General features: G+C 42.5%; 2 protein-coding genes and 1 pseudogene across 2 annotated transcripts; all 3 read right to left on the reverse strand.

Annotated features, from left to right (window-relative positions):
* Window positions 1–3,384: 3,384 nt before the first annotated feature.
* LOC138370748 (U1 small nuclear ribonucleoprotein 70 kDa pseudogene) lies at window positions 3,385–4,587 on the reverse strand (annotated as a pseudogene).
* Window positions 4,588–41,753: 37,166 nt separating this feature from the next.
* On the reverse strand, window positions 41,754–42,320 carry LOC138370749 (uncharacterized). The gene has a single exon (XM_069335347.1). It carries the CDS (start codon window positions 42,318–42,320, stop codon window positions 41,754–41,756), a length of 567 nt encoding a protein of 188 aa, XP_069191448.1.
* A 1,884-nt stretch (window positions 42,321–44,204) lies between these two features.
* Window positions 44,205–47,908, reverse strand: LOC138370750 (uncharacterized). The gene is made up of 2 exons (XM_069335348.1): window positions 45,089–47,908; window positions 44,205–44,915 (listed from the first exon to the last, which is right to left on the reverse strand). The coding sequence occupies exons 1-2, from the start codon at window positions 47,906–47,908 to the stop codon at window positions 44,205–44,207; spliced, it is 3,531 nt and encodes a 1,176-aa protein (XP_069191449.1).
* Between the last annotated feature and the right edge of the window lie 24,181 nt (window positions 47,909–72,089).

The following is a 72,089-nucleotide window of genomic DNA, read 5'->3' on the forward strand; positions in this document are numbered from 1 at the left end:
TTGGGGCAGACTGTTTTGCTGTGCTCCCGGTGTCTGGGTAAGAGCTCTTGCTTGCTCTGTAACATTCACCGACCGGGGAACATCCATACTCGGCCTCTTGCTACACACAGCCGAGCTGGCGTTGTGAACACCTCCACAGTTGCAGCATCTGGGAACTATTTTCTCACCCAGATTAAGTCTGTTTCTACACACATTAGAGAGGTGAGACTTTCCGCAGAAACGACATCGTGGATCATTTTGACAGCTCCAGGGTTTATGCCCCCATCTGCAGCATTTCAGGCATATTATGGGCTCTTCCACATACTTTGCTACATGCCTGTAGCCAGCCCCGGTGATGAACACTTTCTCGGGTACTTCACCTCTCACTAGAGCCACCACCTGACTCCTAGCTTCACCTTTAATAAGGTGACGCTTGGCCCACACAAATCGTTGGTCGTCGAGGATGAACTCGAGTTCCAGAATCTGAGGGTATTTATAGATAATTACCTTCGTCAGCTTCTCGTTCCCCTCCGGTATTTCCATAACAATTCCATCATATCCTTGCTGGGTAAGATACTCCACTGCCTCCATAGAACCTACCCTTAAGTATGGTCTGTTTACACCTTCCTTCAGCAGGGGCTCGAACTTGCAGTGTTCTCTTCCAAGTGTGACTGTCTACAGCAGCTTCTGATGATAGGCCAGCGTGCATGAGGCAGGGAAGAGAAGCCTCCATCTCCGCTGACCCTCACCTTCCTGACATCGTTCCGTCCGTTCGTCGGCATCAGTCTCGGCGTCGTTCTTCATTCTCTTCTCGTTTCCGTTAAGTGTACCATTACTGTCCACACTACGCCTTGCCTCCTGTTTTCTTCGTTTCTTCTGTTGCCTTGTGAGAACTTCTTGATACTCACCCTCCTTTACTGACTGGCTGCTTTCAGAGTCCATGTTAATATTGCCGTGGGAAGTAGCCAGCTCTTCTGGTGACGGAGTCTCCATCTCAGTACCCAGCAAGGGGGGAGGAAGGTGCGGAGCAGGTATCTTGACCCGACCACGTCCTCTGTAGGCGGCCTTGTCAAGGTCTTCTTAAGACCCCTGTCCTTCACGACTCTCCACGATGAGGTCTCGTCAACACTGGTCTCCTCCTTCGTTTCCTCCCGAAGTCTCAGCCGTCGTACCTCCTCCCGCAGGGAATCCATCTCTGCTCTCAGAGCTCCAACTAAACTCACCAAAGTCTGTCTTAAGTTCTCATTTTAACGGCCATTGCTTTTGTTTTATTGCTGTTTATTTTCACTGCTATGCGTTCCGCTTCCTTGCTGATAATATCTAGGCATTTTTGTGCATGGTTCCTTGCACCTTTGCCATTGATGATGACCACAAAGTCGTCTGCATAGTTAAGAAGTTTGGCTTTTGGTAGCTTGAGCTTCATGAATTGTTCCATGAGACAGTTGAAGAGGAAGGGGCTTAGTATTCCTCCCTGCGTAGTTCAATTTTCCAGCTTCTTTGAGGTCGATGTTTTTCCTTGGAATTTGACTTTAGCTTCTCGGTTAAGCAAGCTTCCTTTGGCAAAAGCAATAGCGTGTCCTTTGATTTCCTTATCCACAAGGCAGCACAGTGTAGCTGGAGCACTGGCTAACTCGAAGGCTTTTTCAAGGTCTAGAAAAATAAGGATTCCAGGTTTGTCATTGATTTTATCCAGGAGGGAGGTAAGGCATTCTGTGGTTCCAACATCTTTTCTGTAAGCAAACATATTTTGGTGTAGTGGATTGGCTTTCCATTCAATTCGATTAAGGGCCATTCTTTCTGCAGTTTTGGTCAGACAGCTTGTTAATGAGATAGGTCTTGGATTTCCTGGGTCTTTAGGTTTTGGAATAGGAACTATAATTGCACTGTTCCAAGAGAGTGGTCGGGTTCTTGTCACCCATACTCTGTTGATGAGATTCAAGAACGCTTCTTCACCCTTTTCTCCTAGCTTGGCTAGCATGTTGTAAGTGATTTTGTCCTCGCCTGGAGCTGTATTTTTTAGTTTTCTTTGTAGCACTTCTGAGTTCTTTCAGATTGAAAGAACTCAATGGGGCCTAACCAGAACAAGATGTAGCTGAAGAACAACACCAGGTGTCCTCTTAATAACGCTTCGATAAATAAATTCCTGTGTCTTGTTTGGTTTATTACGAGCATTTATATACATTGAATTTTTGGTTTTAAATTCTTAATAATCATAACTCTTGTAACTTATCTTGTAACTCTATCATTACCTAACCTCAAAACCTTCTGTTTTGTCAGCATTAATTGTCGACTTTCTATAGAATTTAAATTAAGACTTTACTTGTTGGCTTAGTATTTTATTATATATAACGACTACAATAGAATGTAGTCGTAAGCCGTACTATAGAATGGATATAAATTCACTTGAACGTGTCCAGAGTAGGATGACTAAGTTAATTCCCCAAATTAGAAATCTTTCATATGAAGAAAGATTAACAAAGCTTAAATTGCATTCACTGGAAAGGCGAAGAGTTAAGACATGATAGAGGTTTACAAGTGGATGAATGGACATAACAAAGGAGATATTAATAGGGTATTAAAAGTATCAATACAAGACAGAACACGAAACAATTGGTATAAATTGGATAAGTTTAGATTTAGGAAAGATTTGGGTAAATACTGGTTCAGTAACAGGGTTGTTGATTTGTTGCGTAACGTGGTGGAGGTGGGGTCCCTCGATTGTTTCAAGCGCGTGTTGGACAAGTATATGAGTGGGATTGGGTGGTTATAGATAGGAGCTGCCTCGTATGGGCCAATAGGCCTTCTGCAGTTTCCTTTGTTCTTATGTTCTTACAATTATTCTCATCAAATAATTAAGCTAATTAGTGATGGGTTGCTTTTAGGAACTTGCAATCATTCCATATAGTTTTTTTTATTAAGAACCTGAACAAGTTATTTATTAATTCCTTTTTATTAAGAACTTCATTAAAACTACCAACCCTGCCAGACAGATTATGGTCATTCTATGTCAGAGTGCATTAAAAAATATCATGATTTCAATCATGAACTTTTGAACAGAACTCTTCTACAAATTACTGGGCCAGTTCAACATTATTCAACAAATAACACAATATATACATCATTCAAAAGCATTTATTACTATATCCAGAATATTATTCATTAACATTTATTACTCTCCATTTTCCAGAAAGTACAAAAATACCCAACAACAAGCCATACTACACGATGTATGAATATTTGTAGATTTATTGATTACACAATTCATATGATCACATTTTATGATTGACCTCTTACTCCTAAAGCTTGAGGTTGTTAATCAACTAAGATACATTTTTTATTTTATTAAATTTAACAGCCTACAAACTGTGTAATAGTACAACTGAAAATCTGTCATTAAAACAAATATTAATCATTAATTTCATTATTTGCCTCTTTCTCCTCATATTTAATACCATTGTCCTCATCCTTCATGGGGAAGTTATTATGATATGAGCCTTCATAATCAGGATAGTCATCCTTTGGCTCCTTGATTTTGATATTCTCCTCCTCTTCTCTTGGAACACCTTCACGTTTTTCTCGGTTGCGTTCTCTGCCAGGTTTTTTTTATATTCTCTTCTTCTTCCCTTGGAATACGCTCACGTCTTTCTCTTTCTCCATGTTTCCCCTCACGTGACTTTGATCGTCTATTGCGGTCACAGGAGCGTGATCTACGATGCCTCTTCTCTCTATTATCACCTTCCTCTGGTTCTGTTGCATCACGTTCACGAGAACGAGATCTTTGACGCTTCCGATCTCTGCTGCGTGACCTCCTGCGTCTATCCCTTGGTTCTCGTTCTCGACTGCGGGTGTGCCTACTTTCAGGGTCACGATCCCTATCAACTCGTTCTCGATTATTACTCGTCATACGATCTGCATCCCTTGCACTACCAACACGTCTAAGATAATCTTCACGACCAGGGTTTTCATTTACAGCTGGTCTGCCACGACGCGTGCTTCCCAGACCTCCACCTAATCTTCGAGACAACCAGCCCTTGGTTGTGCGAGCACGCACTATATATATATATATATACGTCGACCAAAACTCGACGATTGTCAATCTTCTTTCCATCAGCATGTTTGCGAGCCGAGTGCATGTCTCGCTCGTGTTCATATTCGATAAATGCGTTCCCCGAGGCTTTCCTGTCTTAATGTTGTAAACCATAACAATCTTCTTAATAGGTCCATAGATTTCAAAATTTCTTCTTAGCTTAGACTCCGTTGTATCATAATTAATGCGGGAAACAAAGAGTGTCTTGCAAGGGTCTCCAGTCGCAGATTCATTATTGTGAGGGTCCCAGAGAGCAATGTCTTGTTCTAATTTGTACTGGATTTGTTCCGCCTTTTCCTTACGCATGCGGTCCAATCTGTCCTTACGAGTTTCTATTATTGTTGGAGGTGGGGTGTCTTTCGGATCCTCAAATTTTTGTATATATTTGATCCTCAAATACCCAAACCCGAGTAACCATCTGTCCTTTTCTCCCATGTTAATTTTTCAATTGGTGGAAGATATGGGATTGGGTCTCTTGGCGCAAACAGCGCCAATAAATTTTGGGGTAAATATTGCGTCATTTTCTCTGTCACGATCACGGCTGACGTAGATAATACACTAGGAAGCTTTACAGATTGATTGATTGATGAAGATTAAGCCACCCAAAAGGTGGCACGGGCATGAATAGCCCGTAAGTGGTGGCCCTTTTGAGCCATTACCAGTATCAAGAGCTGATACTGGAGATGTGTGGAGGTGCGAATGCACCCTGCATGACGGGAGATGTCTCCTTTGTGAATGTGTTTAAGATGAAGATGAAGCCACCCAAAAGGTGGCACGGGCATGAATAGCCCGTAAGTGGTGGCCCTTTTGAGCCATTACCAGTATCAAAAATACTGGAGATCGGTGGAGGTGCGACTGCACCCTGCGTGACGGGAGATGTCTCCCGGACCAAGTGGTGACCAAATGGTGCGTTGCGTCGGGAGAGGGTTGTATATTTAGCACGGAGGACTACAACTTCGCCGACCCACCTCACTCATACTGGAGATCCTACAACTTTCCAGACGACAGTCAGTCACAGACGTCCTACATGTAGGAAAAGAAGCAAACAATCTAGGGCTATCAATCACCCTAAATAGTATATCAAGTCACATTGGCGTAGATGGTAATGAATAGGCAGACTCACTAGCAAAAACTACCACTGCTCTACCTGTTGAACAGGATAACATATCTCCGAGTTTTTCACAGACTAAGGAGTAAATCAAAAGGAAAATGCTCCCAACTATCAAAAGTCGCCACAGAGCCAAAGTAACAAAAGTAAGATCCACTGCGATGTGTAACAGGGTTGTTGATTTGTGGAACCAATTACCGCGTAACGTGGTGGAGGTGGGATCCTTCGATTGTTTCAAGCGAGGGTTGGACATGTATATGAGTTGGATTTGGTGGATATAAATAGGAGCTGCCTCGTATGGGCTTATGTGTACGAACGCGCCACTAGGTACAAGCCTGGCAAAAAGATTTGCAGAGACATTGCATTAGCCAAACACAGACTTGGTTACAAGTACTGTTTATTACCTCTACTGCTTAGAGGTAATAAACCCAATAGTTAAAGAATGTCATGTCATAAAAAACCTAAGATCATAAGAATGATGATAACTGCAGAAGGCCTACTGGCTCAAACGAGACAGCTCCTATTTATATCCACCCAATCCCATTCATATATGTCCAACTAACACTTGAAATAATCAAGGGATCCCACTTCTACTACATCCCCTACTTGGGGATGGGGTGTGGGCTAGACGTTAACCTATTTAAAAATATTCTAAGCAAAGCCCAGGAACGTAGTATACCATATAAATTGAATAGATCGAATACTAATGATCCAAAGTGGATAACAAATGATCTGTAGAACCTTATAGGTAAAAAGAGAGCGTGGTACAAAAGGATTAAGAATTGGGAAGTTAGTTTAGAACAGGAATTCGTACAATTGGTTAGAAATGTTAAAAAAAGACACAAGGAAAACAAAAAGAAACAACGAAGTTCGCGTAGCAGGGCAAGCGAAGACAAATCCTAAAGTTCTTTTATTCAGTTATATCGAACTAAGACTAGGGAAAGGATAGGTCCATTAAAAACTGAGACAGGTCAAATAACGGAAAATGACGAGGAGATGAGTAGTATTTTTAATAAATATTTTATATCTGTATTTACTAAAGAGGAACTTAACAATATGCCTTCAGCCGAACAAGTATAAATGGGTGGGGATGAGGACAGGTTGAATAGTTTAGCAGTTACCCGGGGGGACCTAATTAAACAAATAGTAAAACCAAACAAATCCCCTGGGCCGGATGAAGTGTTACATAAGGTAGTGTTACAAAGGTAACTGCAGAAGGCCTATTGGCCCATACGAGGCAGCTCCTATCTATAACCACCCAATCACACTTATATACTTGTCCAACCCGTGCTCGAAACAATCGAGGGACCCCACCTCCACCACATTACGCGGTAATTGGTTCCACAAATCAACAACCCTGTTACCGAACCAGTATTTACCCAAGTCTTTCCTAAATCTAAACTTATCAAATTTATACCCATTGTTTCGTGTTCTGTCTTGTGTTGATACTTTTAGTACCCTATTAATATCTCCTTTGTTATGTCTATTCATCCACTTGTAAACCTCTATCATGTCACCCCTAACTCTTCGCCTTTCTTCGCCGCTTAAATGCAATTTAAGCTTTGTTAATCTTTCTTCATATGAAAGATTTCTAATTTGGGGAATTAACTTAGTCATCCCGGGAGCCGGTCGGCCGAGCGGACAGCACGCTGGACTTGTGATCCTATGGTCCTGGGTTCGATCCCAGGCGCCGGCGAGAAACAATGGGCTGAGTTTCTTTCACCCTATGCCCCTGTTACCTAGCAGTAAAATAGGTACCTGGGTGTTGATTTGTCACGGGCTGCTTCCTGGGGGTGGAGGCCTGGTCGACGACCGGGCCGTGGGGACACTAAAGCCCCGAAATCATCTCAAGATAACCTCAAGATATCCTACGGTGGACACGTTCAAGTGAATTTATATCCATTCTATAGTACAGCGACCAAAACTGAACTGCATAATCTAAATGGGGCCTAACCAGAGCAAGATATAGCTGAAGAACCACAGCAGGTGTCTTGTTACTAACGCTTCGATTAATAAATCCCAGTGTCCTATTTGCCTTATTACGAACATTCATGCATTGATCCTTTTGTTTTAAATTCTTACTTATCATAACTCACAGATCCCTCTCGCAATTCGATTTCGCAATCTCAACACCATCTAGCTCGTATCTTGTAACTCTATCATCATTACCTACCCTCAAAACTTTACATTTATCAGCATTAAACTGCATCTGCCAATCCTTTGACCATTTCAAAACCCTATTTAGACCAACTTGAAGTGATAGGGAGTCTTCTTCCGTGTTAATTTCCCTGCCGATTTTTGTATCATCGGCAAATTTGCAAATGTTGCTACTCAAACCTGAATCTAAATCACTGATATATATTATAAACAACAGAGGTCCCAGGACAGAGCCTTGAGGTACTCCACTTACAACATTTTCCCACCCTGACTTAACCCCATTTATACTAACTCTCTGTTTCCTTTGGGATCGCCATGCCCTAATCCATCTTAATATAGCACCTCCAATACCATGAGCCTCAATTTTTTTAATCAGTCTCTCATGTGGCACCGTATCAAAAGCTTTGCTAAAGTCAAGGTACAAGACATCACAATCCTTACCACTGTAAGCCTCAAGTATGCTGGAATAAAAAGATAGCAAATTTGTTAAACATAAACGGCCATTTGTAAAACCATGTTGCGACTCATTTATTAATTTGTGATTTTCAAGATGAAGACGAATTTTATTTGCAATTATCGATTCAAGTAACTTTCCCACAATAGACGTTAGGCTAATTGGTCGATAGTTTGACGCAGGTGATCTATCTCCTTTCTTAAAAATTGGTATAACATTAGCAACTTTCCATAACTCTGGCGCTCTGCCTAACTTTATTGATTTATTAAATATGGTAGACAGTGGGTCGCAAAGCTCCTCTTTGCATTCTTTAAACACCCTGGCAAACACTTCATCCGGCCCTGGGGATTTGTTTGTTTTTTTAACTCTTTGTTTAATTAATTACATCCTCCCTGGTAACTGCTAAACTAGTCAACCTGTTCTCGTCCCCACCCACATATACTTGTTCGGCTGAAGGCATATTGTTAAGTTCCTCTTTAGTAAATACAGATATAAAATATTTATTAAAAATACTACTCATCTCTTCATCATTATCTGTTATTTGATCTCTCTCAGTTTTTAATGGACCTATCCTCTCCCTAATCTTTGTCCGGTATAACTGGAAAAATCCTTTAGGATTTGTCTTTGCTTGCTCTGCTATGCCAACTTCATAGTTTCATTTTTCTTTCCTTATCTCTTTTTTAGTATTTCTAACCAGTTGTACGAATTCCTAACTCTGTTTCCTTTGGTACAGCCATGCCCTATTCCAACTTAATATAGAACCCCCAATACCATGAGCCTCTGTCTATTTAATCAGTTTTCATGTGGCACTGTATCAAAAGCTTTGCTAAAGTCAAGGTACACAAGAGAACAAATCCACAAGGACCGTGACGAGGGTTCCAATGCACGTCCGAGAGCATCGCAGACGCAGCCTTCGACTTCGCTACGACATGGTAAAAGAATATTTTAAAGCAGCATCTGGGATATTCTTGGACTTTGGTTCGAACCCTCGTCACGGCCCTTGAGGATTTGTTCATTTGATGCATTACTCTATTGTGATTTCTGTTCGTAAGCAAGGTACACAACATCACAAATCTTACCACTATCAACTGCCTCAACTATGCTGGAATAAAATGACAGCAAATTTGTTCAACATGAACGAACATTTGTAAAACCAAGTTACCATTTGTAAAACCAAGTGGATTTGTTCATTTAAAACCAAGTTGTTAATCATTTATTATTTTATGTTTTTCAAGGTGAAGACGAATGGTATTTGCAGTTATCGATTCAAGTAACTTTTCCACAATAGACGTTTGGCTAATTGGCTGATAGTTTGAAGCAAGTGATCTATCTCCTTTCTTAAAAATTGGTACCACATTAGCAACGTTCCACGACTCTGGCACAATGCCTGACTCTAATAATTTATTAAATATAGTAGACAATGGATCGCAAAGCTCCTCTTTGCATTCTTGAAGCACCCTGGGATACACTTCATCCAGCCCTGATGATTTGTTTGGTTTGAGTTTCACTATTTGTTTAATAACATCATCCCCAATAACTGTTAATCTAGTTAACTTTTCCTCGTCTAAACCCATATAGACTTGTTCGGCTGAAGGCATACAGTTAAGTTCGTCTTTTGTAAAAACAGAGATCAAATATTTATTAAAAATACTACTCATCTCTTCGTCATTATCCGTTATCTGACCTGTCTCCGTTATTAATGGATCTATCCTTTCCCTAATCTTTGTTCAACATAACTGAAAAACCTTTAGGAATTGCCTTTGCTTGCCTTGCTATACGAACGTCGTAGTTTCTTTTTGCTCTCCTTATCACGTTTTTAACCTTTCTAACCAGTTGTACGAATTCCAGTTCTAAACTGACTTCCCCATTTTTTATCCTTTTGTACCAAGCTTTCTTTCTACCATTAAGGTTATTCAGATCCTTTGTTATCCATTTAAGGTCATTAGTATTCGATCTATTCCATTTGTATGGTATACTACGTTCCTGTGCTTTGTTAGAATATTTTCAAAGAAGTTATATTTTTAATCAGCATCGAAATCCTCATTAACGTCACCCATCGCTGGGTTCACATTTCGCTACAAGACCGGCCCACCCCATATGCCCAAGACTTTCCCAATCTATTTGACCCAAAACATTTCTTAGGCTATTAAAATCAGCTTTTGGAAAATCTGGCACTTTAACAGAATTTTCTCCTACAGATCTCTCATGCAGGTCGGTGTTCAATCCCGGACCGTTCAAGGGGTTGGACACCATTCCTTCCGTCCCCGTCCCATCCCAAATTCTTATCCTGATCCCTTCCCAGTGCTATATAGTCGTTATTGCTTTGCGCTTTCCCGACAATTCCCTTCCCTTCCTACAGATCTGTTCCATTCTGTGCTAAGTCTGATTTTTTGTGATCACTGTTCCCTAGCTCACTCCCTATTTTGATGTCATTAATTTGTGTTTCCCTGTTAGTTAACACTAAATTTAAAATATTATTTTCCCGTATTGGTTCCTTAATGTGTTGCATAAGAAAGCAATCGTCAATTAATTCTAGAAAATCTGCTTCGTTATTTCGTGTTCAGTTAAACCAGTTTATTCCAATAAAATTAAAGTCACCCATGACACAAATACTGTTAGACCTAGATGCTCTAGATATTTCATCCCATAGGTGCTTTGCTTCCATTCTGTCTAAATTTGGTGACCTGTATATAGCTCCTATTATAAGATTATTTGCTTTTTCATTTAATTCTAGCCAAATAGTGACTATGTATGGCTCAGTTTTGATTCCCTCAAAGCTGATTGATTGATTTGATTTTGATTCTGATTGTTTTGAGACTACATTTCAAATTTTCCCTAACATATATGGCTACTCCCCCCCACCTCCTCGTATAATATATCTATCTGTGTGAAATAGTTTAAATCCATTTATTTGATATTCAGCTAATAGTTCTCTACTTTCTACATTCATCCACGTTTCGGTAAGTGCAATAATATCTATTTTTTCTGTGCAAAGAAGAGCATTTAAAGTGTTTATTTTGTTTCTTAGACCCCCAACTATTTGTGTAATATACATCTGTGTATTGTTATATTGAGGCCCCAGTCCTTCCCTGACAATTTGGCCAATTCCTTTCTCCTGCAAACACGTACTTTTATTACCTCCTTTCTCCATATCAATCATAGCAACAACCTCAGCCCTAGTTATTCAAAAATGTAAAAACAGAGATCAAATATTTATTCAAAATACTACTCATCTCTTCGTCATTATCCGTTATCTGACCTGTCTCCGGTTTTAATGGATCTATCCTTTCCCTAATCTTTGTTCGACATGCACCTCATCCCGAGCATACATGTCAATTTTTCCATAGAAATGTTCCCAGTTATCTATGGATTATATTGGATGAAATAAGTTTTTGTTCCCCAATTGCTATGGTACCTGTTATGTAGTCACTGAAACCTAAACAGCCCTTGATAACCATCTCTTTGAAACTCCAATCTCTTCTAATCAGCAGAGTTACTCCATCTTTCCCGCTTCCTTCACTCTCTTTCCCAACTACATAGTATAGTATTCCTGCAGAAACACTCCATTTGTTACGGTTTTCGTTAACATTGTTTCTGTGAGTGTTATTTTGCTTGGGTTTTCTTCTTGTGCCCATTCTCCAAGTTCACTGGAGCTATTTGTATTTCCATCTACGTTTGTATACATTGCCTTGAAGCTCATTTTTTCCTGTCTATTCTTGTTTCCTCTTCTTGGTGTCTTTCTGCTGATGAAGGAAGTTGTTCCAAAGGTGTAAAGATATGTGAGTTGGTTAACAGATCTCAGAGGATTTTGGGGGTTAAAGGTGGAAAAGTGGGGCGGGGGGGGGGGGGTTTAGGGAAGGGGGGACAAGGAAGATATGAGGTGAGGGGGAAGAGGGGAAAGGAAGGATATTGGGTGAGAGGAGGGGGCAACGAGGGAATGGGGTGAGAGATGGGGGACACAGAGGATATGACGTGAGGGAAAGGAGGGGCAAGGAGGGTAAAGAGTGAGGGGGAAGGACACAGAGAGGATATTGGGTTAGGGGGAGGGGGGCCAAGGGGTGAGAAGAGAGGGTAAGGGGTGAGGGGGTACAGGGAGGATAAGGGATTAGGGGGACAGGGAGGGTATGTCATGAAGGGGAGGGAGGGTTCAGGGTAAGTAGGGTTTTTATGGGGAGAAAGATGGAGGGGGGGGGGGTGTTGTCCTCTCCTCTGGGGTTATTGGGGTACTGGTTGGGAGTTCCCCACTCCCCCTCCAGGATTGTTGTTTTGGGGGTTGTGGTTCCCTGGCTCTCTCCTCTACCCCTGCGCTTCCTCCTCATTTCTGTTGCCATTGCTCTCTCTCTTCCATCGTCATGTCCCTCTGGAGGAATACTTTCTTATATCTTCTCACATTTAACAGATGGCTCTTCCATGCTAGAATTGCTTCCTTCTTGGTGTCGTTTGTAAATACTATCTTTATCGGGAGATCTCTGTCCTTGTCGTACCTGCCTAACCTGAAAACCTTCTCTATGGTTTGTCCAGCCCCTTTCATCTGTAACTCCTTTAGGATCTCTCTCATTGCCTCACTGTCCTTATCTTTCCACTCTGTCTAATTGGAGCCTACATGTTTCTTAATGCCCACTGCTACCACTGATCTTTTCCAATCCAGCAGCTGACTAGTCCGCCCTGCTGTCCCCTGAAAAGTAGCTGCTTTCATGGCTACTTCCTTCACTGTGGACATGACTTCTGAACTTTTTCTAAGCATTTCTGCAAGTGTTGCATGTATAGTGGCAGTCCCTTCCACTAATATATTTCCATCTTCTCTTGGTATGATTATCCGATGTTGAGCCTGGGTAATGTTCTCTTTGAGGTTCTTATCTCCATCTTTACTGCTATCAGCTCGCTTTGTCGGTTGCTTAATGCATTCCTCATTTCATACCTCTCCCTACTGCCATTGGTGCGTCTTCCTGCCATATTTCCTACTATGTTGTGGTAGGCACAGAGAGAGAGAGAGAGAGAGAGAGAGAGAGAGAGAGAGAGAGAGAGAGAGAGAGAGAGAGAGAGAGAGAGAGAGAGAGAGAGAGAGAGAGAGAGAGAGAGAGAGAGAGAGAGAGAGAGAGAGAGGGAGAGAGAGAGAGAGAGAGAGAGTGTTTGGGGTGGAACGTGGGCGCCATTGGGAGGTTGATAGTGGGGGGGGGGGAGTGAGGAAAGGTAGGGATTAGCTGGTAAAGGGCATAATGTAGTCACATGTAGGGGCTAGTGAGGAGGTGGGGGTTAGCTGGTGGTGGGCATAATGTAGTCACATATAGGTGAGAGAAAGTAGTACCAAGAGAGAGTATGGGCTCGCCATAGCCCGTGCTACATGAACATTTCGTTCTGAGTAGCTAAATGTAAAAACAACAAAACGTACCAAGATAAGCTATATATTGTCTCTTGAGATTCGTTACTGTTTTTACCGTATATCCAAGACTAATTATTATATTACAAGAATACTGTACACCATATAAAATAAATAAATATGTTTATTCAGGTAAGGTACATACATACATGCAAGTGATGTTACATTAATGGATTGATATATAGATAGAGCTAGTACATACAATGCCTAAAGCCACTATTACGCAATGCGTTTCGGGCAATATAATTGACTTAAGAGCCACTTACCACCATGTCAGCCCCCTAAAGCACAAATTAGGTGATTTATGAAGTGATGTCGTCTTGTTTTCTCCACTAAAGGCATGCTGGTGACCATGCAACTGCCAGATGGCAGATCACTCCAACTTCCTGGTATATATCACCAGTAATCAGCTTCTTTTTCCCCCTTAGCACTTAAGACTAATGCTACACGTTTTGACAGCTTGCTTTATTTTTCATTATCACGATCAAAAGTCCTCTTAAAAAGAACGTCGCTTTTGGTCGTTTGCCCGTATGGCCGAATATGAACGTAATTTGAAAATGAAAAAAAAATGAAAATATATATGGGATTTTTTTTTTCAACAACAGTTCAACAATAGTTAAGGGTCCTCTGATAGGTTAGGTGGGTAGGAAATTTTCATAAAGATTCAAAACGGTATGAAAAACGTTAATGAAAAGTTTCCTCTTCTAAGCTTGCAGAGTAAGCCGGACGACTCAAACAGAAAACGGAACAGTGTACGTCACTTTTGTGAGTTGATCTCATTTCAAATTACGTCCAAATTTGGCCATAACACGCATAAGAGCGAAAAGTGACGTTATTTTTGAGAGGACGGGTTGCACTATCATAGTACACACACTGTACACACTATTATGTACACACACTGTACACACTATTATGTACACACACTGTACACACTATTATGTACACACACTGACTGAACATGACTTTGTAACCGTGGTGCCTGTCATGGCACAGATGCCGTAGCCCCTGGTTTCTTGACAAATTAGCACTACTGGACACAGCCCCTGAAATTGCTGTGTTCTAATCGGTGTATTACACTTCGTAATATCACTACGCAACAATTTTTCTTCTTATCACTCTGATGCCCCAACCTATGAATACTTTTCAAGGATTACTGTTGGAAATTATCCAACACTTATGCATCATTTTTGTATTATAATACCCATCATTGTATTAACAATAGTAATTACTAATCTTACTAACTCGTAGAGTGATTATATTAAATCTTTTCCTACTGCGCCAATTATTTTGCAGAATATTTGCACTACATGGCGTGGATGCGTCTAACATTTAACATCGGGAAAGATAACGTCTACATGACAGAGGATTAAGTTATATTCTCACTCCGTATCAGTATTCCTTTCATAGAATCATTGACGGTCACTACGTCAACCAGTGATCAGATAATCGTGTGTTATTAGCTAAAAGATCACTGTTTAGCAGCAATCTCCTGATATCTTAGAATTGACATAAAGGAACAAAATTCTCCATACACTTTCATACATTTTCGACGACATGAAAACACCTTCATGTTAATAATTATACGTCGAGAATGTCATTTATATTAACTTCCTTATAACATACTCTAGTTTTAACATCCCGCCCGGTTAAGAAGCTATTAGGAGTATAATTCTTCGTTTCAACACGCCGTGGCCTTGAGCATGTGCAGATTAGACTGTGAGGAAGGAGAGAGAGAGAACAGCGTCACCGACTGACTGGGACGCCATTACCGAGAGAAGCGACAGCAGCCACCTTGCAGTCTCTCGTGAGGAACGCCTTATTATCCGCCCCTACATCTTTGAGAGCGTTGCCACATTAATTTGGCAAACAACGGCAGTGTCCTGGAACCAGTTAAATCTCCTACCTGTAATTGACGTCCTAGCAACGGCAGTTGAAGACAAAGGATTGGAGTCGTTCCCTCCATCATCGGACACTCTGCTCGGCAACTATTATTTCCTTTTTGTTTCCATATGATCACAGTAAACATTTAGGCTAGTTGTTGTTAGGCCCTGTATATAAAAACAAAACCCAGTACGTTTCCTCTCTAGTTGTTTCCGTAATTTATTTAGGAATTTATATCAGTTATTGGACTATTAATAATAATAATAATTATTGTTATCATTGTTATTAATGTCCTTATGGATTTGACGGAGGCGGCCTCAGGTGAAAGGGGGCTGTGGCAAACTTTGTCTGGAACCCGTAGGTGCGGGACTGGGACGTCCACCTCCCGAGGGTCGTGCGGTCCAGGCTCTGCTTCAGGAGGCTGGGGTCGTTATCTTGAGTTATCTTGAGGTTATCTTGAGATGATTTCGGGGCTTTTTTAGTGTCCCCGCGGCCCGGTCCTCGACCAGGCCTCCACCCCCAGGAAGCAGCCCGTGACAGCTGACTAACACCCAAGTACCTATTTTACTGATAGGTAACAGGGGCATAGGGTGAAAGAAACTCTGCCCATTGTTTCTCGCCGGCGCCTGGGATCGAACCCAGGACCACAGGATTACAAGACCAGCTTGCTGTCCGCTCGGCCGACCGGCTCCCAACTCCGGCTCTCGGCGTTCATACCCTTGATGGGGTGGTTCTTCTCCGGCCCCGACCACGGCGGTCTCCAGGGTTGGAGGTCCCTGTGTCCTTCTTCATCAACTTCGAGGTCATTCCCGGAACTCATAGTTCCTGCGACGGCGCTGGAACCAATCTTATTGGCGTATGACTTTCCATTGGAGACTTTCAGCGCCGTGGAGAGGGGAAACCTGCTGCCTGGGTAACAGCTTCTCCCCCTAATCAACCTACCCTGGCTTTGCGCCCTGGTGAGGCTACTCCAGACCAGGCCGACATAGTCTCATGAGACTGATGGATGCCTACTACTACTATATCAGTTATTTCTTAGGTAGAAGAATTCTACAGTGCAAGATATAGCTACCATATATTACGTAGAAGAATTCTACAATGCAAATTATTTCTATTATTTATTCTGTAGAAGAATTCTACAGTGCCAGCTATATCAATTATTTCTCTTGTAGAAGAATTCTGCAGTATTAGATATATCTATTATTTATTATATAGAAGAATTCTACAGTGTAACTGTCTTTCAGCTCCCGAGTCCACGTCGAGCAAGAAGTTAGGCTATAACACGGTCCCATGAAGCGATTTACCTGATGCAACAAGTCGTCACTAGGGCGTGGCAACCGATTTCCCATCCATTATTTTTACAGCTAAGCTGTTAACTTTAACTTTTGTTTGTAGAGTACTAACAACTTAGTTACATTAATGATCTCCTATTGAGATCATATCAACTAACCCCTTATATTTCTATAAATTATTTTATATTGCTATAGTCTACTGAGCTGAGTTTATCTCCTATTTCATTATATAATCATTTAATTTACATTCATATTTCATTTCTGGTGAAGAACCAGCAGCAGACTATTAGTAATTGATTGATTACTTAGTGCCTGTACCCCCTATTTTGGGTGGGTGAAATGACTCATAATTGATTCTAATATACGGCCCCTTTAATGCATTCAATATATTATTAATTATAAACATCCATAGGGCACTAGTTCTTGGATTCAGTTTTAACCCATTTGCTCTATTTAATTTTCCACTTTTTCACAAAAAATGGGGGTCCTTCGAAGCTATCAAAAGTAATGATTATTTCTATTAATATTCTGAGTCAGATTTTCCCACAATCACAACCGCACGTGTGCTCCCTCCCTAGTCCCTACTACATGTCCTACTACTGTACTCACCTAGTTGTACTAACCTAGTTGTGCTTGCGGGGGGCTGAGCTTTGGCTCTGTGGTCCCGCCTCTCAACTGTCAATCAACTGGTGTACAGATTCCTGAGCCTACTGGGCTCTATCATATCTACATTTGAAACTGTATATGGAGTCAGCCTCCATCATTGCCTAATGTATTCCATTTACTAACTACTCTGACACTGCAAAAGTTCTTTCTAATGTCTCTGTGGCTCATTTGGGTACTCAGTTTCCACCTGTGTCCCCTTGTTCGTGTTCCGCCCGTGCTAAAGAGTTTGTCTTTGTCCACCCTGTCAATTCCCCTGAGAATTTTGTAGGTGGTTATCATGTCTCCCCTTACTCTTCTGTCTTCCAGTGCCGTAAGGTGCATTTCCCGCAGCATTTTCTCGTAACTCATGCCTCTTAGTTCTGGGACTAGTCTAGTGGCATATCCTTGAACTTTTTCCAGCTTATGAACAAATCCACAAGGGCCGTGACGAGGATTCGAACCTGCATCAGGGCGCATCCCAGACGCTGCCTTAATCGACTGAGCTACGACATGGTTAAAAGAGTTGAACCCGAAGTTCTACTGTACATATTGGATCCCGCAGCCTCTCCGAGACAAAAACCAGGGTTTTACACAACTCCCCCATGCACTCGAGCTATGTCAATAGGCCGTTCTCCTTCTTCGCCCTTACATCATTACACACAGAAATCACAATAACGTGATGCATCAAATAAACAAATCCACAAGGGCCGTGACGAGGATTCGAAACTGCGTCAGGGAGCATTCCAGACACTGCCGTAATCGACTGAGCTACGACATGGTTAAAAAGAGTTGAAACGGAAGTTCTGGCAGTTACCCTGTTGCCAGTGATTTGTTATACACTATGGAGAGTGGCAAGCACAGTTCTTCTGCTCCTTCCTTTAGTATCCATGGGGAGATTCCATCGTGGCTTATAGCCTTTGTCACATCCAACTCTAGTAAACTCTTCCTTACTTCCCCGCTGGTAATCTCAAACTCTTCCAGTGGTTCCTGGTTAATTAACTGTGTGTGTGTGTGTGTGTGTGTGTGTGTGTGTGTGTGTGTGTGTGTGTGTGTGTGTGTGTGTGTGTGTGTGTGTGTGTGTGTGTGTGTGTGTGTGTGTGTGTGTGTGTGTGTGTGTGTGTGTGTGTGTGTGTGTGTGTGTGTGTGTGTGTGTGTGTGTACTCACTTATTTGTGCTTGCAGGATCGAGCATTGACTCTTGGATCCCGCCTGTGTGTGTGTGTGTGTGTGTGTGTGTGTGTGTGTGTGTGTGTGTGTGTGTGTGTGTGTGTGTGTGTGTGTGTGTGTGTGTGTGTGTGTGTGTGTGTGTGTGTGTGTGTGTGTGTGTGTGTGTGCACGGCCTAGCACAATGTTATGAATCACGTGTGCAAGGGTTGGGATTATAGTTTGCGTTGTTGTGCGGAACTCACTGGGTTCAGCGTAGATCAATTATCACATAAATATCTTACGTGAGGGTTTTACGTGCTTCATATTTTGTGACTGTGTATTGTTAGTATTCCTCGTGCCGTACAACATGAAGAATCGGTTACATATGATGATGAGGATGATTGGCCCCTGTAATATTATATGCTAATATACATAGTGAGTAAAATACCTAAAAATAGGAAGAAAGAGCTGTACGAATGTTTAGCGAAGCATAAACTAACCCAACCTAACTGAACTCATAACCCATCTTAACCACAAACTAACCCAACTTATCTAATTATTCCAACAACATGAGGTATTTAATTACGAAAATTATCCCGTCGTCTTTTAGCTCTCAAATTCCAAGACGGTTGGAGTATAGCAAATCCTGGACCAGTAGTCCCATGACGTCTCACGCCATAGAGCGGCAGTGCCCGTTCTCAAGTGGAGGCCGGCAGTAATCTCACTAACTTAGACAAGGGTAGGGCCTCGGGACCTCGGTGCATCACATCTATCTTAGTTATCTTATTAAATAAAGTCTTGAAGCGAACTACAGTGTGTATCTCTTCACAACCAAGCAAGCAACGAACGAACATCAAGGTAACGAATACTTCTCCAACTCCATCTTACTAAAACCTGAATTATTCCAAGTTTTTTTTTATGGCTTACAACCATAAAATCCAGGGTTCGATTCCTGTCCTTAACTATTTTTTTTCCTGACATTTGATGCTACTTATCATCTAGAAGTAAATAGGCCAGTACATCCTCCTAAAATAAAAGTACTTCTAGTAACTTAAGATTTCGGTAATACTTAAGGTTCCGGTAGTACTTAGGGTCCCAGTAATACTTAGGGTCCCAGTAATACTTAGGGTCCCAGTAGTACTTAGGATCCCAGTAGTACTTAGGGTCCCAGAAGTACTTCGGTATTACAGAAGCGTCCAGGTAGTACTTAGGGTTCCGGTAGTACTAGGTAGTACTTAGGGATCCAGTAGTACTTAGGGGCCCGGTATTCCTTAGGGTTCCGGTACCGGTACCGCTGCCGGTAACACCTGCTGTTACCCCCCAATCTGATCCAGTAGAGGAAGACGACCCTCCAGCTGTTCCTGCCACTTCCACGCAGATTACTACCAACGTTCAACGAACCACAGATACGCCAACCGAACCTTCTACTCCAGCTGTGGTTACAGCAACCCTCTCCACGACATGCTACTACTCAAACTTCAAGGAGCACCGCCTCAGCTTAGTCTTCAACTGATTCATCAGATGATGATGTCTCATTGGCTACACTATCTTCTCCTCGACGAAAGGCGCACTGCGCACCTTATGATTTCCTAATGAACACCGCGCCTATAACCTCGAACGACAGCACAACAAAGTAAACGAAGAGTAAGACAGCCACGATTTCCGCAAAACCCAAGAAGAACAACGATCCAGGTTCACAGAAAATTACAAGGATAAAGAAGAAAAAAAAGAGCACTGAAGTCTGATGATCACTTGAAGAATCAGGACCCTAAGAATAAAGAAACACTTCTAACACCTACCATCAACTGCCAGCTGCTTGCGTGCCCAGCCCGCGTGTATACTACAAATTACTACAGTTCAAATCGACATACAGTACCACTGCAAGTCATAACCCGCAGTGGTTGCGCCAACCATCTTTTTCTATCCTCTTCGACTCGTCTCCAGTTTCTCGCTCAGGATTTCTGAATCCTCGCCCCTGCCTTCCAATCCCAGCTTAACAGCTCTATCGTCCTTGGAACATGGAAATTGCCCGAAACGCTTTGCGTATTATTGACTTAGTATGCACTAAGATAGACAAAGACTATCACATAAAGACACACATACTTAAGATAGTATGCACTAACTATCTAGAAATTCAACATTCTATTTGCAACTCATCTTGTGTGTATGTACTTTTACCTGGATAAACATTAATTATTATTTAATTAATATATTAACGGGCCGTAAAACAAAATCTGAGAAACACTTTAGTCTGCCCAAATAAAAGTGAGTGTTCCTCTGTTTATAGAAAACTAACTTGTTTTAGTGCTAACTAAGCTGTTTTAAATTTCGTGTTCGTTATAATCTAAATTGTATATACAATAATAATAATAATAATAATAATAATAATAATAATAATAATAATAATAATAATAATAATAATAATAATAATAATAATATTATTATTATTATTATTATTAATGTTTCATTTATTTATTTATTTATTTATTTATTTATTCAAGAAGGTAGACTGAGGGTTAACAGAGAACATAGAAATTAAGTTGAATTTACATTTTTGTAAAGCCACTAGCACGCATAGCGTTTCGGGCATAGCGTTAATAATAATAATGAAGGCGAAGAAAAAAAAACATACTTGTGTAAGCGCATTATTAAACGGAATTTTCGGAAGAGCCTACATTGTTTATAAAGGTGGAGTGAGCGCCACGGTGTTAATTCATTGTGTCAGTGGGCAGGAAGTCAGCTTGTATTCATACCCATTAGGCTATATATCGAATTCCCCCCCCCCCTCTTCTCAGTTATTGTCCCCTTTGCTCCCCTTGCCACTTCGGGGGGGGGGGGGGAAGGGTGTTGATCTAGCTATGGAATAAGGTAGAATTACTGGCCCCGCCCAGGATGCAACTCCACAACAAGCTGACCAACTCCTGAGTACCAACATACTTCTAGGTGAACAGATGCATTAGGTGATGGTAAATGTGCCCAACCATTTCTGTTCCACCCGGAATTCTCGATTGTGTGTCGAGAACGAACCCGACTACTACCGGAACCCTTAAAATATTGTAGTAACCTTCTCAATAATCATAATTTCTAAAGAAATATTACAGAAGGTCGGATTAAAAAAAGATTCATAGTAGGTTTTTTTTTTTTTTTCTTTTTACAGTTTAGTTTACCTTAGGGCCACTGTCTCCTCAGTGGCCCTGATAGGGACAGGAAGTCAACGGCTTGTCAAAGGTGCACCAAAGTTCCCAGAGGATTCTTTTTTCTCGATTTTGAACTTCAGTAATGTCCTGACATTTATGGCTTAGCCGAGTAGGAGATTATTTATAACCTACTGGGTAGTAAGATATCTCTTGTTTTGTCCTACTTTGCGGCTTGTTGAGCTTGAAGCTATTGCCCTCTGTATGGGTTACATTTGTTACGGTGCCCTCTCCCATCTCTTCCTTTATCCAGCGAGAAGAGTCATATCTCTAGGTCCTGCATATTCTCTGAGATGCAGGGATTCTTTTGGTATGGGTGACGACTAGCAAGATTATTTATTTGGGGAGTAAAGGCCAAAAATAAAATGTCTTTGCAAGACGGGGGGGTGGGGGTGGCCTATGCCATTAGCGTATACAAGATGGTGACGGACAGCCCAAGTTTGCGCCAAAACTGTGAGGGCACCAGCTGTTTGGTGATTGGCTGGCTATGGTCACGTGCCGAAACTGACCAATAGGAAGCCACCCCCCAGGGCTGTGACGTCACCTGGCCGCCAGGTTGAGGGCATGCAGAGCGCCAGGCGCTCAGAGTCACACGGCCCTTAGCAAAGATTGAACGTATGCCGCAGGTGCTCTCAAGTTTGGAGGTTCAAGAGCCTTGACCTGTGGATGCATGCAGCCTGACGTGTGTCATAGTACTACAGAAGACTAGTGTACTTCAGGGAAGTACGAAGAAGCAGAGTTCCAGAGGTGTAAGGGCGCCGAGGACTGTGAGCTGTTAGTCTTGGAGGATTTGGGGACGAAGACGCAACCGGAGCTGTGAGTGGTACCCCGCCAAGGGGCCCCCAAGGACAACGCAGTGTTGCTGGTAACTGGGTCACATCCTCTGGGGACAAGAGGGAAAGCATCGTGTCCGGATCTAGAAGAATTAGTCTCACTGAAGGAACGAGTGAGGGAGGCGACTTGTGCAGAAACTACTGGTAGAACCAGTTTGGAGGAACTGCAATTTGGGAGTGAGGATGGCGATGACACGTTGCTTCACGACGCCTGTGGACCTGTGACTCTCAACCGGAACGCCGAAGAGCGTCCCAGGAACCGAGGATCACTACGAGCACCGGAGTCCAGGCATTGGGTTGCAGGACGAGACAAGGTAGATCATTATTTCCCTCCCATTGTCCCTTGAGAAACTAGGCGAGTTCGGCCATCATTATTATCGTAATATAGTAGTGTATTTACTGGTGACTTAGGAGTAGGTTAGGCAGTAGGTCTACGCACATATATATATTGTTGACCAGACCACTCACTAGAAGGTGAAGGGACGACGACGTTTCGGTCCGTCCTGGACCATTCTCAAGTCGATGGTGAGAATGAGAATCGACTTGAGAATGGTCCAGGACAGACCGAAACGTCGTCGTCCCTTTACCTTCTAGTGTGTGGTCTGGTCAACATACTTTAGCCACGTTATTGTGACTCATCGCCTGCATATATCTATTATCAGGGTGGCGGACCATGACGGCGGAGAGTGTCGACGAGGAGTGAAGCTGCACCAGTGGAGGGATGATTGATTGATGAAGATTAAGCCACCTAAAAGGTGGCACGGGCATGAATAGCTAGTAAGTGGTGGCCCTTTTGAGCCCTTACCAGTATCAAAAGCTGATACTCGAGATCTGTGGAGGTCTCGCAGATGTCAAGCCCACAACCAGACCATCACCAGAGAGGTCTTCAACCAGACCATCACCAGAACAAACAACACAGAAATCATCGATAGATACAGCGATAGCAGGCGACTTGACATCTGCGAGGAACTACATATCAAAAAGTCATCACCAGCAATCAACAGCCAATTAATGCACAACTATATTCTACCCACTTCAAGACTCCGTACCAATATGGAAGCATCAAGAGGAAATATGGGCCAATAGGCCCTTTGCAGTTACTTCCATTCTTCCCTCTCATTTATCCAATTTATACCCAATGCACTGTGTTCTGTCTTGTGTTGGTCAAATGTTTGTTCACCTCATCCAAAACTGTTGCAACATATCACCTCGCCCAAATGCGAGTATATAAGACAAGCTGGTCAATGTTAGCATTAAGTAAAACTCTGTTTTCAGGTTACAGTTGTGTGTGTGTAAACTAAAGTCTTTGAAAATGTAATAAGTTATTACGAAACGCGTTCAAGCGTCGCGTCAGACTAGAAATAAAAATGAATCTTGGAGAATTGATTTTTCAATTACCATCAACAGTGAAAAGAAACATAAGAAAGATCGAGAAAATTCGTGTTAGAATTATTAATCTTACTTTTTCGGTCATATTTAACAACATATGTTTACAAGAAAGACTGCTACCAATATATATATATATATATGAGGATATTATAATATATATTGTGACGGTAACGCGTTGGTGTTCGGCTGTTCAAAGCTAGGGGTATGGCCTCGTCACATAGTATTAAAAAAAAATAGAAAATCTGGAACTTCGTCTGTGGTAAGGTAAGGAGAAGACACACAAAACACAAGTAAACTTTAACAATGAAATTTTAATTACGTTAAATAAACAAAACATGAATAAAATGGACAAACAAATTCGTATAATAAAATCAATCAATCAAAATAATAAGAATAATTAAATGACACAATGAAAAGTTACGTTAAGACAAGTGAGCAAAATAACAAGAAGTGCAATATACAAAAAATGAGAGGTGCTGGAATATTGGCTTTAAGCTATCACCTCTCTTAGTACATGTACGCCAAAGCTTACGTCTAGCAGGGAGAAGTGTTAACTGTGAAAGCACGGAATATTCTAAGGACTGAGGTCGTGGCGGCCCCAGACATCAAGTAGTATGGGGGGGTGGAGTGCAGTTGCAGCCCGACCGGCGACCAATCAGAGGAGCCGGCAGCAAGACGGGTAGTTTGGCGGTTTGAGTCTGAGCAGGTGTTCCTGGCTGCATACGTTTTGCGCTCTGGCAAACCTTGCTGGTGTTGTTGTCGTTGTTGGACATTTCTTCCATAGTAGTTATATATATTTGTTGCGACGTAATTGTGGAGGGAAGAGCAGGCTCAATCTCTTGAAGGAGATTATCGTCACAACTCTCCCCCGAAGCCTGCGGTTCTGGAAGAAGTACGTCGTTATGTGGTGGAGTACTAGATGGAGTCGCTTCTACTTCATAAACTCTGGAGAGATCATTGGCTAAGATGTTGTCGGAATCTTGGTATAGCGTGTCTCCAGGTTGAATTTCTGCAGTTAGCAAGCCCATAGTAGAAGACGTTGAGATGAGAAGTGGGCGTGCTGCAGGAGGTGTAGGGTGGTGTGGTCCGTGTTGATGGTGGACCGAGCACTTTTCAGGTGTGGAGTGAAGTGCTGAAGCTTCAGGATGAGGAAGAGTAGCTCCTTGCCAATTGTTCCGTAGTTCCTTGTAGCAGTAGTCGCTGACAGGTGTATTCTTCTCGCCTCGTTGCTGCATCACGACACCACCAACGTCGGTACCACTGGCGTCGACATGGAGGATGAAGGGCTTATCTGACGAGGTGAGAGTGGAATTAGAATAGGGCAAAGGAGCACGATTATTATCCTGAAAGCATTTGGGAAGATCATTAAGGATTTCGGAATTAGAAAGCGCTGACTCCTTGTCAGTGCTTTTGGGAGGAGAAGCTGGGAAGGTCTCACTGTGGATGTAGGGTTCTGTGAAGGTAGAACAGTTAGTCAGGACAGTGGGAGGAGTACCATTATATTGCTTCAGGAGGTTGACGTGACACAGCTGGGTCTTCCGCCACCTATCTGGAGGGGTCTTCCGCCACCTATCTGGAGTCTCTATGACGTAGTTGTTATTATTCCTGCACTCTTTGACGCAGTAGGGTCCTGAAAACCTGTTTTGTAAAGGTGAACCTGGGATAGGGAAGTATGCAAGGACGAAGTCTCCCGGCTTGAATTTTCTTACTTTGCTGGTCTGGTCGTAATGAGTCTTCATTCTCTCCTGGGCTTTCAATAGATTATCATGGGCAAAACGGTGGACTCTCTCTAGAATGTGTTGAAGGTTTTGAAGAAACTGGGGCACATTCTGATGCTCACTGAAGGTGGCATCTCGGAGAGAGTCTTTGAAAGCCTTAAGGTGAGTACGGCACTTACGGCCGTAGAGCATCTCATAAGGAGATACTCCTAGGGACTCATTGGGGAGACTTCTGTAAATACACATTATAAGGTCAATCTGCTTATCCCAATCCTTAGAGGTTTCACTACAAAACTTTTTCAAGAGTGCTTTGATTGTCTGATGACTACGTTCAAGAGAACCCTGTGAAGCAGGATGATAGGGGCTGGACAATACCTGTTTGATGTTGAACTCCTCCAGTGTCCTTTTGAAGAGATCACTGGTGAAGTTGGTACCACAGTCGCTCTGAATCTCCCTGGGAAATCCGTATTGAGTGAAGATCTTCAATAGATGTTTTATAACCGTAGCAGCCGTGATGTTCTTCACTGGAACTGCTATGGGAAATCTGGTGGTAGGGACACAGGATGGTTAGGATGTAGGCGTTACCTGAACTGGTCCGAGGTAAAGGACCAACACAGTCTATTATGAGTCTGTGGAAAGGTTCCGCAGGCACCTGTATGGGGATCAGTGGCGCTCTGGGAATGGAGATGTTCGGTTTGCCTGCCATCTGACATGTATGACACTGTTTTACGTACTGTTTGACGTTATTTACCATACCTGGCCAGTAGTAGTCTTGACGAATTCCATGGTAAGTCTTGTTGAAGCCGTAGTGGGAGAGTGCTCCGTGGGCCAGGTGTAGAATAGTGGGCCGCAGGCTGGTGGGAATCACAAGTTGTTCGATGTTGGCCCAATCGTCCTCCTCCTTCAGTTTACTGGGTCTATATCTGCGGTAGAGCAAGTCGTTCGTCTAGGAAGAAGCCAGGAATACTGTCGGGTTGAGTCTCAGCCTGGAAAAACAATGGTGTTAAAGTAAGATCTTCCCTCTGCAACTTACAGGAACTCCAACTTGGTCAGATGCGGGGGGAGTTTCTGAGGGTCTTGAGGGACAGCGGTAGCAGTAGAGTCAGCTGGCTGTGGACGTGCGGCTTGTGCACGGGTGGTCACGAGAACCGGAGGAGAAACTTCATCACTCTCTTGAACCTCTGCTGGAACATACTCTAGAATAGGGTTACTTGGCACAGAGTTACACACCTGGGGTTTGTCCATGACGATCAGGTTGGTCGGTTGCAGGTCTTCTGCCAAGTCGTTGCCTAGGAGAAGTTGCACTCCAGGCATGGGAAAAGGCTTTTCCCTGACGGCGACTTGGACTTCCCCGTTCACGTAGGGACAATCCAGGTGGACTCTGGCGAGAGGGTATGGAGTGGTAGCAGTGAGGTCAGTGATGAAGACAGTTTCTCCGGTGTAGGTGATGTTGGGCACAGCCGACTTCAAGATGATCGATTGAAGAGCCGCTGTGTCCCTCAAGATCTTCAATTTGAAACGTCCCTCCGGATTTGAACCGTTGGCAGAGACAGTTCCAGTATACAGGTGGTTACTGAAAAGAGAAAGATCATTAACATTAACACCAACATTCATCACAGGCTTACCGGACTTAGGAGGAGTTGGTTTGGGTTTTTGTTGGTCAGTGGTTCCCTTGTATTGAGACTTATCCACACTTGTCTATGGTATGTCCATAGAGTCTACAATACTTGCAGTACAGTTGCGAACCAGCTTGATCGGGGCTCACTTTCTCGTAACTGTACCACGACTTCTTACTGGAGGATGGTTCGGGTGTCAGCCGGTGGATGAGGCTGTAAGTGTCAGCCGACTTAGCACACTTCAGGTAGTCGGTTTCTTCTTTATCTGCTAAGTAGAGGCGGACAGGAGGCGGCACACGTCTCAAGAATTCTTCAACAAGCATTAGGTTGACGAGTTCTGTAAAAGTAAAGACATGTGCTGCTTCCAGCCATTTCATGAAATACCTCCGTTTCGTGTTAGCAAACTCGAGGAAGGTAGTGGTACTTGCCTTCAGGTGGTCACGGAATTTCCTTCTATAACTTTCTAGTAGAGAAGCAGGTAGGCGTCCAACACTGCTTGTTTCAGAGTGTGGTAGTCATTCTCAGATGCCAAAGTACTGAGTGTGACTGCAGCTCTACCTGTAAGATGGACTCTGAGAAGTGTGGCCCATTGGTCGACAGGCCAACTGAGTTGATTAGCAAGGGTTTCAAAGGTGGTGAAGAACACATCAACTTCTGCTTCTACAAAGGATGGCATTAACTTACTTGCATGTGATATATTAAAACTGACGGGAAGATTGGCAGTAGCTTGCTGGCGTTGAGCGAGGTGTGAAGTTTCTAACGTGTATTCTCGTTGACGACACTCTAGAGCCAGAGTCGCTTGTTGCTTGTCATGTTCGCGTTGTATTTCCAACTCGCGTTGTTTGGTTTCAAGCTGTACTCGTTCACGTTCACGGAGTAATGCGACCTCACGTTCGTGTTCTTCTCTCCTCAAAGCAGCTTCGCGTTCTCTGAGGGTGATTTCTCGTTCTTGTTCTTCCCTCCTCAAAGCAGCTTCGCGTTCGTGTTCTTCCCTTCGTATGGCAGCAGCTCGTTCTTGTTGTTCACGTTCAATCTTGGCCAGCTCTAGTTTGAGTTTCATCGTTGCCAAGTCAGTTTTATCTGCAATATAGTAAGTTTCATGAGTTTCAGAGTCTATCTTACCTTGCTCTAAATAGTAATCCAGCAACAGGTTGTATAGGTCATTTTTGTTGGCTTGGTAGGGAACTTCTAGTTGATACTCATGTGCAAGAGTTTGTAATTCAGTCCTCTTGGCACGACTTAAAGTCCCTATTTCACCTGCTGGATTTGCACGGAAAGCTTGGAGACGAAACATGGATGAAATTAGCAAATAAATGTAACACGAATATTCAATAGTGAATGTCAGAAACAGGACAACGTGGCAACTGGTACCTATCCTGTGAGATCTTTAACAATTAAAGTTTAAGTAAAAGATGTTAAATGATTAAATTAAATCAAGGGCGCAGGAAATCTTGTACCCGGTACTCATGTAAGAGGATAAGGGCAAGAAAATCCTACTAACAAATGAAACAGAGTTTCAAAAACAAATGAAACAGTTAAATGCCTCAAAAGTAAAATTGGTAGTCCAAGGATGTAGGCATACCTTGCCAAGTCTCTATAGGACATAAAGCAAGTTTTTCCTACTGAATTTAATATGATACTTACAGAATTAGAGAACTTTTGTGCTCTGAAAAAGTAAGCTAATTCCCTACCGTTGTATGTATCATCATCTCTGACTGACGTGTAGGGGTGCGAGGTGTCAACTGGTGACGAGAACTGCTGTTGAGGTCCCAATTCAGCAACTACAGTTCGAGCTAGAGGAACTATGGCCCTCTTTGTCCTCCTACAGTCAGATTGCAGAAGATTGGGTACTCTTGACCCGGGGCAGACCACAGTACCAGGGTACCAATATGATGATCTGTCAAAAATGAGAAATATCCAAGGGACAAAGATGGTAAACACGAGTAATAACACGGAGGGAGAGATGACCAATTAAGAGTATGACTGAGGCCTACAGTCACCACGTAATCCAAAGTTGTCTCACCTTCACCATATGTTACTCTCGTAATGCACAATACACCGCACCATTATAAAAAATGAAATTGAATATGAAAAATAGTAAAAGCTACGTTAACAAAGTTAAATACGCTTACCATAAATTACCACTTGGCACCAGTACCTGAGTGAAGCTCCTAGGACAGGCCCCCATATAATATGTGACGGTAACGCGTTGGTGTTCGGCTGTTCAAAGCTAGGGGTATGGCCTCGTCACATAGTATTAAAAAAAAATAGAAAATCTGGAACTTCGTCTGTGGTAAGGTAAGGAGAAGACACACAAAACACAAGTAAACTTTAACAATGAAATTTTAATTACGTTAAATAAACAAAACATGAATAAAATGGACAAACAAATTCGTATAATAAAATCAATCAATCAAAAAATAAGAATAATTAAATGACACAATGAAAAGTTACGTTAAGACAAGTGAGCAAAATAACAAGAAGTGCAATATACAAAAAATGAGAGGTGCTGGAATATTGGCTTTAAGCTATCACCTCTCTTAGTACACGTACGCCAAAGCTTACGTCTCGCAGGGAGAAGTGTTAACTGTGAAAGCACGGAATATTCTAAGGACTGATGTCGTGGCGGCCCCAGACATCAAGTAGTATGGGGGGGTGGAGTGCAGTTGCAGCCCGACCGGCGACCAATCAGAGGAGCCGGCAGCAAGAGGGGTAGTTTGGCGGTTTGAGTCTGAGCAGGTGTTCCTGGCTGCATACGTTTTGCGCTCTGGCAAACCTTGCTGGTGTTGTTGTCGTTGTTGGACATTTCTTCCATAGTAGTTATATATATTTTTTGCGACGTAATTGTGGAGGGAAGAGCAGGCTCAATCTCTTGAAGGAGATTATCGTCACAATATATATATATATATATATATATATATTATATATATATATATATATATATATATATATATATATATATATATATATATATATTATATATATATATATATATATATATATATATATATATATATATATATATATATATATATATATATATATTATATATATATATATATATATATATATAAATATATATATATATATATATATATATATATATATAAAATGAAATTGAATATGAAAAATAGTAAAGCTACGTTAACAAAGTTAAATACGCTTACCATAAATTACCACTTGGCACCAGTACCTGAGTGAAGCTCCTAGGACAGGCCCCCATATAATATGTGACGGTAACGCCACATATATATATATAATATATATATATATATATATATATATATATATATATATATATATATATATATATATATAATATATATATATATATATATATATATATATATATATATATATATATATATATATATATATATATATATATATATATATATATATATAGTAGTGTAAACCGGGCCTACGAGTGTCCGTTTTGTTTTTTCTGGGGGACACTCGTAGGCCCGGGGGTTTTCGTGACGTTTAGCCGCGGACACTCATAGGCCCGGGGGTTTTTTCATGACGTTTAGCCGCGGACACTCGTAGGCTCGGGGTTTTTTCGTGACATTTAGCCTCGGACACTTGTAGGCCCCGAGGTTTTTCGTGACGTTTAGCCGCGGACACTCGTAGGCCCGGGGGTTTTCGTGACGTTTAGCCGCGGACACTCGTAGGCCCCGAGGTTTTTCGTGACGTTTAGCCGCGGACACTTGTAGGCCCGGGGTTTTTTTCATGACATTTAGCCTCGGACACTCGTAGGCCCCGAGGTTTTTCGTGACATTTAGCCTCGGACACTCGGAACACCCGAGGTTTTTCGTGACGTTTAGCCGCGGACACTCGTAGGCCCCGAGGTTTTTCGTGACATTTAGCTGTGGACACTCGTAGGCCCCGAGGTTTTTCGTGACATTTAGCCTCGGACACTCGTAGGCCCCGAGGTTTTTCGTGACATTTAGCCGCGGACACTCGTAGGCCCCGAGGTTTTTCATGACATTTTTCCAACGGACACTCGTAGTCCCGGGGTTTTTATCGTTACATTTAACCTCGGACACTCGTAGACCCGTATCTTTTTCGTCACCCTGGTGACCCTGCACAGACATTGCTAATGGTCAATGACGTCACCCCCGTTTTCATCTTCCCTGTATAAGTCCGTTTTCTGTTATAGTGTAATTATTCCCATTTTCAATATTTATAGCAAAGGGGGATTCAAATGCTGCCTTCTGTCAAGCCTAATGTGCAATGGCGTAAATCATTATAAGCTCGTTTTTTCTCAATAAGGTATTGCCGTACTGTTTCCCATTGTCTAAGATAATTTTATAGCTAAGATTACCTAATAATAACATAAGAAATGACTTCAAACCCCGTTTACAGAACCAGTATTTACCCAGGTCCTAAATTTTCCTAAATCTAAAATTCATTCCAATTTATGTCCATTGTTTCATGTTCTGTCTAGTGTTGATAATTTTAATAGTCTATTAATATTCCCCCTTTATCATGTCCATTCATTCACAGCTCTATCATGTCACCTCTATTTCTTTGCCTTTCTAGAGAATGTAATTTAACCTTTGTCAATCTTTCTTCAGAAATTGCTTATTGAGCATAGGGCAAAATAAAAATGAAAACTTACTATCTTTAATTTGTATGAAAACAGTCCCCTGCCAGGCGTAGTGACTTCAATGCGATTTCAGTACTAATCCAATATTACTGTATAAACTAACAGTCCCCTGCCAGGCATGGTGACTTCAATGCAATTTCAGTAGTAATCCAATATTACTGCATAAACCCATAAATATATATATATATATATATATATATATATATATATATATATATATATATATATATATATATATGCAAACAAGCCTGAATGGTCCCCAGGACAATATGCAACTGAAAACTCACACCCCAGAAGTGACTCGAACCCATACTCCCAGGAGCCACGCAACTGGTATGTACAAGACGCCTTAATCCACTTGACCATCACAACCGGACAAAATGAGGTGATAGCCGAGGCTATTTGAACCACCCCACCGCCGGCACTCGGATAGTAATCTTGGGCATAGCATTTTACCAAATCACCTCATTCTTTGGGGCACACGTGAGGAACACAAATGCGAACAAGCCTGAATGGTCCCCAGGACAATATGCAACTGAAAACTCACACCCCAGAAGTGACTCGAACCCATACTCCCAGGAGCCACGCAACTGGTATGTACAAGACGCCTTAATCCACTTGACCATCACGACCGGACAAAATGAGGTGATAGCCGAGGCTATTTGAACCACCCCACCGCCGGCACTCGGATAGTAATCTTGGGCATAGCATTTTACCAAATCACCTCATTCTTTGGGGCACACGTGAGGAACACAAATGCGAACAAGCCTGAATGGTCCCCAGGACAATATGCAACTGAAAACTCACACCCCAGAAGTGACTCGAACCCATACTCCCAGGAGCCACGCAACTGGTATGTACAAGACGCCTTAATCCACTTGACCATCACGACCGGACAAAATGAGGTGATAGCCGAGGCTATTTGAACCACCCCACCGCCGGCACTCGGATAGTAATCTTGGGCATAGCATTTTACCAAATCACCTCATTCTTTGGGGCACACGTGAGGAACACAAATGCGAACAAGCCTGAATGGTCCCCAGGACAATATGCAACTGAAAACTCACACCCCAGAATAAGTGACTCGAACCCATACTCCCAGGAGCCACGCAACTGGTATGTACAAGACGCCTTAATCCACTTGACCATCACGACCGGACAAAATGAGGTGATAGCCGAGGCTATTTGAACCACCCCACCGCCGGCACTCGGATAGTAATCTTGGGCATAGCATTTTACCAAATCACCTCATTCTTTGGGGCACACGTGAGGAACACAAATGCGAACAAGCCTGAATGGTCCCCAGGACAATATGCAACTGAAAACTCACACCCCAGAAGTGACTCGAACCCATACTCCCAGGAGCCACGCAACTGGTATGTACAAGACGCCTTAATCCACTTGACCATCACGACCGGACAAAATGAGATGATAGCCGAGGCTATTTGAACCACCCCACCGCCGGCACTCGGATAATAATCTTGGGCATAGCATTTTACCAAATCACCTCATTCTTTCGGGCACACGTGAGGAACACAAATGCGAACAAGCCTGAATGGTCCCCTGGACAATATGCAACTGAAAACTCACACCCCAGATATTGGGTGTGAGTTGGACAATTGCATATTGTCCTGGGGACCATTCAGGCTTGTTCGCATTTGTGTTCCTCACGTGTGCCCCAAAGAATGAGGTGATTTGGTAAAATGCTATGCCCAAGATTACTATCCGAGTGCCGGCGGTGGGGTGGTTCAAATAGCCTCGGCTATCACCTCATTTTGTCCGGTCGTGATGGTCAAGTGGATTAAGGCGTCTTGTACATACCAGTTGCGTGGCTCCTGGGAGTATGGGTTCGAGTCACTTCTGGGGTGTGAGTTTTCAGTTGCATATTGTCCTGGGGACCATTCAGGCTTGTTCGCATTTGTGTTCCTCACGTGTGCCCCAAAGAATGAGGTGATTTGGTAAAATGCTATGCCCAAGATTACTATCCGAGTGCCGGCGGTGGGGTGGTTCAAATAGCCTCGGCTATCACCTCATTTTGTCCGGTCGTGATGGTCAAGTGGATTAAGGCGTCTTGTACATACCAGTTGCGTGGCTCCTGGGAGTATGGGTTCGAGTCACTTATTCTGGGGTGTGAGTTTTCAGTTGCATATTGTCCTGGGGACCATTCAGGCTTGTTCGCATTTGTGTTCCTCACGTGTGCCCCAAAGAATGAGGTGATTTGGTAAAATGCTATGCCCAAGATTACTATCCGAGTGCCGGCGGTGGGGTGGTTCAAATAGCCTCGGCTATCACCTCATTTTGTCCGGTCGTGATGGTCAAGTGGATTAAGGCGTCTTGTACATACCAGTTGCGTGGCTCCTGGGAGTATGGGTTCGAGTCACTTCTGGGGTGTGAGTTTTCAGTTGCATATTGTCCTGGGGACCATTCAGGCTTGTTCGCATTTGTGTTCCTCACGTGTGCCCCAAAGAATGAGGTGATTTGGTAAAATGTTATGCCCAAGATTACTATCCGAGTGCCGGCGGTGGGGTGGTTCAAATAGCCTCGGCTATCACCTCATTTTGTCCGGTCGTGATGGTCAAGTGGATTAAGGCGTCTTGTACATACCAGTTGCGTGGCTCCTGGGAGTATGGGTTCGAGTCACTTCTGGGGTGTGAGTTTTCAGTTGCATATTGTCCTGGGGACCATTCAGGCTTGTTCGCATTTGTGTTCCTCACGTGTGCCCCAAAGAATGAGGTGATTTGGTAAAATGCTATGCCCAAGATTACTATCCGAGTGCCGGCGGTGGGGTGGTTCAAATAGCCTCGGCTATCACCTCATTTTGTCCGGTCGTGATGGTCAAGTGGATTAAGGCGTCTTGTACATACCAGTTGCGTGGCTCCTGGGAGTATGGGTTCGAGTCACTTATTCTGGGGTGTGAGTTTTCAGTTGCATATTGTCCTGGGGACCATTCAGGCTTGTTCGCATTTGTGTTCCTCACGTGTGCCCCAAAGAATGAGGTGATTTGGTAAAATGCTATGCCCAAGATTACTATCCGAGTGCCGGCGGTGGGGTGGTTCAAATAGCCTCGGCTATCACCTCATTTTGTCCGGTCGTGATGGTCAAGTGGATTAAGGCGTCTTGTACATACCAGTTGCGTGGCTCCTGGGAGTATGGGTTCGAGTCACTTCTGGGGTGTGAGTTTTCAGTTGCATATTGTCCTGGGGACCATTCAGGCTTGTTCGCATTTGTGTTCCTCACGTGTGCCCCAAAGAATGAGGTGATTTGGTAAAATGCTATGCCCAAGATTACTATCCGAGTGCCGGCGGTGGGGTGGTTCAAATAGCCTCGGCTATCACCTCATTTTGTCCGGTCGTGATGGTCAAGTGGATTAAGGCGTCTTGTACATACCAGTTGCGTGGCTCCTGGGAGTATGGGTTCGAGTCACTTATTCTGGGGTGTGAGTTTTCAGTTGCATATTGTCCTGGGGACCATTCAGGCTTGTTCGCATTTGTGTTCCTCACGTGTGCCCCAAAGAATGAGGTGATTTGGTAAAATGCTATGCCCAAGATTACTATCCGAGTGCCGGCGGTGGGGTGGTTCAAATAGCCTCGGCTATCACCTCATTTTGTCCGGTCGTGATGGTCAAGTGGATTAAGGCGTCTTGTACATACCAGTTGCGTGGCTCCTGGGAGTATGGGTTCGAGTCACTTCTGGGGTGTGAGTTTTCAGTTGCATATTGTCCTGGGGACCATTCAGGCTTGTTCGCATTTGTGTTCCTCACGTGTGCCCCAAAGAATGAGGTGATTTGGTAAAATGCTATGCCCAAGATTACTATCCGAGTGCCGGCGGTGGGGTGGTTCAAATAGCCTCGGCTATCACCTCATTTTGTCCGGTCGTGATGGTCAAGTGGATTAAGGCGTCTTGTACATACCAGTTGCGTGGCTCCTGGGAGTATGGGTTCGAGTCACTTCTGGGGTGTGAGTTTTCAGTTATATATATATATATATATATATATATATATATATATATATATATATATATATATATATATATATATATATATATATATATATATATATTTATATATATATATATATATATATATATATATATATATATATATATATATATATATATATATATATATATATATATATATATATATGCGCATCTCACATTCGCTTAAAACATACCTCCCACTCCTTACTGTAGCACATAACAGATCAAAAAATACTCATTCAGTAAAAGCAAGGCCTTCTGCAAAGTACCTTCTTTTGTGACGTCATCATCCCTAATGGGTGCGAGGCGCCAACGGGCTAAATGCTGATCCCAGGAGGTTCACACATAAGTGTGAACTCTTAATCAGGCTTAATACCTCAACTGTACTCTGTGCTTCATCAGAGTTGATATTCAGCTACAATAGCTCGTATTTTCGCTCATTGCTTATATTTTCTGTTATTCATAAACCCGTTCAAACCATCCTAACCTAACCTATCCTAACTTATTATATATAACAAACAAATTCCATCTACAGACCAGTTATTGTTGTTGTTTAGTGACATCGTGAAAAGCGACCTCAGGTATAGGGATAAGGTATTGATGGTCATTAGCATATAGGTGTCAAGGTATTACAGTACCTTACTGGTCAACTATGTATGACGTCACCAGACAACCAATGCGACCTTTGGCGTCCTACTGGCATGAGTATTTGATGTTATTATTCAAAAATGACTAGACTATCCATCCCCACCTAACCTAATCAGAGGTTTAAGAATATACATTGTATAGGTTTCTATTATTTTATTGGTAATAAAAGTTTACATTCTAGTCTTAACAGTAAAATTGTAATGGGGAACAAGCATGATATTTCAGATGTTGGTCATAGCAATCCCAGATCCTGGTAATTTTTTGTGAGACCAGTTCCTCTGCCACATCAAATCTGGAAGAATAAATAGAAACCATATTAGCAACACAGAATAATAATAATAATAATAAATCAGCAATAATATGAAAGACAATATATAGCAAACATCTAGAAATATACTTACAACTTAGTAATATGAGGATTCATCACACAGCGATAGACATTTATCCTGTCCATCTATGCAAAATGTCTTTTTGCAGTTAGGCATTGCAAAATTAGAATATGCAAATTGAATTATCTTCCTATCGTTCATATCATATTCCCCATATTCAAATAAAGTTTCAAATTTATGTAGTGCAGCTCTCAAGTTAAGGTTGCATAATTGATAGACGAAAAACATGGCATAGGCTCCACAATAATATGAGTCCATGCTCTGTATGCGTTGTGTGAACATGTAAACTCTGTAATCTTCAAAATAAGAGAGGAATTCTTGTAAATAACGTGAATGGAATTCCATCTTCAGCCCAAAACTGTCCAACAGGGCGATAATGGCACCTGAAGGTTTATTGTGTACATACACAGTCATCCAATGACCCATCATCGTTACAGGGGATTTCTCATCTAAAGTATTTAAAATAAATACCACTGGCTCTTTATTCAATTTCTTGAAGATTCTCCGTACATCGTTCGCTAAATAACATCCGATATATATGACTTCTTCCCTTAAATATATATTTTTCAACCCATTGTTTATTTCTAAACAATTCATGTTTCTTATGCTCTCGTTTCACAAATAATACGTCGGTCAGCATTAATTTTCATAACCCCAGTAGTAGGACCAAACAGCAGTATGACTTTATTTCCCACTATGGCTGTATTAAATTCCAATGTAATTCTTAAATTCCCAGTCGCTTCCAAGGAAACTGTATCCTTTATTTCTTCTGGTAATAAATTAAAGACCAGCAGAGTTTGTCCTTTAACGAACGATTCGTAGGACAAAATATTATCTACATTAAATCCTACGGCATTCAGGACCGTATAATATAATTTCGAACATTTATGGGGGAAATCACACGCGATATTAAATAAACTCGTGCCGTTCACCGAGATATATACGTTGCTCAAGGCGGAATTGTTGAAATATAATGGGTTTAAGGTATAATCTCCAGAAATGGCTTCCATATCAATAATGGCCATGTATAACTTCTCAGGGATCACTCCACCCCAGGGTTGGTCCATAGTTAATGATTTTTGGCCCTGCCCTAGAATATAGGTTTTAAATAGGGTTTTATCAAATATATACGTCACTGCTCCATTATTTTGGGCGAGTGCTCTGTTAATAGCTAGTAGCCCAGAAGGGAATGGGGTTAATCTATCTATCCATAAGCGGGCCATATTTATATTATATTTATAATTAGCAGTTGCTGTATCACTGCCAATAACCCATTTATCACTATTTAACTCCAAACGTATTCTTACATCTACGTTATCCAGTAAATACTCGCTAATAGATGCAATATCCAGCAGTAATTTAAAGCACGTATAAATGCCGTGTTCTTTCATATTAAGGGGGCTTATTACCGGTTTCGTAAAAATTGTTCAATTTGTTTATAAATTTATTTATGAAATGGTTATAGAAAGGGCTGCAACTGGTCCAAGTTTCAGCATCACACCCTAAACAGAAAAGGAGAAAACAAATACACAACGTATTATGCAACGAATTTTCAACATTTGCAAATAATTTCAGGGAACACATGTGTCAACTAAAATCATTTCTATAACACTCAGATATTAAATTTAGCAATAATAAAGGATTGTATTGATCAGTTTTATCAAAAAAAAGTGTTTAGTGCAATAATATAATTATTCAAAGTTACCCTTCCAAAAATATGCAATATATGATGTTTATAAATTTTTATAAAATCAACAAATGGACTTTGGACTAAAATGTCTCAATAGGTTTGTAGAAGCACAAACTCTACATATAAGGTGTAATTTGCATGTAAATTGATTAATAAATGAAAGCTCTGAAGTACTTTGAAGGTGTAAATTACTTTCCAGAGTAAAATAAAGATCCAAATTCGGCCACCTGTAGCTGAGCTTGACTTCGACAGATTTCGTTCATAATTGGAACCCTTGCAGATAGGCATCCATTGAGCGAGGTATGCAAGTTTCATGCAAATCTCTTGATAACAAACGAGAAAAAAAGGTTGGCCAAAAAAAAAAGAAAAAAAAAAAATTTAAATATAAATATATTGAACATACATATTACAATTATTACAAGAGTTTGTGCTTCTACAGCACATAGTAGACATTTTAGTTGACACATGTGTTCCCTGAGATTATTTGAGAATGTTGAACATTCGTTGCATAATACATTGTGTATTTTTTTTCTCCTTTTCTGTTTAGGGTGTGATGGTGAAACTTGGACCAGTTGCAGTCCTTTCTATAACCATTTCATAAATAAATTTATAAGCAAATTGAACAACTTTTAATTTATAACGATTTAGAATGATATGCCCCCTTAACCATTTTCTCATCCTGATCTATCGTGGTCGTAGCAAAATACTGCGTATCAATTTTATTGGGTATCGTTAGCGCCTCTTCTTTATAAAAATGCGCTAGATGCTTAAAACCATCAATTTTACTTCTGGAAAGAGTCATTAGCAGCTTTATATACGCCCAATATGAAAATAAAGAAATACTTTCAACTACTTGTTCGTTGAAATACACCACCACTGTTTTAAAAAGTGTTTGTGATAAACCATTAGCGACAGTCACTTTTTTGCCCGAATCTATTGCGGCGTCAGCTTCTGTTAATTCTATGCCCACTTCTAGGGCTAGTGATGACATATCCAGGAAATGACCAGGAATGCCAGGGATTCTAAATTCTATATACGAGTCCTTAAATTTATTAATTCCTAAATTAACAGGTAAAATATCAATATTTTTCCTGCTGGTTATAGTGGACTCAATCATACGTGCTGAATTTAGTTTGGGAAATCCATCTGTTACAGCCACTGTGTAACTTTCCAAAGGGGATTGTAGCCCAGCTCCTAGTGTAGTAGTAGTATTCATGCTGGATGCTATGAGAGGAATGAATTGTAATTTATGCAAACACGTCATTATATCTCTTATTCTTCTTATTCTGTTTTGTGAAACTGCGAATAAGTGCTAATTTGGTGGCCTTAGCCTTTCTCTTAGACTTTTTCCGCCTTTTACCACCACCTAAAATCTGACGGCCAACTCCCTTCAATGATTCGATCCCATGCTTCTTCATTGACTTTTTAAAGGAATGTTCGCTTGTTTGCATGTCTTGCAATACATTCTGACCCATACTTAAGACGGCAGGAGCGAGGGTTCTCATTCAAAATGGGGCTGCTTTACGGGCTAAACCAGTGAGGAAACTGAATATACCTCCTCCTCTTATATGACTCCTATTGAATATTCTAATATTACTCAGCCCACCTCCTTTATATGAGGCAGGTGGGCTAATTAAGAATAATATTTCGTCTACAGACGGAGGGATGAAATTGACGCGCATTTTGTAGCTTGCAGATGAGTAATGAGGCTCGGAACTGTAATGTCCTTATTATATAGACCCAATTCGGGGTCGTATATGTAAAACAGCTGTTGTGCTTCCTCGTTTATCGAAATAAATAGGGGTCCCATTAGGATCTGTTACTGCAATACTTATACTATCCAGTGCATTTGTATTTAGAGGTTTATATAGTTTCCTATTCGTGCTTTCACCACCCTGCAAAGACACTACGTCCAATATATTCACTAATAAATTTCCGTACATCGTAGGTGCAATTTTATCGCAATAAACACACAAGTAATCCATCATGCCCCTGGGTTGTGGAGGGTAGGGACACGTGTCTGATATGGGAGTTTCATCCAAATAATTCTTGTGTACGTATATATCATAATTTTTATGCTGTTCAGTTCCTAAAACCTTGCCAATACTCGCCCCAAAAGATAGGGAAATCCTGCATACTGCTCGATTATCGTCATAATACAATACATTCTCATCGCTGCTCGCGGTATTGAACTTTACTCTATTGGAAATCGATCCATATTTAATATATGCATCAGCATATCTCGGGAAATGCGTCTTATAGACATCAGACACAAAACTCAAATCGTTCTGTGAAAATATATGGGTAATTTCATTATTGATGGCGTATATAATTTCCTTTATGCCACCAGCTAAAATATTAGTTTTCGGTAGAAATTTGGAATGTTTGTAACTAATTCCTTTAACATCTAGGTACATAATTCTCACGCGGATATAACTCTCCAGATCATCCGATCTTATTATGTAATATGACGAAGGCAATAATATATTCTGGAGACACATTTCGTAGGAGCGTCTAGAATCCAGCACAAGTTGATTATACAGTCTGTTTTCAAAAGCACTAGGTACGTTATTAGGAAATAAATCTGTATTAGAAACACTAGTAGCGTAAATAACGTGGCTATCCATTGCTGGACTAAGAATGAATAAACTAAAAACAAAACAGAACATCTATTTATACACTCACCTTTAGTAAGCTAGCCAAGTTGCTCCTCCGCCAACTTTAGGGCGTTTAGTTTCTCCAGCAGTTGTAGTAGGAGCATACACCCGTTTTCTTCTTAGTAGCAGTCATCATTAAATACTTGTTTACGAGATTCTGTATTCCTAAACATTTCTCGTGGAATTGAGGTTAAAGAGATGAATAATTTAACCAGCGGTAATTTTTCTCGTGGGAATACAGAGCGGTGAATTGTCATTTTAGTTAAAATATCATCAATTATGTTTATTCCAGTCACTGGCATTTGCAGATTCCCATTGACGTCCCATTGTACCATCTTGCTTTCATCAAAATAATTCAACAGCGAAGTAGCATAATCATGATCTTTAGCTTTCAATTTTAAATGTACCAAATGTACTATTGAAGGATTAGCTCGTACTGAAACTGGTGCTACTGGAGTACTTGCTGCTGGTGTTGGAGCTAGTGATGGCGATACTTCTGCTTTTTTAACTACTGGTAGTTTAGCAGGTCCCTCATCGATGGATTTACGAGGTACTAGATAATATTCTTTCATTTTTTATTTATTAAATAGCCTGGAAATTAAACTAGCAGCTATGGGTAATAATATACCGAGGATACTGCCTCCTTTACGAGTCAATAAAATACGCTTTTTGTTTGAAATTGAGGGTTTCTTGCAAGCCAGCGAATGCAAGGTGTCTCTGTATTTCTTCAATTTGACTATAACTTTCTTTTTAACCGGAAGCCTATTTTTCAGAAAATTTTTTAAAATTTCTGACAAGCAATGAATATGTGTTTTTTTAAACTGAGCAATCAATTTTTTCCTGGCTGAGGAATTAAGTTTGCTCAGCAAGGTCACTAACTCTCTGTACTTGTATACTAATGGCTTCTTCATATCTTCAACAAATCATCAGCATCAATCCACTGATCAAATGAAGAATCGTAGCCTTCGTACCTTACTTTATACTGTAATTTATTATTGGGTAATGTACGTTTGCGTAGCACCTTCTCAATATTATATGCAGCTGGTAAATGGGTAAGGGTTAATTCTTCCTTATAAAACCCCCCGTCAATGGGCTTGTTATTCAAATCTTGTAAAAAATATAATGGGATAGGCTGGCTTTTATCTATACGAATAATTCTGAAAATTTCTTCCGTGTTTTGTCTAGCAAAACCTTTCTTGAATGTCGAAATTCTGGTGGAGAGAGTAATGCGAACTGTGTCTCCCACAGCTAGTAGAGAACTAAGACCTGCTTTAGGTTTGTCCTTACTTTTATACATGAGATTGAACTGTTTCTTTATATCTTGTGGACGAGATAAAGCATGAACGTCAACTGGAGTCCGACCACCTAACCCTCGGTGGGGTGCTGTGTTATAGGCCTTTATGATATCAGGCAATATGGGCAGATATCTCGAGGTATTGTGCGCAGTCATATATTTATAAATCTTAGTTTTCATGGTACGTATAAAGCGTTCGGCGATAGCGGCTTTTGTTTCTTGAGAAAATACGCTATACAGTTTAATATTTTTAGCTGCAAGCATTCGTTGCATATGAGAATTAAAAAATTCACCTCTTCGATCTGTATTAATTTTACATATTCCTTGGAAATATGAGGATTCCAATATGTTTTTCAGAGCTTTACTCACAGTCTGTCCATCTTTGCGTATCAGAGGTGCTACTTGCGCATACCGTGAAAAAATATCGACACAGACGAGAATGTATTTAATATCATCATTGTGTTTAGCTATTAATCCCATTTCTGCTAAATCACAAGCAAAATATATACGGGGTTTAGGACTCAGTACCTTTCTTCGTTGAAATTTGCGAGGTTTTAATGTGTGCAAAGTGTAGGCTTTAGACGATTTCAAGTATTCTTTCACATCTGATAGCGTAATATCTGGCTTTAGGGTTTTAGCTGCTTTATACAACCTATTGACCCCCCCTAACCCTCCTGTGGATGCGGGGTTATAATAAATTTTATCTAGTACGTGCTCCATCTTCTAATAAAGTGATATCGAATTGTATGGTTTTAGCTGTTTTATACATCCGATATACCAACCCCCCTAACCTCCCCTTGTGGTGGTTGTTGTTGTTGTGGGGAACACATCCTATACGCCCAACCCCCCTAACCTCCCCTTGTGGTTGTTGTTGTTGTTGTGGGGGACACATCCTATACACCCAACCCCACTAACCTCCCCTTGTTGTTTAGTACGTTCACCATTGGTAAACAATTTCGTATGGAAGCTCACCAACAATATTGCTACGGAAGGTGATGCGTTCAGGGGTTTTCACTCCTAAATCCACCAATAAATATCCATAAGGTTTACTGATGGCTTTCTTGTAGATATCCAAAAGCTTTTTAGAATCTTGTTTTCCAAATAACTGCCGCCCTAAAGTCTCAATTTGAGCTAAATCTCTAGATTTCACTAATATGAAATGGGAGGCGTTTAAGCTGATACTTCTAGCATATTTCCCAGAGAAAAATATATTTTGGGTAATGAATATGCACGAAATAGCAAGATGTCTGCCTTTAGTGAAGATATCAGACACAATTTTGGAATTGGCAGATTCGATGAACAAGTCATCGATAATAATTAAAATAGGCGAATCATCTGTACGTACATCTAAAGGGTCAATAATTTTAGAATGAGCTATTATTTTCTTGTTAATTACTGGATCGTCTAGCAATGCTCTGTAACTGCCGCCGCATATAATAATACTGGAGAATTTCAGATGGTATTTTTGTACGAGTTTAGTGCACAAATGAGATTTTCCGCCATTGGAAAATCCTGCAATGATTATTCTGCTAGGTTCATTGAAAATATCGAGTTGTTCTTCAGTGATAGGTGAACTATCCATGACTCGTGTTGGGTTTGTACTGACATAAGTATGATAAGGTTATTATATTTAAACATGGGAGGTTTTCATAGAAACATCAAAGCATACATTTCATATTTTTATTTTTTTTTGCATAGAACATTTTTCAAAACATAGGTTAGGGGGGCACTGTTTTATAAAAACACCAAAGTGTACATTTCACAATTTTTATTTTTTTTATGTACAACAGAACATTTTCAACATAGATATACAACAGAACATTTTCAACATAGGTTAAGGGAGACTGCATTTTCAGAACATCAGTAATGAGTCAGGGGCCCCGCAATTTTTTCAAACATCAATGTCAGGTTAGGGGAGGTAGCAATTTTTCAAATATCAATGACAGGTTAGGGGAGGCAGCAATTTTCAAACATCAATGACAGGTTAGGGGAGGCAGCAATTTTCAAACATCAATGACAGGTTAGGGGAGGTTGCAAATTTTCTATCACCAATTTCTTCAGTCACTAATTGTGAGGATACGTCTTGTTCACCAGTGCATCGCGTTTTCCCCACATATTGAATATGGGATGGACTCCACGTCTTGCAGGACGTGCAGCAGCAGCAGGTGCAGGTACATCCTCCTCCTCCTCCTCTTCTTCATTAATTTCTGCTCGAGGTATATCGGGGTGACCATACGCCAAAGACTGTGTAGGACTCAGTACATAACGTTTATCGTCAAAGGCGGACAATCCACGTTTTGTAGTGAGACAGGTACACATACGACCTTTAACATTCCTAATAGATCTGGATTGGAACCTCTGCCCAATATTTAACTCTAAAGCACTTTGGAAAGCTGCATGAGTGAGTTTAGACTGATGATAAGTGGGAATTCCTTTACAACGACAGATCTGAACCTGATCTTGAGTGAGAATTGAGTACATTTTAGGCTTCAATGCAATGAGTTCCTTGATAATTTTGGCTCCAACTTCCGATTTCAACAAACCTAGTTGACCTTTGCGAGAGTCATCGAAATAGGGATTTTCAGGAGGGAAATTACTGAAATCCATATGCTGAGATAAAGGCAGTTTATTTAATTCCTCAAAAGCATTTGGACAGCTTAATTCAATCAAATACGAATCTGTATCCGTATACAGCAATCTAGCTTTGTCTCCATAATGAGCTTTGACGGTATTGTACCAAAAATCATATAGGATCCTCTTAGCTATTTGCAAGATCTGGAACCCCAGATAGGTTGGTGTATTGACTTTAAGTGATTGTTTCTTAACTGTGCAAATGACTCTGTCTTCAATAACAACAAAATGCTCCGTTTGAAGAACGGATTGCGTGCATGCTTTTGGAATTTGTCTCGTGATGTAACTAAATAATGCTGATCGCCATATTTACTCACATTTGTCAAACTCTTGCCGTAAATTGCATTTGAAACCAGCTTGAAAGCTTTACCCTTAATGGCGCAAGGTGTATTTGCACGTTCACGAGCATTTGTTTCGACAAATTCCTTAAGGTACTTGCTCTGTTGGAATTCATAAACTGCATTTACCTTAGCCACTTCCAATCCCAATTTCATCAGCATCTGAAGCAAATCTAAACTCACCAAGTAATCTTTTTGAGGGAGATGTGAGGCAATTAATTTATTGTTTTTCTTGGGGAGTTTACGATCTTCGGTATTTAAAATATGTTTGCTATAATCGGATAAAAGATCAGTAGAAATATTAGCATGCGACAGGGTTAATGGCAAGTCATCGGTATATCGAGCCACCTCAGGTGCGACATGCTTGGAGTCACACATGACCCAATACCCCTTATCCCCATCACAAGCAATATTTTCCAATCCCTGTTGGAGCCAATCATTGCATTCGGCAGCAGATAATTTACGGATCCCGCCTTGAGGAAGCAGTTCTGTCATACAGGTGGCGTATAAGCCATTAAAATCTAAATACAGAATATATTTATCAGTACTAGAAGGATCAGCACCCGTATGCTCATTTTGTACACTTGTGTGTTGCCGCACAACAGAGGTAAATCCGCCTTTTAGATTTCTACGCAATACATCGTACAAATGGGCATCAGAAATAGACTCCAAGACAACTTGACTCTTAAACAAGAAAGCGTCCCATGCAAAACTAGATAACGAGACATAGTGTGTAATGTCTAACTTGTACAGCTCAAGCATGGTCTTGCGCCATACAGTGAACACATCACACAATAATCCAGTATCTACTTTCAAATAGACCTTCAAATAATCCCCAATGGTCTTGCATTCCGCTAATCTGAAGACTTCTTTAGCCTGTGGATAATCGCTCTCGCTTACGGCCTCGTGTTTTAAACTATTAAAAAAGGCTTCGGGAGGAGGAAGAGCCGGTTCATTTAATTTCTCCAAAGATGAAATGTAGTCATAACAGAAGACCTGTTTGCCTGTCTTTAATAAATGGTGGGCGGCTACAGGGACGTCATCTAGCATAACTGAGGTGTAAGTGGTGGGTTTACCTTCCTTGATATGTTCTTTAGCTAGTTTTTCCAGCCCGCCATTTAGTAAAGCCAGACTATCCATAAACCGAAGTTTACCGATATCTACTTTCATGAACTTGAATCCATCTTTGGAGGCAATATCAATTTCACGGTTAGGGAGGTTGGACAATTCATTTAAAATTACTCCGAGGTCATAAGCAGCATTGTGAGAGAATGTATATAAATATTTATAAGAATTTCTACACAGCATGTTACACCTACGGCAATAGGCTGCAAAATAATTATTAAATTCAATAGCATGATCATGATGACGGTGCTTGTCCATAGCTGATTTAAATGGCCTATAGCACATTTCACATGTGGTCTGACGTCTATAGGCCTGCCAATGTTCACGTGTCATAGATATTTTGTATTTAGGCATGGCAGATTTAATTCTCTTCCATGCTTTCTCCAAAGTATCTATGAAATGATTCACAGGGTCATCCCCCATATACGTCAATTTCTCTACCACCTCCAATTCCCTGTTGATGATGATAAAAGCATATGCCACGGCTTTGTGACGCTTCTCAATCATGCCTTGGGGATTGGAGGGGTCCAACAAGCACTCGAAATCATAATATGCCGTGTGAGAGGGACCATAGGCACGACCGTAATTTTTGAACTTGATTTTATGACCTTCAGGGTAAAATTTCAATGTTTGTTTAACTTCACATGACTCTTCGTGATCCCGCATAGCATCAGGTGACAAATGAATTAAACAGGAATGACAGTAAATATGATTGTTTGGTATTCTGCTAGAATTACTACGCATGTTGCGAACATACTGATTGAAATCTTTAATGAGTACAAGATGCTGATCCTCTAGCATGAGCAAAGGTACTTTACGAGTAGAATGTTCCCTGCCTTTTCTAGCTAAGCTAATGTAGTACCTATTATCTTCACGGGTGAGCACATAGATAAATATACTTAATTTATTTATGCTTTCAATTTTATTAATGTTATCGTACGTTATGGGAATTTCAATATCCTCAGGCCATCGGACAAATCTAAGACACCACCTGGCAGATTTGGAACGCCTGCTAATGTTGTGTAATGTCATCCCCTGAGCAAGACATTTATATGCTGCCAAACATTGGATTAAACATATATTTTGCTCCCCTTTAGGATTGAAAACATAATTTTTGCCACGCAATTTATCTGGATAAGGTACGTATTCTCCTAGACGGATGGGATGCTGTACTGCTATAGAATTGATATAAAAGCCAGAAATGCTCTGTATACCTAGACTAGAACCTTCTGTCTCGGCAAAGAACTCTTCTAGCTTATTATCCAATTCAGCAATCCATTGATCTACGACAACACTAGCCTCATGCCTAGATACAGTGCGTTGTTCAGCCCTTATAGGTAACTCTCCCTCAAAATCAGGTTCATTTTCTTGATTAAGCCGTTGTAAATTAAAAGTAAAATCAGGGTATATCAAGAGGGCAGGAGGGAAATTGGGGTGAACGGCATCAAATAAGGATTCTATTTGCTGGATAAAATAATCACGATATATAGTCAAATAATGGGCAGGATCTCCTTGGGCATGATCTGGGATGCTATATGAATGGCGTATGTACCCCCCATTGAAATTATTTATCACTTCAAGCACTTCGGGTTGAGGAGGAAGTAAAACATCTACCTGCTGTTGCTGCTGTTCCTGAGGTGGCGGAGAATTAGCGATAGGCTGGCTGGCATCCATATCTGAATCTGCTTCCCAAACCAAATGCAGGGAGTCGTCACTGACCTCCAGTTGCGAATCTATAAGAAACAAGAATATCGCTTTTCAATAAATAATATAAATTGAATGTAGGATAGTTTATATATAAATAATGAAACGATATGGAAATAAAATAATTATTGAGGATAATACATACGATGTGGAGTGCTCCTGCTGTTGTTGCTATCTTCTAATGGCGGCGTATGAGGTTGACTAGTGCTAGGCTCTCCAACACATCTTCCCCCTCCATGAGGATAATCCTCCTCCTCCTCAACTATTTGCTGAGCTGGTGAACCTAAACAAAAAAAAAATTATAAATCAATGTTCTTATTAACGGCAAATGTTAATGTTATACTTGGAATACCACAACAGGCATAAATAATGGTAAACAAATAAGAGTCTCACTTTCATAATGAGTAGTTTCAGGCTGAGAAGCTTCTAAAACCTCTGAATCAGAACTGCTCGAAGATTGCATGTGGTTGTCTTTCTCGGCCAAATACATGCAAAATGGACACGCTTCGGGGTTATATCCTGCAGAATATATATTTTTTAAATAAATAATGGAAATAATTATAATTTATTCGATTATCAACATCAATCACCACGGATATTAATTGGAAATGAACTATCTATATAACACATGCAAATAAAAACGTCTATCACTGGTGAGCAAATTATGCAGGCAAAAATAAAAATAATAATAATACTTACGGTTGGCACAAAATACTTTGGAGCAGGTGGCGCAGATCTTGTCATAATGCCCGCGAGGTTTATCTTCACACTGGGGACAGGTTATAACACACACACGACGCGAGTTTGCCATATATGAAATATGGCACACTTCACACTTAACACGACACAAATGCAATTTCCCCTGCTTTGGGTTATTGCAGAAAGGACAATTTTCCATGACTGCGTATTGGCGTTATAAATAATGCAGAAGTTTGATGAAGTGTCCTGGAGCGTTGCTGGCTTCCTGTCCTGCCTAAGAGGGTTGGAGTTGAACTGACCCATTGATAGCGAATGACCACCAGATATGCTTACCTGCTCTGCTGCCAGACGTACGATTCTGCTTAAATTGCAGTATGCCATTTGGGCATCTATTTTAATTTTGAACTTAACACTGTATAATGAATGGTTATAGTTGTGGATGATTAAAATGTATATTCTTAAACCTCTGATTAGGTTAGGTGGGGATGGATAGTCTAGTCATTTTTGATTAATAACATCAAATACACATGCCAGTAGGACGCCAAAGGTCGCATTGGTTGTCTGGTGACGTCTTACATGGTTGACCAATCAGGTACTGTAATACCTTGACACCTATATGCTAATGGCCAGCAATACCTTATCCCTATACCTGAGGTCGCTTTTCACGATGTCGCCAAACAACAATACCTGGTCTGTAGAATGCATTTGTTTGTTATATATAATAAGTTAGGTTAGGTTAGGTTAGGATGGTTTGATAGGGTTTATGAATATTAGAAAATATGAGCAATGAGCGAAAATACGAGCTATTGTAGCTGAATATCAACTCTGATGAAGCACAGAGTACAGTTGAGGTATTAAGCCTGATTAAGAGTTCACACTTATGTGTGAACCTCCTGGGATCAGCATTTAGCCCGTTGACGCCTCGCACCCATTAGGGATGATGACGTCACAAAAGAAGGTACTTTGCAGAAGGCCTTGCTTTTACTGAATGAGTATTTTTGATCTGTTATGTGCTACAGTAAGGTGTGGGAGGTATGTTTTGAGCGAATGTGAGATGCGCATATATATATATTTATGGGTTTATGCAGTAATATTGGATTACTACTGAAATTGCATTGAAGTCACCATGCCTGGCAGGGGACTGTTAGTTTATACAGTAATATTGGATTAGTAATGAAATCACATTGAAGTCACCACGCCTGGCAGGGGACTGTTTTCATACAAATGGAAGATAGTAAGTTTTCATTTTTATTTTGCCCTATGCTCAATAAGCAATCTCTGAAGAAAGATTGACAAAGCTTAAATTACATTCTCTAGAAAGGCAAAGAAATAGATGTGACATGATAGAGCTGTGAATGAATGGACATGATAAAGGGAGAATATTAATAGACTATTAAAATTATCAACACTAGACAGAATATGAAACAATGGTCATAAATTGGAATAAGTTATAGATTTAGGAAAAAGACCTGGGTAAATACTGGTTCTGTAACAGGGTTTGAACTCATTTCTTATGTTATTATTATGTAATCTTAGCTATAAAATGATCTTACACAATGGGGAACAGTATGGTAATACCTTATTGAGAAAAACGAGCTTATAATCGTTAACGCCATTGCACATTAGGCTTGACAGAAGGCAGCATTTTAATCCCCTTTGCTATAAATATTGAAAATGGGAATAAATACACTATAACAGAAAACGGTTTTATTCAGGGAAGATGAAGACGGGGTGACTGGCTAGCTGATGACGTCATTGACCATTAGCGATGCCTGTGCTTGGACAACCCAGGGGTAACCAAAATCACGTATGACTACAAGGGACCTTTTAATCCCCTTGAGCGAAATTTCATGGACTACAAGGTAATCACAAAGTGGGGTAACGAAAAAACATGAGGCCAAGTAGGGGCCGTCGGATAAATGTCAATGACTTCGACACAACTTAGAAAACGGACTCAGAAGGGGAGTGAAAATCTCACCGGGGCAACGAAAAAACATGAGGCCAAGTAGGGGCCGTCGGATAAATGTTAATGACTTCGACACAACTTAGAAAACGGACACAGACGGGGAGTGAAAATCTCACCGGGGCAACGAAAAAACATGAGGCCAAGTAGGGGCCCTCGGAAAAAGCAAAACGGCCCCTACTTGGACTCATTTATACTACTATATATCTATATATATATATATATATATATATATATATATATATATATATATATATATATATATATATATATATATATATATATATATATAAATAAATATATATATATATACATATATATATATACATATATATATATATATATATATATATATATATATATATATATATATATATAACTGAAAACTCACACCCCAGAAGTGACTCGAACCCATACTCCCACAACTGGTATGTACAGGGACGCCTTAATCCGCTTGACCATCACGACCGGACATAAGGAAGTGATAGCCGAGGCTATATGAACCACTTCCCCGCCGGCACTCGGATGGTAATCTTGGGCATAGCATTTTATCAAATCACCTCATTCTTTGGGGCACACGTGAGGAACACAAATGCAAACAAGCCTGAATGGTCCCCAGGACTATATACAACTGAAAACTCACACCCCAGAAGTGACTCGAACCCATACTCCCACAACTGGTATGTACAGGGACGCCTTAATCCGCTTGACCATCACGACCGGACATAAGGAAGTGATAGCCGAGGCTATATGAACCACTTCCCCGCCGGCACTCGGATGGTAATCTTGGGCATAGCATTTTATCAAATCACCTCATTCTTTGGGGCACACGTGAGGAACACAAATGCAAACAAGCCTGAATGGTCCCCAGGACTATATACAACTGAAAACTCACACCCCAGAAGTGACTCGAACCCATACTCCCACAACTGGTATGTACAGGGACGCCTTAATCCGCTTGACCATCACGACCGGACATAAGGAAGTGATAGCCGAGGCTATATGAACCACTTCCCCGCCGGCACTCGGATGGTAATCTTGGGCATAGCATTTTATCAAATCACCTCATTCTTTGGGGCACACGTGAGGAACACAAATGCAAACAAGCCTGAATGGTCCCCAGGACTATATACAACTGAAAACTCACACCCCAGAAGTGACTCGAACCCATACTCCCACAACTGGTATGTACAGGGACGCCTTAATCCGCTTGACCATCACGACCGGACATAAGGAAGTGATAGCCGAGGCTATATGAACCACTTCCCCGCCGGCACTCGGATGGTAATCTTGGGCATAGCATTTTATCAAATCACCTCATTCTTTGGGGCACACGTGAGGAACACAAATGCAAACAAGCCTGAATGGTCCCCAGGACTATATACAACTGAAAACTCACACCCCAGAAGTGACTCGAACCCATACTCCCACAACTGGTATGTACAGGGACGCCTTAATCCGCTTGACCATCACGACCGGACATAAGGAAGTGATAGCCGAGGCTATATGAACCACTTCCCCGCCGGCACTCGGATGGTAATCTTGGGCATAGCATTTTATCAAATCACCTCATTCTTTGGGGCACACGTGAGGAACACAAATGCAAACAAGCCTGAATGGTCCCCAGGACTATATACAACTGAAAACTCACACCCCAGAAGTGACTCGAACCCATACTCCCACAACTGGTATGTACAGGGACGCCTTAATCCGCTTGACCATCACGACCGGACATAAGGAAGTGATAGCCGAGGCTATATGAACCACTTCCCCGCCGGCACTCGGATGGTAATCTTGGGCATAGCATTTTATCAAATCACCTCATTCGTGATGAGGGTCGTGATGGTCAAGCGGATTAAGGCGTCCCTGTACATACCAGTTGTGGGAGTATGGGTTCGAGTCACTTCTGGGGTGTGAGTTTTCAGTTGTATATAGTCCTGGGGACCATTCAGGCTTGTTTGCATTTGTGTTCCTCACGTGTGCCCCAAAGAATGAGGTGATTTGATAAAATGCTATGCCCAAGATTACCATCCGAGTGCCGGCGGGGAAGTGGTTCATATAGCCTCGGCTATCACTTCCTTATGTCCGGTCGTGATGGTCAAGCGGATTAAGGCGTCCCTGTACATACCAGTTGTGGGAGTATGGGTTCGAGTCACTTCTGGGGTGTGAGTTTTCAGTTGTATATAGTCCTGGGGACCATTCAGGCTTGTTTGCATTTGTGTTCCTCACGTGTGCCCCAAAGAATGAGGTGATTTGATAAAATGCTATGCCCAAGATTACCATCCGAGTGCCGGCGGGGAAGTGGTTCATATAGCCTCGGCTATCACTTCCTTATGTCCGGTCGTGATGGTCAAGCGGATTAAGGCGTCCCTGTACATACCAGTTGTGGGAGTATGGGTTCGAGTCACTTCTGGGGTGTGAGTTTTCAGTTGTATATAGTCCTGGGGACCATTCAGGCTTGTTTGCATTTGTGTTCCTCACGTGTGCCCCAAAGAATGAGGTGATTTGATAAAATGCTATGCCCAAGATTACCATCCGAGTGCCGGCGGGGAAGTGGTTCATATAGCCTCGGCTATCACTTCCTTATGTCCGGTCGTGATGGTCAAGCGGATTAAGGCGTCCCTGTACATACCAGTTGTGGGAGTATGGGTTCGAGTCACTTCTGGGGTGTGAGTTTTCAGTTGTATATAGTCCTGGGGACCATTCAGGCTTGTTTGCATTTGTGTTCCTCACGTGTGCCCCAAAGAATGAGGTGATTTGATAAAATGCTATGCCCAAGATTACCATCCGAGTGCCGGCGGGGAAGTGGTTCATATAGCCTCGGCTATCACTTCCTTATGTCCGGTCGTGATGGTCAAGCGGATTAAGGCGTCCCTGTACATACCAGTTGTGGGAGTATGGGTTCGAGTCACTTCTGGGGTGTGAGTTTTCAGTTGTATATAGTCCTGGGGACCATTCAGGCTTGTTTGCATATATATATATATATATATATATATATATATATATATATATATATATATATATATATATATATATATATATATATTTGCAAATTGACCTTATAATGTGTATCTTTAGAAGTCTTCCCAATGAGTCCCTAGGAGTATCTCCTTATGAGATGCTCTACGGACGTAAGTGCCGTACTCCTCTCAAGGCTTTCAAAGACTCTCTACGTGATGCCACCTTCAGTGAGCATCAGAATGTGCCCCAGTTTCTTCAAAACCTACAACACATTCTAGAGAGGGTCCACAGTTTTGCCCAAGATAATCTATTGAAAGCACAGGAGAGGATGAAGACTCATTACGACCAGACCAGCAAAGCAAGGAAATTTAAGCCGGGAGACTTCGTACTTGCTTATTTCCCTATCCCAGGTTCTCCTTTACAAAACAGGTTTTCAGGACCCTGCCGCATCAAGGAGTGCAGAAACAACCATAACTACGTTCTAGAGACTCCAGATAGGCGCCGGAAGACCCAGTTGTGCCACGTCAACCTCCTGAAGCTATATAACGGTACTCCTCCCACTGTCATGATAACCTACTCTTCCTTTAAAGAGCCATACATCCACAGTGAGACCTTCCGTGCTTCTCCTCCCGAAAGCACTGACAAGGAGTCAGCGCTTTCTAATTCGGAAATCCTTACTGATCTTCCCAACTATTTTCAGGACAATCATAGTGCACCTCTCGTCAAGATCTTCAAAGAGCATCAAGAGTTGTTCAGAGATGATCCTCAAGAGTGTAATGTTACCCAGCACGACATCCAACTGCTCCCTGACACCCGGCCGATTCGTCAACCCTTCTACCGAATCAGCCCTAGCAAGAAGGAAGTCATGCGTGCTGAGGTGCAGTACCTCTTGGATCATGGACTGGCTACACCTTGTGAGTCCCCCTGGGGCCTCACCCTGTATCTTGGTGCCAAAACCCCAAGGTAAGGTGAGACTTTGCACTGACTACCGTAAGTTAAATAATGTGACTGTCAAGGATGCATACCCCTTGCCAAGGAGAGATGACATTCTTGACGCCATTGGTAATGCCCAGTACTTGTCCCAAGTGGACTTGCTTAAGGGATATTACCAAGTGTGTCTAACAGAGCGAGCCAAAGAAATATCTGCCTTTATCACTCCCTTTGGACTTTTCAGATATGAACGCCTTCCTTTCGGACTATGTAATGCCCCGGCCACCTTTCAGAGAGCTGTCAACCGCGTCATCCAGGGCTTGGATAACACCTACGCCTATTTGGATGATATCGTCGTAGCATCCAACACCTGGAGCGAACATCTGCTCCAGCTGCAACGACTGTTCGCCAAGCTCCTGACAGCCGGCCTCACCATCAACCTGGGCAAGTCCACCTTCGCCAAAGGTAAAGTGCGTTATCTGGGTCATGTAATTGGGAGTGGCAGCCTAGCTCCGTTAGACACACACACTCAAGCCATCCAGCATTATCCACAGCCTACCACCAGGAAGCAGCTCCTGCGCTTCCTTGGTCTTGGTATATATATATATATATATATATATATATATATATATATATATATATATATATATATATATATATATATATATATATATATATATATATTATTAAATATGACCGAAAAAGTAAGATTAATAATTCTAACACGAATTTTCTCGATCTTTCGTACGTTTCTTTTCACTGTTGGTGGTAATTCAAAAATCAATTCTCCAAAATTCATTTTTATTTCTAGTCTGACGCGACACTTGAGCGCGTTTCGTAAAACTTATTACATTTTCAAAGACTTTAGCTTACACATACACAACTGAATAAAACTTACACATCTTCGATTTGTTTATATCTACATTTGAGTGAGGTGGATGGGGTGAGGTAGTATTAATAGGGTATTAAATTCCTAAACACAAGAGAGAACACGAAACAATGGGTATTGAATGGAAGTGATTTGTAGAAAGCCTATTGGTCCATATTTCTTGATGCTTCTATATTGGAGCGGAGTCTTGAGGTGGGTAGAATATAGTTGTGCATTAATTGGCTGTTGATTGTTGGTGTTGACTTCTTGATGTGTAGAGCCTCGCAGACGTCAAGCCGCCTGCTATCGCTGTATCTATCGATGATTTCTGTGTTGTTTACTAGGATTTCTCTGGCGATGTTTTGGTTGTGGGAAGAGATTATATGTTCCTTAATGGAGCCCTGTTGCTTATGCATCGTTAAACGCCTAGAAAGAGATGTTGTTGTCTTGCCTATATACTGTTTTTTTTTGGAGCTTACAGTCCCCAAGAGGGCATTTGAAGGCATAGACGACGTTGGTCTCTTTTAAAGCGTTCTGCTTCGTGTCTGGAGAGTTTCTCATGAGTAGGCTGGCCGTTTTTCTGGTTTTATAGTAAATCGTCAGTTGTATCCTCTGATTTTTGTCTGTAGGGATAACGTTTCTATTAACAATATCTTTCAGGACCCTTTCCTCCGTTTTATGAGTTCCTGTAAAATAGTCTAATAGGGGGTATAGGTGTTGTGTTGGTTGTCTCTTCAGAGGTTGCATGGAGTTTCACTTTCCTTCTTATGATGTCTTCGACGAAACCATTGGAGAAGCCGTTGTTGACTAGGACCTGCCTTACCCTACAGAGTTCTTCGTCGACTTGCTTCCATTCTGAGCTGTGGCTGAGAGCACGGTCGACATAAGCGTTAACAACACTCCTCTTGTACCTGTCTGGGCAGTCGCTGTTGGCATTTAGGCACATTCCTATGTTCGTTTCCTTAGTGTAGACTGCAGTGTGGAAACCTCCGCTCTTTTCCATGACTGTTACATCTAGAAAGGGCAGCTTCCCATCCTTTTCCATCTCGTAAGTGAAACGCAGCACGGAACTCTGCTCAAATGCCTCCTTCAGCTCCTGCAGATGTCTGACATCAGGTACCTGTGTAAAAATGTCGTCAACATACCTGCAGTATATGGCCGGTTTCAAGTTCATTTCGACTAAGACTTTTTGCTCGATGGTACCCATGTAGAAGTTTGCAAACAGGACACCTAGGGGGGAACCCATGGCGACCCCATCAACTTGCTTATACATGTGCCCATCCGGGCTTAAGAAGGGTGCTTCTTTAGTACAAGCTTGGAGTAGTTTCCTCAGAATGTTCTCTGGTATGTCAAGAGGAGTACAGGCCGGATCACGATACACTCTGTCCGCTATCATCCCGATTGTTTCATCCACAGGTACGTTGATAAACAGTGATTCTACGTCCAACGAGGCTCTTAACCCTGTGGCCCGTGTTCCCCTGCAGTAAGTCAACAAATTCCTTTGGAGACTTCAGGCTGAAGGCGCAAGGGACATAAGGAGTCAGCATGCCGTTGAGTCGTTTCGCCAGTCAGTACGTGGGTGTGGGTATCTGGCTGATGATTGGCCGAAGTGGGTTTCCAGGCTTATGTGACTTGACATTTCCATACGCGTATCCAGGTTTATATTCCCCAATAATCTTTGGCAGGTAGAGTCTGGATTTCTTGGCATTCACAGTTTCGATCAATTTGTTGACCTTTGCTTTCAATTCGGCTGTAGTGTCCTTCGTTACCCTTTGGAATTTAGTTTGGTCAGAGAGTATGAGGTTCATTTTCGCCAGATATTCGTCTTTTTTAAGAATGACGTATATTGGCGACTTGTCACCTCTCCTGACAACTATCTCCTTGTTCTCACGAAGGCTCTTAGCTGCCGCTTTGAGCTCGGGGGGCAGTATGGTGCTTCTGTAGTTGCCTCGATTCTTTCCTCCTTCCGCAATAAGTTCTGCTTGTAAGGTGTCTTTGGTGGTGACCTTCTTTTGTGTCTCGAGGTTGAATATGTCGTCCAACAGAATCAGAATCTATTGCGGAAGGAGGAAAGAATGCAGAACTCTCAGAAATTACATCATGTGTTGCTCTTACATCAAACAGATGGCGCTGTTTTTTCTAAACAAGAATGCTTTTTTCCTGTCACAGGCGAGGCATGTACTAGTAGGCATATAAAAACACGCACCTATTCGAATGCAAATTGTGTAAAAAATTCCAAGCAATCGGTAAAGAAGTTTCGAAGATTTCCCCTCACTTGAAAAACAGTCAAAGTGGCTGTTTAAAACTAAAAACCTGTTTTTTTCCCATCACAGACGTGACATCTATATAATATGTATATAAAAAAAACCCACTCGGATGCGAATAGAACTTTGTGTGAAAATTTCAAAGCAATCGGTGAAGAACTTTCGGAGATTAGCGGTTTTAAACAAACGAACATTTCCATTGTTATTTATATAGATATACATATGCAACTGAAAACTCCACACCTCAGAAGAGACTCGAACCCAGACAGCCAGCTGCACTATGCAACTGGCGTAACTGGTACGCCAGTTGACCACCGTGACCGTACAAAAAACGATGGTAGCCGAGGCTATTTCCCCCACAGTCCCGACGGCACTTGGTGGGTGAGCTTGGGCATAGTTACTTCATCAAATCACATCATTTTGTGGGGCCCACGTGAGCAACAAATGCGAACAAGCTTGAATGGTCCCCAAGCATATATGCAACTAATAAAGTATTTTTGTGATGTGCATTATTATGCCCTACTCTCAAGGTCTCGCATTTTCAATAAAGAAAAGCATTTGTCAGTCTTCTGACCATTTGAGGAGTTCATGTAGATATCTGTGAAAGGCTTTGCTGTTGTTTTCACATACTTTTATCTATTCTAGTATTTTACCACTTATTCCATGTGCTTTTAATTTCCTGGCCGGTCTCTCATGAAGGTCGGTCATATTATGAAACAGCCTGTCCTTCTAAGTTTTCATAACGTCAAGAAGCTGTCGACCTAAAGTGCCCTTATCCTAACCTACCAGAGGACCCAAAACAGAAAACAGGATAGAATGTGAATTTCACGAGCCGCTATCATTTTCAAATACGACAATTTTTGCCCGTAGGTAGAGTATACGTCAAAATGTGACGTTCTATTAGAAGGGCGGGATGTATCAAAGAAGAAGTTTATGTGTACAGCATATACATTTTAGCCATTAGTTTAAATAGCTGGTTACCGTTTCCAGAAATATGTGCAAGTTATGTAAGATTTATTTTTAATAAAATTATGTTTTTGTTATGTAGACCGTCGAAGTAGACTCCTCTTCCGGCTATTAAGATTCATACTCCCTTTTGTACATAGCCTAGCAAATGCCTAGTTTTGTTTAATAATAATTAGAGATGCGAGATTCCGAAGATTTGAATTATTTAAGTTTTATGTTCGTTGGGGAGGAGGAGGTAAGAGTGAGCTCTTCATCAAACATGGCGGATCGACTTAAGTGGGAGACGACGAATTCCCATCAAAATATTCCAGAGTCGAAGACACTGACTCTCTTTGTTTTGGGGCGGATGTGATTGGTCGGATGCGGGTGTGTGTGTCCAGTCTGACCAATCAGAGAGCGCCAATGACGTGACGTAGTGCGACGTCAGTGTCAAGGCGATAGGTGGGAAGCCGCCAGCTGTTACAAGCGACCTAGGAGGCAACATGACAGGACTTGTATATTTCAGGTGCTATATAGTTGTAATGGCTTAGTGCTCTCTCCTGATAATTCTCTTGTTCTTTCCTACCTTCACCCAATGTTTTGTTTGCCTGGGCTGTGTTTGAACATTGCACATGATTAAGCCTTCATGCTGAGGCTACTTACAATATAAATTATGTAGCCTTGATTAAAGTACTAGCCAGATTGGCGACCTAGGCTATTGATTTTTTGAGGCGAGCAATTTGGCAGCAAGGAGTCCGAGTCCTAGCCAGTTTAGGTATAAATTGGAGACCCGGGAGCGGCCGGTTAGCCTCACTCATTAGGGGTACAAGACCGAGTGAGGGGCTCTTTCTCCGTGAGAGACTGAGGTGCTTCCCTTAAACGGACAGTGGCACTGTCTGTTGTTGTTGTTGTTGTTGTTTAAGATTCGCTACTTGGAACAAAATGTTCCAAATAGCGAAGGCGGCACTCTATGCACACGTCGTGTGGTTCCAGAGCCAGGCATCTCTGGTCCGGTGTACGCATGCGACCGATCTGGCCGTATTAGTTAGACATACATAACATTGGGGCGAAGACGGTTGGTCAAACTCGCGCATGTCGTCTGGTCCGAGAACAGCTCCTTCTTGGGGATCCAGTGCCACCGATCTTGCTGTATTTGTTAGACATACATAAAATAAAATAGAGAAAATAAATTTAGTGATTATTCTAATATACAAACCGCCAGATGCAACGGCTGAGGAATTCACAGAACAGATAAGCAAAATAGAGAATAGCCTTGATAATTTGGAGAACCCGATACCTGATATTATCTTCCTAGGTGACTTCAACTTGCCTAGTCTCAGGTGGAAAATAGCAAACAATAATATTATACCAGGAAATCTATCAGGACCTAACCAACCACAGATTAGAGAACTACTTAGACTCTGTGACAAATTTTCACTCAATCAGCAGATATCGGAGCCAACGAGAAATGAAAATATTCTAGATCTAGTCTTTACAAACAATGAAGACATTATCAGAGACATTACGATATCAGATACCATATACTCAGATCACAAACTCCTTGAAGTGCAAACGACTATCAATACTCAGAAGATACCTAAAACGTTGATAAAGCGAGAGGGGCTATTCAGTAAATTCAATTTTAATAATAAAAGGATAGACTGGGAGATAATAAACAGGGAACTTACAAACATTTCATGGGGAACTGTTCTAAGTAATACAAGTCCTACAGAAGGAATTGAAAAACTGACTTCAGAAGCGTATCAAGTCTGTCTGAAACATGTTCCTTTGAGGAAAGCCAGAAAGAGATCAAACGTAGAAAGAGAACGCAGACGACACTATAAACGCAGGAAAAAAATAACGGAACTGCTTATGCAGACACGAATTTCCCGTCAAAGAAGGAATAATTTAAATAGGGAGATTGAAAAAATCGAACGGAAATTGAAACACTCATATGAAACTGAAGAAAGGCAGTTATAGAACAGAAAGCAATACACGAAATAAAGAAAAATCTAAAATATTTCTTCTCATATGCGAAATCAAAAGCAAAAACCACTGCCAGTATTGGACCTATTCGTACAAGTGAAGGTTCATACACGGAGGATGACAAAGAAATTAGTGAAATCCTAAAAAAGCAGTATGTGGACATGTTTAGCACTCCAATAAACAACATGAAGGTGGAAGATCCAGACAATTTCTTTATGCGGGATATTCAAACCCCTGTAAATATAACTGATATAAACACGAGCGCACTAAATTTTGAAAAAGAAATTGAAAACATGCCCATGCACTCGGCCCCAGGTCCAGACTCATGGAATTCAATATTTATAAAGAAATGCAAAGTGCCGGTAGCACAGGCGCTCAGTATAGTGTGGAGGAAGAGCTTGGACACGGGGGAGATACCAGATGCACTTAAAGTAGCAGACATAGCCCCTCTACACAAGGGAGGAAGCAAAGCATTGGCAAAAAATTATAGACCAGTTGCACTAACATCGCACATCATAAAAGTATTTGAGAGAGTGATTAGGAGTCAGGTCACCAATTTCATGGAGACCAATGGCCTTCACAACCCAGGCCAACATGGATTTCGAGCGGGAAGATCGTGCCTCTCACAGCTACTTGAGCACTACGACAAAGTCACTGAGGCATTAGAAGAAAAACAGAATGCTGATGTGATATACACGGACTTCGCAAAGGCTTTCGATAAATGTGACCATGGCGTGATAGCACACAAAATGAAGTCAATGGGAATAACCGGTAAAGTAGGACGCTGGATACTCAGTTTTCTGTCAAACAGGACTCAGCGAGTAACAACCATATAAAATCTAGTCCAAGTGCAGTGAAAAGCTCTGTACCTCAGGGTACAGTCCTTGCACCGCTGCTTTTCCTTATTCTCATATCAGATATAGACAAAAATACAAGTCACAGCTTCGTATCATCCTTTGCAGATGACACAAAAATCAGTATGAAAATTACCTCGGCTGAGGACATTGAAAAACTTCAAGATGATATTAATAAAGTTTTCGACTGGGCATCAGAAAATAACATGATGTTTAACAGTGATAAATTCCAGGTACTCAGGTACGGTAAAAATGAGGACCTTAAACATAATACAGAGTACAAAACACAATCAAATGTAACCATAGTAGGAAAACAGCATGTAAAGGATTTGGGAATAATAATGTCTGACGACCTAACGTTTAAGGAGCATAACCAAGCAAATATTGCGACAGCCAGAAAAATGATAGGATGGATTACGAGAACTTTCAAATCCAGGGATCCCATCACAATGGTTGTACTCTTCAAGTCACTTGTGTTGTCCCGTCTTGAGTACTGCTCAGTACTCACTTCCCCCTTCAGAGAAGGAGAGATTGCTGAAATAGAGGGAATACAGAGAACATATACGGCACGCATAGACGCAATAAAGCACCTAAATTATTGGGATCGTCTCAAAGCCCTCCAAATGTACTCACTAGAAAGAAGACGAGAGAGATATCAAATAATATACACCTGGAAGATACTGGAGGGCCAAGTACCAAATCTACACAGTAAAATAACAACGCACTGGAGTGAACGATATGGAAGAAAATGTAGAATAGAACCAGTGAAGAGCAGAGGTGCCATAGGCACAATCAGAGAACACTGTATAAACATCAGAGGTCCGCGGTTGTTCAACGTCCTCCCAGCAAGCATAAGAAATATTGCCGGAACAACCGTGGACATTTTCAAGAGGAAACTAGATTTATTCCTCCAAGGAGTGCCGGACCAACCGGGCTGTGGTGGGTATGTGGGCCTGCGGGCCGCTCCAAGCAACAGCCTGGTGGACCAAACTCTCACAAGTCAAGCCTGGCCTCGGGCCGGGCTTGGGGAGTAGAAGAACTTCCAGAACCCCATCAACCAGGAACCAGGTATACGTAACTTTGGGCGAGAACAGTCGGCGAAACTCGAGCATGTCATGTGGCACGAGAGAGTTGCATTTCGGGATCCTGTGTGCGAGCGAGTCATCATTGCCATTCTGTTGGAACAAAATGTTCCAAGTTGCACGGGCCCATAGTGGGTTCCTAAGTACCTGCTAAGAACGCGGCAGAGTGCGATTCAGAAAAGTATACTTACGAAGATTTTTAAGTAGTTCTCTTAGGTCTTGCTAGATGTCATTAGGGCTTTTAGTTTACCCAATTAGAGAGCAGAGAGAAGGTAACTTTTTCATCTTACAGCGTGATATGCCAATCACGACGCTGGCATATCGGAGCTTATCCATGATCACTTGCACATATTTACGTCGAATTTTCTTAAAAATTCGAAGTAAAACTATGTATTTTCAACTTGTACAGTCAGCACCGACATTGTAGTAAACAAATATGTTACATTTTTTGTTAACCTACGTAATTCTAAGAGATAGTGTGTAGCTTTCCTTGTCGCTCCCAAGATTTGAGAAGCGATGGTATTTATTTACATTTATATTTACCTAAAGTTACCCCAAGGGCCACTAACTATCTAGTGGCCTCGACGAGGACAAAAAGTCGGGGGCTTGTTAAGTCCTGCCAATTGTCCTAATGATATTTTCTAGCTGGATTTTGGCATTTACGGCTTCAGCGGGTAGGCGGTTCCATGGGTTTTTAACCCTCAAGGTGAAAAAACTTGTTTTCGGTCCTACTTGAGAGGACATACTCTCCAACACTATATCTGTGATTGCCCTGTTATCAGTGACTTCATACCAAATGGTATGAGGAGGTACTTTGAGCTCTGTATTTACTTCATACACTCAGGAATATTGGAAGATATTCTTGTGCTGCACCCAGATTTTGCCAGTGGAGGCTAATAGATCAGCCTACATTTCTTGTTCTCTACTGATTCCATGTATGACTGGCCGTCCTGTGAGATGGAGAAGTTGGATGAGCTTGTAGCTGGTGTTTGATCTACACTGTGTGGTCTTTCATACAGAACAGGGAAGCAGTACATTGCTGTGTATACCTAAGCGTGTTAAAAAAATACATTGATTGAGAGGAGTCTTGTTGAAACTGGTAAGAATAATTATAATATAATGTTACATGATTCAGTGTTTACCTCTTGTTAAAATCGTCAAGTTGTTGTTTAGTCAGAGTTGATTTGTTTTTTGTATTGAGCCTGGTATTTTCTCCCTTGATTCCATGTATGACTAACCATCCTGTGAGATGGGAGTACAGTATTAGATGAACTTATAGCTAGTTTTTTTTATCTACACTGTATAATTTTTCATATAGAATAGGGTAGCATCACATTGCTGTGTATACCTAAGCTTCTTAATAAAACAAATCAGTAATAAAGGTTTTAAATTATAGTTTGTATTATTAACAGTATTATCCTTATTAAATCATGTTAACCTTGGATCATTAAGATCTCTTGTTGATATGTAATAGTCATATTTCTTTTGTACCATTAATTAAATTGTTCATTATGTCAATTTTTCCACTTCATTGGATATACAGTACAAATGATAGTTTAAACAGCCCAGAAATATTTGTTGCATTATATTTTTTTATATAAATAACTGGATCAATATTTTTACAGCTGACAGGATTTGTTTTACTCACAGGCGCATTATCTGTTAAAAGAAAATGGGTTTATTGTTACACACAATGGTGCTACATAGCCTACCTGGCATGATGCCTTCTTTTGATAATTACTTACTTATTGTTACACAGCCAAATTGTGTAACAGGAAGAGGTCTTGGACACAAATTTATTCCAGGCTAAATGTAGAGGAATCAGCTGAGCATTCCTCAAATAAAATAAGCTGCCTCAGCCTATAAGGTAAATAAAATAAAATAAGCATTCCTCAAATATGTAGCTGCCTCATCTCACTACCTTACTGCTACATATAGCCTTCCCGGCTTGGTGCTTTCTTTTGATAATTACTTATTGCTACAAACAGCCAAATTGTGTAACAGGAAGAGGTCTTTCACCCCTACTTCCCACCCTCTCTTTTTTAATAGTCCATATAGTCATAATTATAGGTTTAAGTATGCAAGGCAAAAGTTTTTGAAGTTTTTACCCTAACCTAACATCATTTGTGCAGCATATTTTTCTTTTATGTCTCACCCAGTTTAATTTCAAAATAAAACCAAACAAAATAAATTAAAAATGGGTATGTATAGCTAAGGTACACTCCTAGCCATACTTATTGCTAGGTGAACAAGGGCATTTGGTGGTAGTAAATGTTCCTACCAGCCCAGGTTCATCACCTTCTCTCATATTTCATGTTCACCAGTGTTTATTTACTTAATAACTACAGGTATAATATCTTGCTATTATAAAAGTAATTCTAATATCACAAAAGACATATTTACTACAAGTTTCAAGCAGAGAATGCATATATAGTAAACACGAAGGACTACTCCTTGATGAAACTCGCCAGCTTAAGTGTTTGTTTATATTAAAATCGATCTTCCGTGTTGTGTAGTAGAGAAAAATTGAGTTATATCCAGTTTACATAAAGCTACGAGTGGTCAAGACCGTTCTTAGTGCGAGGCGGTGTACTTAGGAAGATTTTTATATGTAAATGCCTACCTGAATACCGATGTAGCCACTACGAAGATGCTAAGAAGAAAAATATTCGTAAGTAAGTAAGTAATTATCAAAAGAAGGCACCAAACCGGGAAGGCTATGTAGCACCATCAAAGACGCAAAATAATCAGAGGGCGCTAAATATCACCAAGGATGCCAATACGAGAACAAAAACGCATAAGGCGAACGATATCAAAAGTATCCGAGTCACCAAGAATTCTATCGAGGGACAGGTGACCGCGAGGGGCGGTCGGAAAGCAAGACATACGCTCGTCCTGGAAGTCAGGACATTCAAGAAGGACATGCACGACCGTAAGAGGGACAATGCAACTAGGACAATAAGGAGCAGGGCGGCGCTCCATCAAGTAAGTAAGTAATTATCAAAAGAAGGCACCAAACCGGGAAGGCTATGTAGCACCATCAAATACGCAAAATAATCAGAGGGCGCTAAATATCACCAAGGATGCCAATACGAGAACAAAAACGCATAAGGCGAACGATATCAAAAGTATCCGAGTCACCAAGAATTCTATCGAGGGACAGGTGACCGCGAGGGGCGGTCGGAAAGCAAGACACACGCTCGTCCTGGAAGTCAGGACATTCAAGAAGGACATGCACGACCGTAAGAGGGACAATGCAACTAGGACAATAAGGAGCAGGGCGGCGCTCCATCAAGTGACCATGGGTTAAGCGAGTATGGCCAATACGCAACCTCGCTAGAGCTGTTTCCCACCGCCGGTTACGGTGGAAGGAGGACGGCCACGAGGAAACACAACATTTAAGAGTACGTAGCTTGTTACCAGTAACAGACAACCAAGAAGCCTGCCAACGGGTAAGGACTGAGGAATGGATAACCGGGTAAAAGTCGGAATACGGAATGCCTTTACGAGAGATGGGACAAGAGCGGACAGCTGCCTTAGCGGCAGCATCCGCACGCTCATTTAAAGACACGCCAATATGGCTGGGAACCCAACAAAACTCAACCGACTTAAATTTACTGTGAACGAGAAACAGCCAATGCTGGATCTCGACAACTACCGGATGAACTGGATTAAAGCACCCGAGAGCCATGAGGGCACTACGAGAGTCAACAACAACCACAAAGGAAGACTGACAACGAGAAAGCAGGAGACGAAGAGCATAGAGAATAGCATAAAGTTCCGCTGTAAAGATGCTAGTCTCCGGAGGCAAGCGACACATATAAGTGCGATCAGGAAAAACAACAGAGTAGCCAACACCGTCCGCTGACTTAGACCCATCGGTGAAGACAGAAACGGAGCGGGAGTGAGAAGAAAAGTGCTCGAGGAAAGGCGTTTTAGAACTGTAGGAGGGGTAAAAGCTTTAGTGATACGAGTCAAGGATGTACAAAACCGCGGAAGAGGGACCCTCCACGGGGGCAAAGAAGGAACAACACGAGGAGAAACATCAGAAATACGAACGGAAAGAGAATCCTGCAGGCGAGATAACCGGACAGAAAGAGGGAGGTGGTGAAGAGGAACAGGAACCGCAGGAGGGGTAAAAGTTAAAGCACGACAGAGACGAGAGGAAGGATGTTGCAAGGACCGCGCAAGATAGCGAAGACAGTAGCGATCACGGCGGTCCTGGAGAGACAGGAAGCCAGTGTCAACATACAAGCTAAGGACGGGAGTCGAACGAAAGGCACCAGAACTGAGGCGCAACCCAGTATGGTGCAAAGCATCAAGACGGCGAAGAGTAGAAGGAGAAGCAGACGAGTAAGCAGGGCAACCATAATCGAGCTTAGACAGGACGAGAGAGGAATGTAAAGCAAGGAGAGTGCGCCTATCTGCCCCCCAAGAAGTATGGGACAAGACCCGAAGGAGGGTAAGGGACTTAGAGCACTCAACACGGAGGTAAGAGATATGGGGAGACCAAGACAAACGAGTGTCAAGGAATAACCCCAAAAGCTTCGCGGAATCTTTGTATTCAAGGGGATGACCATAAAGTGACAAAGAGGGACGAAGAACAACCCGTTTCCGCGTAAAAGTCATGGCACAAGTCTTAGAAGTAGAGAACTTGAAGCCATGACCTGTGGCCCAAGACGACACGGCATCAATCGCAAGTTGAAGCCGGCGTTGAAGGAGAGGCGAATCATCACCCTGACAACAAAGGGTAAGATCATCGACATAGAGAGCGGAGAAGACACCAGAAGGAAGAGAGGAAAGAAGACCATTGAGGGCAACCAGAAAAAGAGTAGTGCTCAGAACACTACCCTGGGGCACACCTTCGTATTGCTGAAAAGAGGGAGAGAGAGCGGTACCAAGGCGCACCCGAAAGGAACGACGAGAGAGGAAGCTGCGGAGAAAGAGAGGGAGATGACCACGAAGGCCAAAAGAATGAAGTTGAGATAGGATATGATAACGCCAAGTGGTGTCGTAAGCCTTTTCTAGGTCAAAAAGGACGGCAACAACGGAGGTCTTCGCAGCAAAAGCAGTACGTATATAGACCTCCAAGTTCACCAGGACATCTGTCGTGCTGCGGCACTTGCGGAAACCAAATTGAGAAGGGGAGAGGAGGTGATGGTGTTCCAGGAACCACATCAGACGAACGTTAACCATACGTTCAAAGAGTTTGCAGACACAACTTGTGAGAGCAATAGGGCGAAAGTCCTTAGGGGAAGTACCCAGAGACCCAGGTTTGCGAACAGGGAGGACAACGGCATCGAGCCAGTCCTCAGGGACTGACGACGACTCCCAGATCCGATTATACAGACTCAGTAAATACTGAGACGTGCTCGGAGGGAGATGGCGAAGCATCTCATAATGAATACCATCGGAGCCCGCCGCCGTAGAACCGCAGAGGGCCAGGGCAGAACGAAGTTCAGAGAGAGAGAAGGGATCATTATAGGGAAGCTGAAGATGAGTGCAGAAATCTAAAGGACGAGACTCAAGGACAGGTTTACGAAGAAGGAAAGATTGGGGAAGATGAAGACCAGAGCTAACAGAAGAAAAGTGGGAACCCAGTTCGGAAGCGACCTGCAACGGGTCCGCCACAAGAGTATCATGGAGGTGAAGGACCGGTGAAACATCGGGAACGAACTTACCCGCTATCTTGCGGATACGCTTCCAGATCTGGGCCAGAGGGGTTTCGGACGTAATTGTCGAGACATAAGATGCCCAACATTCACGTTTAGCCGTACGGATGGCCCTACGGGCCACCGCACTCGCTTTCCGAAAGAAAAGAAAAGAATCGGTCGTCTGCCTACGGCGGTGCTTCTTCCAGGCTGCACGCTTACAGCGGACAGCCCGAGCACAGTCCGCATTCCACCAGGGAACGCACTTCCGTGGACCCCGAGAGGAAGAGCGAGGAATAGAGCGGAGGGCAGCGTCGAAGACAGTGTCATGAAAAAGGAGGAGAGCGCGAGAGAGGGGCAGAAGGGAGAGGTCAGAGAGAGTAGCACTGAGGGAAAATAGGGTCCAGTCCGCCTTAGCAAACTGCCACCTAGGGAAAGAGAGGGAAGGGCGAAAAGAGAAAAAGGAAACAAGGATGGGGAAATGATCACTTCCATGGAGGTCATCAAGAACCTGCCATGTGAAATCTAAGTAAAGAGAAGAAGAGCAGAGAGAAAGATCAAGACAAGAAAGGGTACGAGTTCGAGAGTCCAAATGAGTGGGCTCACCAGAATTCAGAAGAGACAGGGAAGAAGAGAGGAGAAACGGCTCAAGGAGGCGACCCCGGGTATTCGTCAGAACGTCACCCCAAAGAGAATGACGACAATTGAAGTCACCCAGCAGGAGCACAGGCTCCGGCAAGGAGTCTAGGAGGTGTTTCAAATCAGGAAGAGAGAGCGGGACACTCGGGGGGAGATAAATGGAACAAACTGTGTGCCATTTCCCCACAAAGATACGAGCAGCAGAACAATGGAGAGGCGAAGGAAAAAGTAAAGGAACAAAGGGAACATCAGCCCGAATCAAGAGAGCAGAAGAATTAGAAGCCCCAGCAATGGCTGGGGGGGGGGAGAGAAAGGAATAGCCACGAAAACGACCAGGACGAGCACCAAGCATCGGCTCCTGGAGACAGACACAAAGGGGCGAAACCGCGAAACCAGAAGTTGGAGTTCGAGGAAATTGGCGTAATAACCTCGAACGTTCCATTGAAGAATGGACAACGACGAGAAGAGAAAGGACAAAAACAGAGAACAAGGAAGAAACAAAGGCGAAAGACCAACAGAGCACGTTAAAGAATATCAGGGTCGGGATCAGGGTCAGCAAAGTCAGGATTAGGGGGCATGGGTAAACTGAGCAAAGACGGAGGGAAGGAAACGGGAGAACAGATCAGAGGTGGGCGGGCAGGGTCCGGAGGAGGAGGAGGAGGAGGAGGAGGAGGAGGAGGAGGAGGAGACAACGGAGAGGAGCAGTCAAGGACAGCAGCAGGAAGAGGGGGAGTAGAAAGAGAGGAGCGCACCCCAGCAAGAGCAGCAACCGAAAGGGAAGCAGGGGCCAAAGAAACCTCCATAGCGGGAACAGGGGGCGCAAGCACTGAAACGGGAGTGGAAGGAGCAACAGAGCCAGAAGGAGGAGCCGAGGAAGAAAGCGAAGCCTTCTTACCCGCCGGGGAAGAGGAAGGAGAGGAGCCAGGCTTACGCTTCTGACTTAAAGAGACCGGTGTCCCAGCAACTACGTACCGGGCAACGGATTCCAGTGTCTCAACAGGAGAAGCCGAACGAGAGCACACACGACGGCCGTTAGGAGAGCGATGGACATCCGCCCGCACCGACAGGCGGCGGGGAGAGCCGATAGATGGAGGAAGAGGATGGGAAGGAGGATCGGAGGGGGACGAGGAAGGAGACACAGAAGACACGACAGACCGGGTAGAAGGAAGGGGAACCCCAGACAGAGGACCAGGAGGAGGATCCTTCGGGAGAGAACCCAAAGGGACAGAGGAGGGGGCAGTGGGCGCATCAGGGTCCAAGGCCTGGAAACGGTTGTGAGTCTGAGGAAGGCGGGAAGGACGAGGAGAGGAAGAGCGCAACACGCGAGCATAAGAGATATTAGCATAAGGCGGGAGCCGGCGAACCTGGCGCCTCGCCTCAGGAAAAGATAAACGCTCCCGGTGCTTCAAGTTGAGGACGGCTGCCTCAAGCTTGTAATGGACACACGCACGGGAGAAGGTAGGATGGGCCTCACCGCAGTTGAGGCAACGAGCCTGGGGAGAAGCGCACTCCGACTTAGAGTGACCTTCGCCACCACACAAAGGACAGAGAGAGACAGTCCCGGAGCAGCGGAGGGCACCATGCCCAAACCTCCAGCACTTGTTGCAGAGCCGAGGAGAAGGAATGTACTCCTGGACAGAGCACCTGGCACCAGCAAGAATGACCGAGGGTGGAAGGGTCCTACCATCAAAGGTAATCTTCACAACCCGGAGGGGTTGACGGCGACTACCACGAGGGGGACGAGTAAACGTGTCCACCTGGAGAATAGAATGGCCCTGGGCAGCGAGGATATGTTGAATATCGTCGTGGCAGTCGCGTAGGTCCCGAACACCGGTCGCAACATGGGGCGGGAGCAAAATAGTGCCAACACTGGCATTCAACTGAACGTTCTTCGAGACCCGAACGGGGGTCTCGCCAAGGCAGGATAAGGCAGCCAAGCGGGAAGCAGCATCCTGAGAAGGAGCAGCAACGACACGCGTACCGAGACGAGTGGGGTTAAAAGTAATGGAGGCATCCACGGAATCAATGAGATGTCGATGAAGGGAGAAATCGTCAGGAGGCGCAGAATCAAGAGGGAGGAGATCAAAATATTTGGCCCACGAAGCGGGACCAAACAAGGCTTGATAGGTAGCAGAACTGGAAGGAATCGAGCGAGGGCGGCCGTGACGAGAACGGCGGTGAGAACCCCCAGAGAGAGAGGGGTTAAAAGGCGCAGTAGTTACAACTAGAGAAGGAGCCGCGCCAGGGGACGAGGTAGTCACCACTGGGGGCTTGGGGCTCGACCCAACCACAGAGGAGGGAGGGGAGCCAGGGGAAGGAGTCAGAGAGGCCAAAGGAGGAGCAAGGTCGGGGCCCAATGCAGCGGAGGCTACAGAGCCCGGTCTTCCAATACGGACCGACTCGGGGGCTGGGTCGCCCACCCCACGAGCCTGAAAAGGTAAGCCAGAAGCAGCCGAAACAGGGGTTATCATCTTGACGAAATGACGAATTCACTCACGAATGTGCCCCCACACCCACCATGGAGCCACAATTAGAGGCAGGACACCCAACAAGAAGCTATCGCCGATCTTGTCGGGGCCTCCTAGGGGTGCGTCGTGAGTATACGCCCCACAAACGCCACCTTAAGAAACCGACAGTCCGTCGAGATCGGGTTCAGTGACGAAGTGGGGATTGACAATAAAAGGTTCCCCTCGCTCTCGACGTCGGGTACTGCAGTTCTACGGGTGCAAGAGTATGCCTCCTCAAGCACCCGGGCGTCAAAGTAGAAGAAGTCCAAGGGAAGAACCAGAACGAGCAAAAGGTCGGCAGGAAACGGCAAGCAGATAGGAGAAGAGGGGGGAGAAAAACGAAACAGAAGGAAAAGGAAAAGATGCCCAGCAGAATTGGAGAGGACGGCAGCAGGAGCACAAGGCTAGAAAAGGACAGAGGACTGTCCCAAGGAGCATCACACTCCGGCAGCCGCCCACTAAGCCCCCAGACGGCGACAACGAGCTGAGCGGGGAGGGGGGCGCTCCATCAAGTGACCATGGGTTAAGCGAGTATGGCCAATACGCAACCTCGCCAGAGCTGTTTCCCACCGCCGGTTACGGTGGAAGGAGGACTGCCACGGGGAAACACAACATTTAAGAGTACGTAGCTTGTTACCAGTAACAGACAACCAAGAAGCCTGCCAACGGGTAAGGACTGAGGAATGGATAACCGGGTAAAAGTCGGAATACGGAATGCCCTTACGAGAGATGGGACAAGAGCGGACAGCTTCCTTGGCGGCAGCATCCGCACGCTCATTTAAAGACACACCAATATGGCTGG

The sequence above is a fragment of the Procambarus clarkii genome, chromosome 33 (genome assembly GCF_040958095.1).
Source record: "Procambarus clarkii isolate CNS0578487 chromosome 33, FALCON_Pclarkii_2.0, whole genome shotgun sequence".
Lineage (NCBI taxonomy): Eukaryota > Metazoa > Arthropoda > Malacostraca > Decapoda > Cambaridae > Procambarus > Procambarus clarkii.

Bases quoted from the DNA above. Each gene is read 5' to 3' on its own strand.
- LOC138370749 (XM_069335347.1), bottom strand. From the start codon at position 42,320: ATGAAAACTAAGATTTATAAATATATGACTGCGCACAATACCTCGAGA.
- LOC138370750 (XM_069335348.1), bottom strand. From the start codon at position 47,908: ATGGATGCCAGCCAGCCTATCGCTAATTCTCCGCCACCTCAGGAACAG. The intron at 44,916-45,088 runs GTGAGTAAATAT...CTGGGGTTCCAG, and splicing joins ACGGCAAGAGTTTGACAAAT to ATCTTGCAAATAGCTAAGAG.